This window comes from Perca flavescens, chromosome 10, assembly GCF_004354835.1.
Source record: "Perca flavescens isolate YP-PL-M2 chromosome 10, PFLA_1.0, whole genome shotgun sequence".
Classification (NCBI taxonomy): domain Eukaryota; kingdom Metazoa; phylum Chordata; class Actinopteri; order Perciformes; family Percidae; genus Perca; species Perca flavescens.
In genome coordinates, this window is record NC_041340.1 from 25132497 (window position 1) to 25204585 (window position 72089).

At 42.5% G+C, this 72089-nt stretch overlaps 3 protein-coding genes, 1 long non-coding RNA gene and 1 other non-coding gene across 7 annotated transcripts; 1 reads left to right on the top strand and 4 right to left on the bottom strand.

Moving 5' to 3' along the window:
- Positions 1-26750: 26750 nt before the first annotated feature.
- On the top strand, positions 26751-41282 carry LOC114562848 (tectonic-1). Its single transcript, XM_028589479.1, has 14 exons — positions 26751-27025; positions 29258-29375; positions 30252-30385; positions 30952-31088; positions 31167-31269; positions 32191-32303; positions 32644-32664; positions 35516-35650; positions 36776-36904; positions 37416-37504; positions 38945-39082; positions 39163-39316; positions 40784-40915; positions 41023-41282. The coding sequence occupies exons 1-14, from the start codon at positions 26761-26763 to the stop codon at positions 41167-41169; spliced, it is 1815 nt and encodes a 604-aa protein (XP_028445280.1). The 5' UTR covers positions 26751-26760; the 3' UTR covers positions 41170-41282.
- A 75-nt stretch (positions 41283-41357) lies between these two features.
- On the bottom strand, positions 41358-50485 carry hvcn1 (hydrogen voltage-gated channel 1). 3 transcript variants are annotated; one of them, XM_028589514.1, is made up of 6 exons: positions 50370-50485; positions 44625-44825; positions 44272-44376; positions 43538-43769; positions 43170-43282; positions 41358-41712 (listed from the first exon to the last, which is right to left on the bottom strand). In XM_028589514.1, exons 2-6 carry the CDS (start codon positions 44790-44792, stop codon positions 41656-41658), a joined length of 675 nt encoding a protein of 224 aa, XP_028445315.1. In that variant the 5' UTR covers positions 44793-44825; positions 50370-50485; the 3' UTR covers positions 41358-41655. The 3 variants fall into 3 exon arrangements, with proteins under 3 accessions (XP_028445315.1, XP_028445313.1, XP_028445314.1); XM_028589512.1 differs by having other exon boundaries at positions 50355-50485; XM_028589513.1 differs by lacking the exon at positions 50370-50485 and adding an exon at positions 50078-50336.
- A 7121-nt stretch (positions 50486-57606) lies between these two features.
- Positions 57607-60278, bottom strand: LOC114562833 (uncharacterized). The gene is made up of 5 exons (XR_003693549.1): positions 60172-60278; positions 58799-58892; positions 58307-58364; positions 58068-58130; positions 57607-57820 (listed from the first exon to the last, which is right to left on the bottom strand). It is a non-coding gene; the product is annotated as an uncharacterized LOC114562833 (long non-coding RNA).
- Positions 58510-58707, bottom strand: LOC114563435 (small nucleolar RNA SNORA74). The gene has a single exon (XR_003693619.1). It is a non-coding gene; the product is annotated as a small nucleolar RNA SNORA74 (small nucleolar RNA).
- Positions 60279-61324: 1046 nt separating the features above from the next.
- On the bottom strand, positions 61325-67619 carry cfap96 (cilia and flagella associated protein 96). The gene is made up of 7 exons (XM_028588818.1): positions 67520-67619; positions 66967-67186; positions 66642-66779; positions 66117-66192; positions 64420-64605; positions 63640-63803; positions 61325-61379 (listed from the first exon to the last, which is right to left on the bottom strand). The coding sequence occupies exons 1-7, from the start codon at positions 67617-67619 to the stop codon at positions 61325-61327; spliced, it is 939 nt and encodes a 312-aa protein (XP_028444619.1).
- Positions 67620-72089: the final 4470 nt, after the last annotated feature.

The window sequence follows — 72089 nt, forward strand, 5'->3', positions numbered from 1 at the left end:
AAATAAAATAAAATTTCTATTTGATAGGATGCAGCTAAAAACATTGTGGGGTCAGATATTAGATCAGGACAGCAACAGCAACAAACAAAAAATAAGCATATTTCTTCACTTTAAATCGTCAAAAACCAACTGAAACATGGGCTCCATTGGATAAAGGGACCCAGCATGCCGTGGTGAAAGTGAGCCTGTATGTTTTCTGAACATGCACATGAGCATTAATGCAGATTTATCTTGTAAATCTGTGCGCTTTCTTTATTAGTTTCAAAGGAATCTCGGTGTCCTCTTGCGTTGTCTCCGATCCTGAGGACAGACAGGATCATGTAATCAATAACATGCAATAATAATTTATAATAAATTGAATAGCACACCCACAAAGTAAGAGGTAATCAGCCCGTACATGTCATTGGTAACGAGCTAAACCTTAGTTATGTATTTATTTTTGAATTAATGTTTGAAAGAGGTCGCTAATGGGTTACTTTACTGTATTGGTTGACTCTCATGGCTCTCATCAACCTCATCTCCAGCAGCAGCAACATCTGTTTTCAGCAAACATCTGTTTTCGGCAAACAGCTGACACAGCTAGCGACCAACACAGTGGAGCATTCAGCAGCTACCGAGTCCGAGATGTTTCTCAGGAGTGGGTGGAGACCAAAAACAGAGCTAACAGAGAGAATAATGGAGTCAATCAAACACGACTCCAGATCAATACTAATGTTGCTCTGTGTCTGTGTAAATAGGCAACTGTTTAGTAACACGTTCACTTACAACTTTAAATGTGATAATAGGTCAATAATGTTTTAGCAGCGTGTTGCGCCGCCCCAAATTAAATTAAAAAACCATATCAAAGAATGCATCTGTAAAGACGTTCAGTTGTAGGACACACAAGAGTTGCATACGGCTGTTTATTTGGCGGTTGCTACTGTCCTTCAATTAAATTATGCTGCACTCGCTTTATTTATGTTTACACTAATTTGACGTGAAGTTAACATTTCTATAAACACAGAATAAATATCCACTAACAATAATGAAGTGCAGCAAACAGTGAGTTAGTGTAATTGACTATCCGTCATTTGGCTCTCGCTGCACTTCCAGCGCCCTCCGCTGGCTTTAATAAGAGCTGCACGTTTTTCTATCCTGCGCTGTCAGTCTTGTCTTATTTCCAAAAAGTAATTCAGGACAAAGCTTCAGGTGTTCATATTTCCGTAAGCGGTTGAAGCTGCTGGCTTCAGTCGGCCAATTACAGAGAAACAGAGAAACAAAAAAACAGAGGGATAGAAATAGAGTGGGGGGACCGCTGCTGGAGTCCATGTGACACAAGATGAACATGCTCCAGAGTCAATGGCCTCTCTTCGTCATCTTCTTTCCTTCATCTCTTTCTCTCCCCCATTTCCTCTAACCAAACATCGTTTCTCCTCCACTTCGTCTCTCCACCTCCTTCTCCTCTTCTCTTTCCCTACTTCCAATGCTCCCCATCTCTCTCTCTCTCTCTCTCTCTCTCTCTCTCTCTCTCTCTCTCTCACTCTTTCTGATAAGAGCCTATTCTCTTTGACATCTCAGTCCGACTCCATTACAGCTAATAGAGAGAGGCCATCTTGCCACTGACACACACACACACACACACACACACACACACACACACACACCACACACTGATACACATAAAGGTATCAGGGGACACCAGTGGATGCAGGGAAAATAAAAGCAGAGAAAGGCCAGAACATTGTGTTCATATTTAGCCTTAGCTGATCTCTGACACACATAAATAATAGGCCTATTGGGACCTCACCCCCGATCTGATCTAGTGCATGTTTACATTACATTGTTGCTTTTAGATTTTTATAATCCCAGTATTATCACATATTTAATAGATAGTTAAGTTATGTCAGCTTTTAAAGGACGCAGACCTGAGAGCACTTGTGTGCATAATCTCCACTCCACTTATTCTCCATACTCAGCAGTGTACCTGTCTGTTCCAGGGCCTCTCCAAATACAGTGTGATGTAGACTCTGCCTCTGAGTGGTGACAGGATATGGGATGTCCGGTAAGAATGTCTCACTCACTCCGTGTGATGGACTGCACATTTGTTTTCCACACAATGATACCTTTGTTTATTCAGACAAAAGTGAGAATTCCAGCAGCTTTATTTACACTTCATCATCTAATTTAACATTTCAGTCCGGACTTTTTCCGATCCAATATGAATCCCCTCTCAGAGGTTCTTTTCACCCTATGAGGAATCCAGTTCTCAAAGCACACTTGGGAAAATGCTTACAGGTGAATACAGAAGTGAAAATATTGACTAAGTACTGAAGATATGATTAGTTTAAAACCCACTGTGTGACTGTAGGAAACAGGTCTTAAATCGTAATTTGAATTCCTTAAAGTCATAAAGGCTGCACATGCACGCGCAAATGCACACGCATGTGCACGCGCGCACACACACACACACACACACAGTCAGTGTCTGCCATGACAGGGTGATTACAAATGGAGAAAGGGGGCTTGAGTGGTCAAATGGTTCAACAATAGAATGTGTTTGTGTTGTTATGTTTCAGTGTGTGAGTGTGTGTGTGTGTGTGTGTGTGTGTGTGTGTGTGTGTGTGTGTGTGTGTGTGTGTGTGTTTTGTGGTGTGTATCAGTGTATTGGCTGCTGATAAATGGCTGCCTCTTTAGGGAACTTATCTCTTTAAAGTGTTGCCGCTGTGAGGGATGACATCATTTGGATCCCCCGGCTAACTGGCTGCCATGACGACACCTCACCAACCTATCCATTTACCAGATAGCCAGATAGTGTCTGCACACACACACACACACACACACACACACACACACACACACACACACACACACACACACACACACACACACACTCACTCAGAAACTCTTTCACACACATTCTCACACGCACAGGTAAAAGGAGGCCACGTGGAAATTACAGCCAGAGTGTGTGGCAGCTCCCAGCACTGGTGATAGGGACATACACACACACACACACACACACACACACACACACACACCAATAATATACACCCAGCCGCAGCTGTCTTACAAACACACACACACACTCAAGCCGACAGCACCGCCCCCTCCCATGTCTTATCACAGCTTAACAGAGAAAAAGCATCAAGGAGGAAAAATTAAGTATTGATCAAATTAGCAGTTTTTTAAAGCATCCCTCATGGATGTCTGTGTGTGTGTGTGTGTGTGTGTGTGTGTGTGTGTGTGTGTGTGTGTGTGTGTGTGTAGTTGGTGGTGGGGTGGGGAGTGATGAAGGGATTTAATGAACCAAACAAAATGGAAAGGCCAGAAGGATGCTTGACCTGCAACACACACACAAACACTCACACACAGGAGAGATACATCTCCATATCCAATACTATGAAAACAAGACACACACACACACACACCAGGTGACAAAGGTGCATCAGTATATCACTGAGTGACATCCTTTTAGTCTTTAGATACCGGAGCAGCACACACAGTGGAGAGTCAGAGGTGAGTTTGGCTGCAGAATATTTAGCTCTTTTGCAGCAGAAATTGTAATAACAGTAGAACTAACAGCAGAGTTGGAGAAATGTGAATGTGAATTTGATGGTGTTGGCTCAATAAGTCTTCATTTAGCTGCTAATTGGCCCTGTCTGCATGAGAACTGTACAAGAACCGTGGGAATCTGGGAAAAAAGGAATAGTTAAACATTTTGGATTAGTCTCTTTATGTTCCTTTTTTTTCCTCCACTGGAAGGTAATTCCCAAACTGTTTTCCGCGGACCACTAGTGGTCCGTGAGGGTACTGCAGTTGATCCATGGAAAAGCAAAATAAAATATAAAATAATATTTTTTTTAACCTTCATTTTACCAGGGAATTCCCATAAAAATTAAGAATATGTATATTGATATACAATTTAAATTGAAATTAAACTGTCAAGTTATTGTTTGATTAGTAAAATAGGGTAGTGACACTCGGGCCCTAACCCTAAAATCGCCAAAGGTTTTGAAATTTTGACTATATCCAAGTGTTCTGAATACTGTATAGATTTAATACTCCATTGCTATGGAAATAAGCCTGTTGTTCAAATGAGCCTGATTATGCCCTAGGGCGCTTGAGTAAATAAATAAATTAAATATGTGGCAGCCGTTGTATGCTGTAAACTTTCTTTTACCAAGCCTGTTGTACTGATGCGATGACCAGTTATAGTTTTAGTGCTAGTAGGCCTATTAAGAGGAGCAGATTAATTCAGGTAGGACTGTGTGAAGACATATTTTATTGATATTTTATTGATTATAAATAGTGGTCCACAAACACAAAAAGTTTGAAAACCTCTGCCTTAGAGGGCCCTCCATCATGTTTTGTCCACTGGACGGTTTTACATTATTGTCACTAATTTTATTTATTTTTTAAATATAAAATTCCAAAAACACCCACTGTCAAACCTGTATTATCTCTGAATGATGAACTGTATTCGTTGACATTTTATTTGCAATAATGTGCTTTAGTTTTGTGAAATAGTAAAGAGCTTTATACCTAAAACATTCCATCAGTCACTCTCATAATTCTTCCTATTTCCATCCCTGCGGGTGACATCCCATAGAGGAGAGTTGTTCACATTCACAGTTACTGATAGGACCGCTCTGCACTATAAGAGTGACAATTACTCATTCTTAAAATAAGTGGTCTGTCCCTTTAGAGCTCTCTGGACTGAGCTAATAGTTGCTATCAGTGACAGAATAAGTCACACAAATGCTGCTGGTAATGATGAGCTATATGTTCAGCCTCTCTGGACCTCATACTGCATATTCAGACTGGAAACAATACAAACACACACTGACCTCACTGACCTCACACGCCAGCCCTGGCACGCACGCACACACACACTCACACACACACACACTAACACACACACAAGGGGAAACGTATTAGGTTATTATCTTTCCGCCCCATAAAATAGGAATAACTTAAAGCGCCGCCGCAATTAATAACCCAACTATAAATCTGAATATTCCCCATGAATATTATTCTATATTACTCACACACACACACACACAGTGATCAGAAGGGTGCATGGGAGCAGGGAGAATGATAAAGCCATCAGAGAACGTTCTGGATGAAGTGAGCCAAACGTGGATGTGTGTATCAGACCATGTGTGTGTGTGTGTGTGTGTGTGTGTGTGTGTGTGTGTATGTCCCATCAGAGTGTGTTCTGCATGGTAGCTTTATGCATCAACACACTGATGCATTCTCCAGCTCCATGTTGAGGGGCCATTCCCAGTCATATGTGCGGGATGTACTGGTTAAATCAATGCTCTACCCAGTAACCTGAAACAAACACACACACACACACACACACACACACACACACACTATTGTCATTTGCTGTGACCTTGCTGCCTGTTATCAGAACAACACACACACACACAAACACACACACACACACACACACACACACACACACACACACACACACACACACACACACACACACACACACACACACACATACACAATGACACACAGGGAAGGTGGATATACTCATGATGTTAAGGAATGACATGAGTCTGATAACAAACACCACTTTGACTTTTTAAGGGATCTGGATCTTTGTTTTCGCTTCTTTGCTGGACCATGGCTTCATCTCATGTCCCTTATTTGATAGCTCCTCGACTCCTCGGTCCTCGGCTGAACCAGAAATTGTTCTGTCCCTCCTCGGTCCGAGGAGCAAGCATCGAGGAGGGATCAATGAGGAGCCGTGAGTGAGGAGAGCAGCCATCCTGGAAGCCGTGCAGCTGAAGGAGTTGTTAACTCCGCCCAAACTGCTGACAAATTCATGTGACCCATCAGAGGAAAGGACATCTCATCCTGTAAAAACATGTTTTCTCGTTGCCTCTCTTCTTCCATGATTTCCTCGCGTCTCTCCCATGCCTCCTCGTGGGAGGGCCTAACACACGAGGAAGGGAGGCAAGTGGAGGACTTGAGGAGGCAATTTAAGGGTTATGAGATGCACCGCATCTGACTTCAACATCTAGAATCATAATTAATGCATGACCATTGATAAACTATCTGTTGACAATTGAATCATGGAATCATGGAATCCAGGGAAGTCACCAATTTGCAGAAAACATTTTCTTGTTTATTGGATTTATTGGCAATGGAATACTAAAGGGTACCACTTTCTAACAAGTCACCCTTCATAAAGGGATTATAAGTTGCAACTATTAGTTTTAGAAATATTAAACACATCATTTACTAATGCTTTGCTGAATACTAATAATTTAAAGTTCACTTCCTGGTGTCCGTCCTCCGCCAGCTAACTAACTGTTAAGATAAACAAACCTTTGTAATGAACTAATTAGCCAGTACATTTTCATTAATTGTTAAAACATGTATTTTGGCCCAGATACTGAGAGTATAAATGTCCACACAGCTCAGTAGTGATGTCTTCCCAAGGAACTAAAGAGCACGATAAAGACGGAGCAAGTCTTAGCAGGAGGAGGCGAAAGAAAGGGAAATGTCACAGCCTCTCAAAAGATGTTATTATGCTTACAGGCAGTGTTGAGGTCAAGACCACCTAAACCGAGTCCAAGTCATCACCGAGACCAGAGGGTACCAAGACCATGTGAACATGTGTACATTCAAAAGTTGTTTTAGTTGTGCGAGAGAAAACTCAGATTGGACAGATAGTCTAGCTAGCTGTCTGGATTTACTCGGCAGAGATCTGAGGAGCAGTTAACCATAGTCCTCATAAATCCACCGGAGTTTAGAACGCCAACACAAAGAAAGAGGAAGGTGACGGACATCCGGCGGAATTTCCAGAGGCACCGGTACAATCCCGGAAGTGGAACGTCGTCAATATATAGACTAGTATTCAGATGTCTGAAGAGTTGTGCTACAGAGGCAGATTGATAACGTTAGCTAGCTAGCGTCACTAGTGTCACTTACACCTACCTTTCTTTATGCTTCTTTTCTAAGTCCCGATATACATTTGAGGTGATCTAAGCTGTTTTATTCCGCGTTACATTGCAAAACTTACACACTGTGTAAGTGAGTGTTTTCTTTTAGATGTTATGAAAATAACCTCTTTATGGTTTAGGTAGCCACATGTTATTACCAAACAGCCAGAGCTTCTTTTGCTGTCCGCATTCTCTTTCTAGGGAGTTTACGTTTTCTTTTTCTTTTTTCTTTTTTTTCATTATCATGATATCTTAGGTATAATTAACTGTTAGAATTAGGGCTTTACTACTTATTGTTCAATAAATAATCTGTTTCCCCAAGTTAGTAAATAACATTTTGTTTTCACTTACCTGTGGTGGTTCCATGCAGAAAGGATTACTTTTATTTATCCAGATTTTGATGCATCTGCCTTCCACACACTGCTCCCAACATAGATGTTCCTTTTTATTTGGGTCAACTGACCAGTTAAGTTATATGACAATTTTCTGCTCATCCACATTTATCCACCTCTGACCTTTACTAGATGTTAGATTCAGATGTGCCAAACATGCGATCATTCTCTCTCATTATCTCTCTCTCACACACACGATGCTGACAAAGTGGGGTCAGGATCGCTGACTACACCACCAGTTTGTATGGTATGCTTTGCTCTCTCTCTCTCTCTCTCTCTCTCTCTCTCTCTCTCTCTCTCTCTTCCTTGTGTCTTTCTCTCTATGTCTTTATGTCTTTGTCCCTTTCTTCCCTCTCTCTGATCTATGTCCTACAGCTCAATCTTTTAGCTCCAACACTCTCCTCCAGCGTGGCTTCATTTCCCCCTAAACTGATACCATCACACACATACACACACACACACGTAGTAGCCACTCAGCAGGTTGACAGATGTGGTGGGACAATAAAACAGTTTGTAATGGAGGTAATATGATTTAAAATACTATCTATTAGCCTGGCTAGGCCTGTCAGGTGTGTGTATGTGTGTGTGAGAGATAAAACAATGAAGATGGCAGAGAGAATATAGGGCTGCACATCTAAATCACAGTACACACACAGTACAATTCATCCCATTAGACAACACAGATGTAACCCTCAAACCAATCCTGTGATCACACACACACACACACAGTTCACACAGTGGCAATACGATCCATATGTCACATAAACACTTGTGATAAGAGAGAACATAGTCAGCAGCGTAATACATATCTCACTGTTAATAATGCTAGAGTAGGAATACACACTGCACTCCAAGTTCAAAACTTTCAGCATGAGACACATGACTGATACACATTCTCACACTGTATGTAGCACGGAGAAATAAACCTGGTCACGTCACAATGAGCTGGTGCTCCGACAGACACATGACATGACTGTGTGACATGATTTTGTGAATGCTTGCATACCCCTGCTTAACCTTTGTGCAGGGAATTAAACATTCAGACGGACCTCAACATATTCATTTCACCAATAAATCAAGCAATCAATCAATATATAAACACGTAAATACATATGTACAAAAGGCCGTCAGTCGGCTGCTGTTCAGAGAATAATCAGGCTATTAATCCGTAGGCCTACTGTTACTCGAGCACATTGAAGTCGTCTGCGTCCATGTTTTAACAGACACACACGGAGTCAAGTTTGAAATCAGAATCAGTTTTATATTATTCTAGCCTCACTTACTTCACAATTGATCAGATACATAATTATGTGGCGTGGAGCTGCACGAAACCCTGCTTCAGGTAAAAAGTCAGGGAACGCTACCTGCAGGTGAGGCATTGGCATTGCATTGTCTTTCTTATACTATTGCTTACTTGGAAAATGTGAATGCATGCACATTTTCCAACTAAGCAATAGTATAATAAAGACAATCAATGCATAAAACTGACCGAGGTACAGTAATTACAATAATAATATGCCATCTTCTGCATTACCGCACTACATTTTCACATCAAACTGGTGAAAAACAGCTTTATGGATGGCATTATTTTATATTTTTAAGATCCAAACCAACAAGAACTTGATCCTAGTATCAAGTATTTTGTGTGTATCAAAGCTGATATATCATTGTTCAAAATCTTTTACCAAGACAGGACTAGTTGACAGCCATGCAGCAGCTCTGAAGGCTGTACACAGTGCATTGCTGCAATGCACTGAGCTTAATGCTAATGCGAACTGGCAACATGTGTACATTGACAATGCTAACATGCTAATGTTTAGCATGTTCCCTATCTTAGTTTAGCATATTAGCGTGCTAACATTTGATGACGCCTGATGACGGTGCTAGATTGTGGGATCACCAACATCATTCCAAGTCTGAACCAAATGTCACGGTAATGCATCCAGTAGTCGCTGAGGTATTTCACCCAAAAGCCTCGTGGTGGGGACAGGGGATCACGGTTTTAGTCTGGGGTGCATGAATGTCTCTGTGCCAGTCCATCCAGTAGATGTTGAGATATTTCACAGGAAAAGTGAAAACGTCTTCTGATGGTGGTTACCAAAGTCATGTAAATTCATCCACTGGGCATGAGTGTTTGCATGGAAATCCATAAAATTGCTTTTCTAAAAAGAAATTTCATTTTGACCAAGACTGACAGACCAACATCCATCCATATTAAGCGTATTAACCCGTTGCACCATGGTGGGCCAAACTTGTACACTAGAAATATCAGCATCTGACGACATTTATGCTCACAGGAGGATGAGCCCTTTGCATTGGACACCGGCAAGATAGCATATCCACTAACAGATTGCAATGAAATTAACTGAGCACATTCATTCTCTAAAGTGAACAACCCCGTCTGATTTTAAGATCAGCCTCATGACTACTAGTGTAATGGGATTGTCAGTATGTTTTTAATTTGTCCTTCTAGGGGCCACTAACAGGGCTTTTGACTGTTAATGGGAAAATAAAATATTGAAAAAAGAGTTATGATTACCAATAATAGTATTTATAAACATGCACATTCCTAATTGCTTTATTTAAAGAGACCCATGTAAAACCGATGGTCATAACTATCCAGTCGATTCAGATATAATTGCCAATGCTTGGCTACTTTTGCTCTGACCCGAGTATTCACATTGTGAGCACAGATAAGACAGAAAATGGTGCTCGTCTGAGAGAGCCAACTGGTGAGTAAAAGGGCAAAAATACAGAGCCATAAGCATCAGTGACTCAGATAGCCTTTAGATGGAGTAAAAACCTCTCGGCAAGCCGCGAAGATAGAAGACATATCAACATGGACAGAGAAAATAAAGGAGCTGTGGAAAAACAGAGCAGTGTTTGCGGAATCCAATTGAGCTGACACTTTTTCAGCCACATACCATTTTCTGTTGTTTACGGCTTTATGAGTGGCTGACCCCAGTGTGTCTGTGTTTTCATGGGTGTGTGCGTACGGCTGAGTGGCTGACCTGTGTGTGTGTGTGCGTGCATGTGTGTGTGTGTGATTGAGGTTGATAGATGTTGACAGCTGTGGAGAATCACTTTCCTGTTGGTAAAACACCATATTGACCCTGTAGACCCACCACAGGCAGAGGTTAGCTGTGCTGAAGCCCAGCAAGCAGAGTGGGGATGACATCCAGCTGAGGGCTGAGGGCTGCGCTTGATCCCACAACATCACACTAACCCACAGAGCACCCTGGACACACACCAACACACACCTCACATCCAAAAACCAATATGGGGCCAATAATGATGACTTTCAGGTGACACAGCCTGGAGATCTACACTTGAGGTCAGGCGAAGAGTTTCACTTTAACCAACCTGTGCCAACCAAAGTGCAATGACATTTAAAGCTGCATTTATTGATTTTAAAATTACAAAACAGTAACATATTGAGCAAGGGATAATTTAGAGTTATTTAACTAACCAAATCTTTTTTCTTAGTGTTTGTAAAAAGGTTGCAGGGTTGCAGTGTGTTGATTGACTACCTGTGCCTTAAGGCTTAGAATGTATGTGGCCATGTGTAATTTCTGCACCTCCAAAGACAGTGGAGCCATGATAGTAACTAAAATTCTTATCTTTACCCTTCCACAGTCTGCAAAATGTAATGCGCACAGTTCTTTTGAATTGCTACTCACAACACTACAATTAGTGCATATGACTCAGTTATTACAGTAAATGATTTAGGCTTTTGGTAATATTTGCAGTTTACTCTGTGTTTACCAGATAAGTAAGCAATAATGCATGATGAGGTGTCCTACTATATGTAAACAATGGATGAGGTAAAGACAACTCTATTATTTTAATATCATGGAGTCCATACTTTTGCCACAAAGCTAAGGTAGGTTAGTTTAACCAGTGAATCAACTGGTCATGATGCAGTACGAAGCATATGTATGTTAATAGAGACAGGCAACCTGTCAACGATTTAACCCGCCTCCTGCTCAATGCATGCTGGGAAAGTCTCCTGCACAAGACAAACAGATATTGATAATTGATGGATGAAATAATTTAAACTGTTGACAGGAAGTATGTTTGAGGTGACTTGATATACAATGCTAATGAACAAATTATACAGTTGATGACTCGCAGTGCGTTTAAATTCCGTGTAGTAGCCGGTTAAGTGAATAACCGGTTTCTGCCAGTTCTCCCCGTATAATGCATGAGCGGGAAGAATATGTAGAACACTGGGAGTAATTCTACCTTCGGTACAGTAGGTGGCACTCTGCCAACACACAACTGGTCAGTATAAGGTTTTTTATTCCGGTTTACCTATGTAAAAATTGAACTGACACTAAATTAGTCAAATTCATTCACACACTCTTGTCGCAGCGTAAGCACAGTGCTCTCGCCAGATGTCTGACAACTTTGTTTGGCTCGTTATATCCGTAACAACTGTCACCCAGTGTCAGATAGAATTAGTAACATTAGCAAGCTGGTGCTATAACTAAATTAACGAGATGTTGGCATGTTTACACTGCATTAGCCACAGAGAGGCCCACCCCCACAGCGCCACTCTGTTGTTGTAACACTGCTGTCTTTCAGCACAATGGACAGCGCTACTCTGTTTCGGAAACAGCGCTCCGTTTTAGCACCACGGACAGCGCTGCTCTGTTTTAGCATCATGGACAGTGCCGCTGTGTTTCAGCACCATGGACAGCGACACGCTGTTTCGTAACAACGCTCCGTTTCAGCACCATGGAGAGCGCTGCTCTTTTTGGTAATGACGCTCCGTTTCAGCACCACGGACAGCGCTGCTGTGTTTCAGCACCATGGAGAGCGCTGCTCTGGTTTGGTAACAGCGCTCCGTTTCTATTTTTTTGTTTTGTTTTTGTATCATGGACAGCACCGCTTAGTTTCAGCACCATGGACAGCGCTGCTCAATTTCATTAATCACTTATTAATTTGAATACTTGATGAACAGTATGTTGCGGATATAGTGAAATAAAGCTTTACTGCTTTAAACAGACCATGTGATCGGCCCTCCTGATTGGAGCACCCTTAATTCATGTTGGTTTCAGCCCTCAATAAGAATAAAAAAGGTTTATGAAATTTAGTATCAAATTACAGAGTTCTCTTCAGGAAGCTTCCTCAGAAATACTTAGGAAATATGTGTTATTTTGGATCCCACGTAACTTCTAGGCAAGTCCCACCCTACGAAGCAGCTCGATTGGTTGGGGTTAGCATTGACCTTGAGTGGTTAAGGTTAGGATAGCCGATTAGTCAGGGGATAGGACCTAAACAAATCAGGTTACATTACTTACGGCCACAGCTGTGGCTCAGTGGTAGAGCGGTTACCTGCCAATCGGAAGGTTGGTGGTTCAATCCCTGGCCCTGCAGTCCCATGTCGAAGTGTCCTTGGGCAGGACACTGAACCCCGATGCTGAACCCAGTTGCCATCGGGGTCAACTGTGTGTGTGTAAATGTGTGTCAGTGTTTATCTGATGAGCAGGTGGCACCTTGTACAGCCACAGTGTGTGAATGTGTGTGAATGGTGAATGGTTCCTGTACTACTTTAAAGTGTCGTTAAGACTAGAAAAGCGCTATATAAAAACTGTCCATTTACATTACTTACTAGTAGTGTGTGAATGCTATTGAAGTTGCGTGGGTTCCATAATAACGCAGAAATGACAGGCCTGTAAAATAAAGCTAACTCTATATGTTTTACACTGTGTCACTGTCTTTAACAGTCTATATCATAAGCCACGGTCATGGTCAAGATGCAGTACGAAGCATATGTACTGTATGTTGATAAAGACAGGCGACCTGTCAAGGTTGTAACCCGCCTCCTGCCCAATGCATGCCCAATCTCCTGCAAAAGACAAACAGATATTGATGATTGTTGATTGATGATGTCATTAAGAAGTGTGGTTAAACATTGACAGGAAGACCGCATGAGGTGACCTGACATACAATGTTAATGCTAATGAACAAATTATAACAGTTGATGGCATTAGGTCATCGTTAATGCATTATGCATTGTCTTTCCTGATTTGTGGAGGATCTGCTGATTTTTGTTGGTAAACCTCTGTAACTCCACTCCACACCTGCAATTGTCTCAAAACAGACAGGAACACAACATCATCCAAGTAGCTCACAGTCTGAAGAAGCACTGATGGATCTAAAAGAGAAACACAGTTGCTGACATACACCCAACCCTCCGACATCTGAGCCAGGCGCAGTCACTCGGTGATAATGGAAGCTGCACTAGGCCAGTCCAGGTCTCATGCATGTATGTAAGTCTGCATCCCCAGAGTGCTGCTGCTGGAAATAACTGTTGTTGTTGTTCACTTGCTTCAGGGTTGAAATACATCAAGGTGTCACCTGGCGTGGCCCGGTGACAGGCTGCTGTGGGGCCACTTTAATTCATGTTACTGTTCGGCTGTGTTTGGCCACCCTGACTTAATAACAAGGTTGGTCAGCCAGCAGGACCCTGCTGTCCTCCATGTTTCTGTCTCCAGCAGAAGCTCAGCCAAGGCTGCTGAGTGCTGCGGTGTCCCTTTTAAGGTGGTTAATATAGCGTGCATTGGCCATTGGTGGTGTGTGTGTGTGTGAGTGTGTGAGTGTGTGAGTGTCAGTGTATGAAGTGTGTAGGTGAGGGGTTATTCACCTAGAGAGTGCAGGCTGTAATTTAAAACAACTAGAGCAAATCTCTCTCTCTCTCTCTCTCTCTCTCTCTCTCTCTCTCTCTCTCTCTCTCTCTCTCTCTCTCTGTCTCACTCGCTCGTTCTATCACACACGCTCTTTCTCTTTATTACACAGACTAGCAAGCAGCTGATTGGTCAAGATTACTAAAACATCCTGCCTGTTTCAGCAGCAGCCTGCCAACCCTCTGACAGGACCTGTGTGTGTGTGTGTGTGTGTGTGTGTGTGTGTGTGTGTGGAGGGTGGAGGGTGGAGGTTGGGGGGGGGGGGGAGGGTCAGTCATGCCCCATCACCCAAAGTGACCAAAGAGAGTATGTCCTTTAACCTCTCTCTGTCTCTCTCCATCGCTCTTTCCTCCTCTGCTACCTGTCTTTCCGCCTATCTTCTCACCCTCTTTTCTTCTTCTTCTCATTTAAAGAGACCAAGTCAATCTGGATCTCCATGGGGAAGAGGTGAACGACGGAAGCCCTCAAAGGCAAGGTGAACAAAATGTTGCTCGCAATGTTGGCCAAAACCTGAATGAAGTTTATTGCGTACGTAGGCAATAAAACTTTTTTTGAGAGTGAGAAAGCTGTGCAGAATGAAGTGCATACAAAGGTAATTGAAAGTTCAGCCAAAGGTTAAACAAAAGGTTTTTACCTTCTCAGTTCAGTACAAATGTCTACTTTAAAACCTAATGGAACCGTGCATAGGCAACGTCAAGTCAGCAGCGAGTGAGAGAGATTCATGTTTTCTGCACTACCATTACCGATACGACACCACCACAAAACAAGGGTTAGCCCACCGCAGGTGTTTTACAGTAAATACCAGCCAACTGGCCGGGTTTACACAATCATCAGTGCAGAAGAGTGGATGTGTGCCAGTAGGTGAAATAATGCATAATAAACGAGGACAATATTAATTACATTCTCTAGAGCTGCAGTCCTTTCATTATCAGGCTCTGTTTCAGTGCTATGAACAGCAGCATACTTTCACACAACAAACAGCACTGTCCATGGCTCTGAAACAACGGCGAACGTTGGTCACGTGTAATCCGATGACGTTATTTACGGAAATATTAATGTAGCCGTGTGGATTTACCGCTGTTAGAGAGGACAAGAGGCTGGTTGTGTGTGTGTGTGTGTGTATATGTGTGTGTGTGTGTGTGTGTGTGTGTGTGTGTGTGTGTGTGTGTGCCAGGAGGCAGTTTGTTTTTAATGATGTACTGCTCGGTGTGTCCGCCCACCCTTACCAAGTGGGATCTGGGTGGACACATTAAACCTTTGACTTGATGATGGCTCTAGATAAAAAGTCAGAGGATCACCAAGGTTGTTACAATTCACTCCCGGGAGCTATGAATGTGTGCACCAAACATAATGGCAATCCACCCAATAGTTGTTGAGACATTGCACTCAAAACCACAAATGTTAACTGTGCTTGGCGCTAGAGGAAAAGTTCATTAGGATACATCATCTGTTGACCATACATGTCGGTACAAAATATTATAGCAATCCTTGTGATAGCTGTAGAGATTTTTAAGTCTGGACTAAAGTGGTGGAGCGACCAGCTGCCTTGCCTGCCTACCAGATGAATCTGTGAGGTCATGTTTCATTTTCTCTGGCAGATACTACAATACAGTTTTTTACGATCGCTATGATAATTTTTTCAATACTTTTAACAACTTTCCTAAACTCTTGATGCACCAACACACCTACAACACACAATTGGCAAAACAGTTAATTTCATGCTCAAAATTACACATTGTAAATTATTTTCAAAATACAATAATACACTAACACAATGTACTATGTCTACCAAAACAATGCAAATATGTCTCAAAATCAAATAATTCTTCCAAAACCCTAACACGTTCTCTTCCAACAGGAACATTTAGTCAGTCATAGAACAATATCATACACAACACTAACATCCCATGGAATTACAGAAACTGCATTATTTTATGTGTCAGGTCTGCCCTTATATAACAGACAATGGTGATTCTATTGATCATAGATTGTGTGTTTTGCACTGCAGCTTCTGTTGAAGCCTCTCTAAATTTTTATTTTGTTGGGTTTAGTAAATGCATGCATATTGTTTTTTAAGATTATTTTTTGGGCTTTTCTGCCTTTATTTGACAGGACAACTAGTTGAGAAAGGGGAGAGAGAGAGATAGGGGGAAGACATGCAGGAAATTGTCACAAGTCGGATTTGAACCCTGGACCTCTGCATCGAGGCATAACCCTCCAAGTATGTGTGCGCCTGCTCTACCCACTGATCCAATCCGGCAACCGTTTTGTTTCTTTTGCTGCAGAGATTCAATACAAACAATGAATGACCCATCTTAGAGTAGCTTAATAGAATGTACGGTTTATGAAAAAAAAGGAGACAGATAGAATTGTCCTGGTACTCCTCTACCTCTCATCGTGAAGGCATTTTTCTTATTTGCTGTGTTCATCTACAGTATATTGTTCAAATATTTCCTCTTTTACTGTACTACCATATGATCATGCGATTGAAAGAACCTCAACACCTGAGTGTGTTTCCTAGAAGGGAATCAGCTGTGATTGATCTATTTGCATAACTTCAATCAGCTGTTTCTCATGTATAAATTTCAGGGGATATATTTGAGTTTCAATTTAAAATATGAACAGCTGTTCACTTTGACTTTAGCCTATAAGTTAGGTTTAGAACATGTTGTTATCTGTTCTGACATACAGTGTGAAAGAATTTGTACATTTGGCAACAAAAACCCATTGTTTTGGTCTTGGTGGAGCTTGTGTAAAAGACGTTCAAGCATTTTAAATTTGTGTTAACTGTATGCATTTTGTGTCAAAGCAACAAGAAATGTGTTAATTGTATAGCCTACAAAGACGGATGTTGTGCTAACTGTGTTAAGTGTTTAGCAAAGATGTTAAAAGTATTGAAAAAAGTGTCATAGCGATCGTAAAAAACTGTAATACTAGATAATATGCAGCTGCAAATTAGTCTGGTAATGCCTCTTACAGACTTGCAAATACATTTTATTTTTTATATATCCCCAACCTTAAACAAGCATTTTAGGTTCCTGATTTTAACCAAAGTTTAGTTGCCATAATCCCAATCTTCTTCAATCATCTCTTGATAGTGCTGAGGAGGAAGTGATGTACATGTCAGGTTAACTTTCTAACACTTCTTATAAAGCACACAGCTGTTCTGTTGCAGCTTTGTTGTCCATGCAGAAGATGATTTTTCAAAGTAAGAGCATTTGTAGTGCAAAATGAGGGAATAAGACTGTAACGTCGACACAACTTTACTAAACCTGAGATGCACAGTGTTTGGATCATCTCTTGAAGCCAGGAGGCAGTTTGGTTTTAATGATGCACCGCTCACTCATGCTCCCAGAGGATGAGCCCTTTCCACTTTGGACATGTGCCCCCACAAAATGACTATTTAATATAACTTTGTAAAATATCTTTTTATTAATTTATTTATTAATCCAGACAATGAACCCTAAAGTCACCTACACGTGATTCTCTGGCCGTTCCATTGTTTTCCTATGGGGAGAGCGGTGCCGCCCAACTAGATAGAGCGCTACCCTTGGCGCCGCGCATGGCTCAGAATTGCCGCCAGGCGCTCAAAGTTCTAATTATTTTAACTTTGACCTCAGTGCCGCTGACCTTTGGAGGCGCAACCAATTCCAAAGTCAATGACGACGTCTACCTGCGCCGCCCTTTTCTAAGAAAGCATTGAAAGCCTATCTGTCCCAGATGAGACTTCCTTTATCAGTTTTCATGCCAAAACTTCCACTTGTACATCATTTCTCTCAAAATATTAAGAGTGGATTGCAATTTATTTTACTGAAGACTTTATGTCCACCTGAGGGTTTTAATGTTTTTTATGACTGTTCGTCTCTCAACCTACTGGCAGGAAGTTGCTCCCACTCAGCCACGAGAGTCTGGCTCACAGTCTGTTCCAGGTCATCCCAAAGGTGTTGGATGGGTTGAGGTCCAGACTCTGTCAAGATCTTCTACCTTCTTCTACCAGAGAGAGAGGAGCTAGCTTTGTGCAGGAAAGGGTCTTCCCCAAAACACGCAACACAGTTTGTATAGCTCAATATTCGACTCTCCTTTCCTCTTTTTTCCTCTCCTCCTGTTTCCTCTCCTCTCCTCTCCTCCATTAGAGTTGACCCCTACATAAAACACCAGTCTGTAATGACAGACTAAACTAATGCCATTCATCATCCGCTTGGCTTTGACACTGCTCTAACCTCACTGTTCTTTCACACACACACACACACACACACACACACACACACACGCACACACACACACACACACACACACACACACACACACACGAGTCAAGGCAAACGTAGGTTGAATGGCTGAACACACACCAACAAAGAGAAACACATAAAGTGCACGCACACACACACACACACACACACACACACATACACACAGCGCCCCCCCCAAAGACAGAGGTCTCCCTACAGAGCAGAGCAGCAAAGTGGAAGCTCAGTAAAATAGCAGAGTGTATGAAGCTGTGTGTGTGTGTGTGTGTGTGTGTGTGTGTGTGTGTGTGTGTGTCTGATTGCTGTAAAAGTCACTGGCCACCCTGCTGTCTCCTCAGGCTCTGTGCCTCTCCACTTTATTAAAGCTCCTTGGCTGCTTGTAGCCGAGCAGTTTCAGAGGATTTTGAGTGAAAGGTTGCTGGTTTGAGTCCTTGGCCCAGCTGGACGCTCTACGTACTTCTTCATTTTCACATGTACTATGCAAGACTACATGCAGACTTGACTTTGTGGCCTTCACGTCACCACAGTTCATTTCTCGCCATGAGCTATTGACTGGCCGCCTATTGATCTGCACACAATGTATCTCACAAATCATCTGTCTGTCGATCAATAAAGAAATCTCCCGGAAAATTCATATTGAGAAGTTGTGTGTGCTCGCCGTGCGCCTGCTGAATGGGAGATATTGAATGTTTAGTTGATTAATCGGGCTAGTTTAAATTTGACCATGGCTAGCGCTATTAACACAGTGGGCAGTGTAAATCAAGATGCTGCCATTTGTGATTGAAATGAGCTGAGCTCTGCACACACAGCTGCTGACGATAAATCAGTGCTTGGGTTTTTCTATTTTCATTGCAAGTAATAACCAGTAATGACTGAATGGAAATCTGTAAAGCCAACGTCTGTAGTATGATGGATAATTCACATTTGATAGAGTGAATATGATAGAGTGAATAAGTATGTCTGCTCATCTACTGTATGGATATTAAAGTTAGACCACTAACACTTTAAGTCCCCCTATTTAGCATTCATAAGCAGTATATAAACATTTAATGAACCGTTTATAACTCCCTGTAATGTCGTTCACAACCCTAATGCCTCCTGTGGGTAACAAAAGCAGGAGGCTGCTGTAAAAGCAGATATTGAATGACTATATAGTAAAATACAGTTGTGGTAATATAAAATACATCTTCACAGGAGAAGTTCTAATTATTGATGAATACTGCACATTAACAAATGTCCTTATAATGCTATATAGGGGGACGTAAGTAATGGAAGTGTTACTGTTGGACCAGTATATGGGGCCTATGTTGTCCAGATATTACAAAGAGAATGTAATGGGCCAGTCAGCGTTCACCTCTGATTTGATGGATATGATGCACTTTGACCGATTATGTATTTATTGAACTTATCAATACAACACAGAGTGTCCGTCTCAGCTCCTCTACTCCTTTCAGGTAGGTCTTCTCATTGGTTTCTGTGATCAGGCCCACCACAGCTGTGTCATCAGCAAACATGATGATGGTGTTGGAGCTGAAAGTGGCTACACATTCAAGAATGGCTGGGGAGTCAGAACACAGCCCTGGGGTGCTCCGGTGTTGAGGATGAGGGTGGAAGAGGTGTGTCCACCCACCCTTACCACGTGGGATCTGGTTGGACACATTAAACCTTTAACTTGATGATGGCTCTAGATAAAAAGTCAGAGGATCACCAAGGTTGTTACAATTCACTCTCCGGGAGCTATGAATGTGTGCACCAAATATAATGGCAATCCACCCAATAGTTGTTGAGACATTGCACTCAAAACCACAAATGTTAACCTTGGGTGCTTGGCGCTAGAGGAAAAGTTCATTAGGATACATCATCTGTTGACCATACATGTCGGTACAAAATATTATAGCAATCCTTGTGATAGCTGTTGAGATTTTTAAGTCTGGACTAAAGTGATGGAGTGACCAGCTGCCCTGCCTGCCCCAGAGCCTCGCTGCTAGCGTAAAGCTAAACACACTTATACAACTCAAAACCACCAGAAGATCTTCTCCCTCCCATTGCTCCTGTGGTGAAGAAAGCCACATTGAAAATGTACTGGCATAAACAACACAAAGGGAAGATTTGTACTGAAGTGTAATACACAGTGTGTTTCAGTTTAACAAGGAAAACAGCCTCGTAAACCTAGAACTGAAGCTCCTACTGGACAAAGCTCTGTATCAAAGTTTGCATGAAGTTATTGGAGACCAGACGAATCTGTGAGGTCATGTTTCATTTTCTCTGGCAGATACTAAAATAATACTAGATAATACGCAACTGCAAATTAGTCTGGTAATGCCTCTTACAGACCTGCAAATACATTTTATTTTTTATATTTCCCCAACCTTAAACAAGCATTTTAGTTTCCTGATTTTAACCAAAGTTTAGTTGCCATAATCCCAATCTTCTTCAATCATCTCTTGATAGTGCTGAGGAGGAAGTGATGTGCATGTCAGGTTAACTTTCCCACTCACAAGCACATAGCTGTTCTGTTGCAGCTTTGTTGTTCATGCAGAAGATGATTTACTAATAGTAAAGTAAGAGCATTTTTTGTGCAAAATGAGGGAATAAGACTGTAACGTTGACACAACTTTACTAAACCTGAGATGCACAACGTGTGTTTCCATACATCCTATTGAAAAGGATAACCCTGCCACCCGAGCTTTGTTACAAGACAATGGCAAAACACTGTGACCTATACACACACACACACACACACACACACACACACACACACACACACACACACAGTGAAGGGCATAAGGCTGGCGTTTTAATTTGGAGAGTAGATAACATGATGTTATCAGGACAGAGAGAAGACAGACTGACAGATAGAGACAGACGGAGGATGACGACAGAATGAAGAGACACAGAAAGCTATAAACAACATACAACAGACAATATTCATATTTGAATCACTGCAATTTCATCTTTTGTTTTATTACAGTTATGATTGCTAAACGACACTGGGCACAAGTGAAGCCATGTGCATACCTGCACGAAAATCGCCGTTTTGAATGGAAAAATGTCATCCACCTGAATCGTGTAGATCCGAAGAGTTTTTTATTTTTGGGGGGGTCAGAGACTCGGCACTAATATGGCACCGGTGCCGTAACGACCGTTATCTACCGGACCGAATTGCAAGTGGATTTCGGTGCCTTGTGTTCAAGCAGTGAAAAACGAACTAGAGTTTGGTCCGCATAAATTGCTGCTGTGCAGACTGTAGTTAGAGTTTTGCACATGTGGCTCCAGTTGTGCCCACTGTTGTTTAGCAATCAAAAAACACTGTAAAATAAATATGTGTGTATATTTGTGACTAGTCTCGCATTGCCAGCACTATCTCCACAGCGCTAAACCACACATACATTGTTACTCTGCTAAATAGCCTCAGGAAGGAACTCGTTTTGGAGGAACATTTGCACCCTGCAAAGAAAATGCCACATACAATATTAAATGAAGTTATTTGTTGACACAATATAGTAACATGGGCTATTTAAATTAGCTGGATACATGGTTAAACCTTGTTGGCTCTTACCAGTGTGTATCTCGTCCACAGCAATCCCACCAATCGTTCCCAAAACATCCCAGTCAGAGAGGAAATGCCCTAAACATATTCTTTGTAAATCTTTACAATTATTCGACGTAAGAACTGACCAGGCCTGCCTTGTTGCACCATTCACATTTTCTTCAAAACCTGACATTTTCAGCGTGTTTGCTAGCTCGAAGTTTGTTGATGTTTCCCAAAACGAACAGTTTTGCAGGCGAGGGGCATCCGGTACTGGATGTCCCAGCGATTATCCAGCAAATGAATTGTCGTTGATCCAGACTAATATGTGACGGACAGTCAAGGTTTCTGCAGAATACCGCATTAGAGCAAGTGAGGGTTTACTACTTATTTACTGAGAGACAGTACAGGTATCAAAGTGTAAATCCTGAGATACAGTCCAAGGCCTCTGTAAACCATTTCTGATCTGTGCACATGTGCTTGTGAAGGACACCGGTATCAGCAGAGAGGGGTGAGGTGGGAGGGTGAGACGATGACCTGATGAGAGATGGACAGATAAATGGACAGATAGATGGAGACAGAGACAGAGAGAGGGATCGGCTGAGAGGATTAGAGGAGCAGAGGTGGTGCTCATGATACACTACAAACACACACACATGCTCGGTATGGCAGATTTACAGCTGAGGACAGTTTCCTGTGCAGCAGTCACTTTTATCTATCTGATGGAAAAGATGACCACAGCTACCGACCCTAAACCTTGTCTTTGTGTATCTGTTCAAATTTTGAATGGCTCAGCTTCTAGAAGAAAGTCATGTAGCAGATATTTCAGAGATGATGGATATTAAACCCAAGAAATGTGAACAAAAACGTCCAATGAAGGATTGAACGGAGTCCCGGAAGCTACCAGCTAGACAGGAAGTGATGTCAGGACTTTGGTTCTTTATGGCATAGCACGGAGCAGCGTTGTCACGGTGACATCAGAGCAGAGCGGGAGGAGGGGGGAGGGTTTGGGGGGGTGGGGAACACAGTGAGAGACCAGCTTCTGCTGTGGGTTCTCTTAATGAGCACAGGACTCATTCAATAAACCGTTTGCTTCTTAATTAATGCTGTAATTAGACTTCCTTCCTCTCCCTGCACACACACACACACACACACACACACACACACACACACACATTGCAGGTGTTCCTCCCCCTGATAGTTGGATATTATCCACAAAGACTCAGATTGAATAAATTCATTAGTGGCCCTTAATGGCCATTGAGAATTAATTAATGAGTGTAAAGGGCGGGAGACACTGAGGGAGAGAGAGACTGAGGGAGAGAGAGGGAGAGGGAGAGAGAGAGAGCGGAGCAAAGAAAAGAGTCCCCTCATTCAGCTGGTCCTGACGCTCATTTCACTTCCTAACCCTGTTCAGTCTGAGAACAAATCAATTAGAGTTAACCAAATTATAACACAACAGAAACACAACTACATCACCAACTGGAACACACAAACAAAAGCACAAAGCAAAATGCAGTTCTGTGTGGCCCTAAAGAGAGAGTACAGTGTGGCAGATTATCTGACCACAGTGACTGACATGAATCAAAGAACCGACCAAGTGAGCACAACCTTTCCATCAAGACCGGCCGATACAAACAATCATGGCTCCCCAAAGAGGAGCGCTTCTGCCAGCTGTGCAAGAAAGACAAAGTTGAGACAGAGCTGCACTTTCTAATAGAATGCACAAAAATCTAGCCAGTCCAAACTAAATATCTAAATTTGACCAAATATGCAACATAAACAAACTGCCAATCCTGTTGGGAGAGCACACAGAGAGCTGCAGTCTATCAGTCAGCCCTGAGTTTCTCTAACATTATTATTATTAATCAGATGGAGCGGACATTAAACGGCCTTTGCCCTACCAGCTCCTAAGTGCAAAGTCTGTGTAATGTCCGACTGAGCCGGAGAGTTCACTGGGAGCAAATGGGCGTGCTGATGACATTTCTATCAGCGCAAAACTGGCAAAAAGAAAAACATCTAAAGGCAAAGAAGAAGAAGGAGGGTGATTTACACGAACGTGCCAACGAAAATGTCTAACAGGAGAGACGATGAGATTCAGGAACTTTCTTTCTGTTTACAACCAAATTGGAAAGCTGCTCTATGATCGCGCTGTAATCTGCTGAGTCATGTCCTGCCTCCTGCACGCTCTACCCAGGCGCCACTCCTCACCCTAACCAAACGGAGGACATCCAGGAAGTAAGAACGATCTGACCGGAACAATCTCCTGTTGGTGCTCCATGTGAGGAAGGGAAACTCCGGACTATGTCCCAGGACCTGGTTCCTGGGACATAGTCCGGAGTTCATATGTGATGTCAGAAGTATACAACCCATTCTAAAAGCTCAAAAGGTTCTTGTGGTGAAATTTGTTTTATATAACGTTTGTTATATATCTTCATTTGAGAAAATAAGCACCGTTCACAAATATTTGACAATAAACATTTTTCCTTTTCTCCCTATATCTAATATCTAATATATATATATATATATATATATATATATATATATATATATATATATATGAGGGGTCTTAAGGCTTTTAAAATAAATTACTAAATGATCCCATGTTGTTTTTGGGTTGACCCTCTAATGGAATATATTTTATCTTTTGTATTTTAAGGAATAGCATCCGGTCATTCATCCAAGCCCATTCCCACTCCAACCAAATCCTCCTCCGAGCACAAAGAGCACAACACATCTTTAATTTATTCTCTCCCCTGGAGCTCCAAAAAAGGCCATTTCTGCACTGGGTTGAATCTCTTTGTCAAAGATGTCTTCAGATAAAGTCTGAACTACAGACCATTAGACTATAACAATGGTCAGGTCTGCCTCTTCTTTGTGAGAGACCACGTATTCCGTTTACACAAGGGGAGATCTCAGACAGTCTGGCCTTAATGTCAGTGAGTAATAGCCGGGTCTGATTCCATCCCATTCAGTCAGATACAGCTGGACTTGATCTTAAAGCTGCATGTATCAGTCGTTGTGGTCACAGTGTTTCAAACAACTGTATGTTATGCAAGAGGGGTCTATGCTGGTCACTGCTGCCCTCAGCTCTGCAGAGCCCCGTAGCAGCTGTTAGCTGTGTGCTTTTGGTTATACGGCAGTTCACAGTTTTTGGTTTAGTCTCACAGCTCCCATCAACCTGCTGATATAGCGTTGGTACCAGGCCTGCTCAGCTGCAAACAGCAGACCGACAGTCACAGACCACCTGGCTAACACTTAGCTACTATTTGGCAAGCTGCCGAAACGGAGCTCAACGGTATTTCCAAGAAGGAAAACGTTTCAGATCATTTACAGAAATACATCTATATGTTTTTACACTTGATAAATGACTTAAAACGTGTGTCATTTGCTGCATTTCTGTGTTTGATATAAGTGAATATCTCTTGGTTGGAACACATAACCTTTGTGGACATTTTAATCACAATGCTTCACTTGTTCTAACATGTTATAGATTGATAGATTACAGTTCCATGTTTCACCAGCTGAGCTTTACTTTAAAGTCTCTGTAGGGCTGGCACACATGAAATGTAATTTATTTGTGGGATCAGCCGACCAATCAGAGTGACTTATGAAGCTGGAAGTTCAACCAGGGACCTTCATCAGCACTCTACACACACACACACACACACACACACACACACACAACACACACAACACACACACACACACACACACACACACACACACACACACACACACACACACAAACACAGCTTTTATCTGTCTGCAGCCTTTTATCCAATCACTTCATGCCACATTCTTCTTCCTCTTACTCTCCAAGTAATTTATTTTCAAGTGATTTTTATCCAATCACAGCAATTCTCTCTTTCTTTATGGTTGTATTATGTATATCAAACAGCCCAAAATATCCTGTTCCATTTACACCAAAAACAGCATAATACATCAGGATAATACAGCATATTAATTCACAGTAAATTGATACAGTCATAAAACTGTTGTATTTTTGAATGAAGCTGGGGGAAAGAGAGATGATGATTCCTGTTTCACTGTCCTGTGCTGCCATCTTGTGGATTACCAAAACACTGCAACAGACAGGTAAATTAGGAAACACTATGAGAGCTTTAAAAACTACAAATACCTCACAGCATGTGCATAAGATTGTAAGAATGAACCAGAGTGTGTATACTGTTACATGATGTGTTAAACTGTCTGCCAGCACATCTTTATGACATCATAATATTGTCTCTGTGCCTCTGAGACGACAAACAGTGAATACAGCTTTAAATGTCATATAATGACTTATGATTACAGCTCATTAAGTAAATATACAAGAACACTGTAATGTTAAAACAATACAATGGCTTCCAGGTAATGCATGCAGATGGATCAGTAGATACAACACACACTGTTTAATTGTTTAAATGCAAAAGATTGTCTCATGTGATGGCTTGTCTCTCTGACATCAAATGCTGGATGTCACTAAATGTCATCCGGCTCAATGAGTCCAAATCTGAGGTCCCTCGTTCTTTTTTAATGATCTTAATATATAGCACCATTTCTTTCTTGAACAAATTAAAGTGAGGTTTTACTTTGGCAAATTTAGATTTATGAATGCAAAACTTTGCAAAGAATTTTATGAGATTGACGAGAAAATATTCTTTCTCATATGTCGTATTGAATTTGACGAAAACAAATATTACGTTTTCCAGCAAAAGTTCAAAGTTACAGGTAATATTACCCAAGATGAATCTACACATATCTTGCCACAGTGTGTGGGAATGTTTCATAGACTGTTAATATTACTATTTACAGTCTATGGTGTGTATACAATTCCAGAAGCGATGGAGTGCAGTGCCTTGATCGGACAACAGGAGGCGGTAAGGCGTCGTTAAACGCAGTAACCCGTTAACGGAACAAGAGAAGAAGAAGAACCATAGCAACGATTAAACAAAGATGGCGGTGTCAGTGGCGGTGTTGTGTTTACTCCTCTCGTTTACTGCCGTCACCACAAGCGAGAACACAACAAGCTACAACTTTAATACGACGTTTGGTGACTGGGAGTATAACGCCCGTGACAATGATGCTACACAGCCGACACAGTTTTACCCGACAGCACCGACAGCACCGACAGCACCGAGAGCACTGAGCCCCAGCGGAGTGGAGCCCCCTGAGCCGGGCCTGCCCGATTCCGGCCAGCTGCTTTCCCCTGTCACTGACGGTAACCTGCCGTGGCTCTAACGTTACACTATAGCGTTAGTTAGGGTTATACTGTGTTGATACTAGTATATCATTGCAGGGTGCCAGTGAACTGTTTGTTTTTAGCAGATAGATCAAATCAAAGTGTTCCTCTGATGTTATTAAAGGTCCCATGACATGGTGCTCTTTGGATGCTTTTATATAGACCTTAATGGTCCCCTAATACTGTATCTGAAGTCTCTTTTATATTATATAGACCTTAATGGTCCCCTAATACTGTATCTGAAGTCTCTTTTATATAGACCTTAGTGGTCCCCTAATACTGTATCTGAAGTCTCTTTTATATAGACCTTAGTGGTCCCCTAATACTGTATCTGAAGTCTCTTTTATAATATATAGACCTTAATGGTCGCCTAATACTGTATCTGAAGTCTCTTTTATATTATATAGACCTTAATGGTCCCCTAATACTGTATCTGAAGTCTCTTTTATATAGACCTTAGTGGTCCCCTAATACTGTATCTGAAGTCTCTTTTATAATATATAGACCTTAATGGTCGCCTAATACTGTATCTGAAGTCTCTTTTATATTATATAGACCTTAATGGTCCCCTAATACTGTATCTGAAGTCTCTTTTATATAGACCTTAGTGGTCCCCTAATGCTGTATCTGAAGTCTCTTTTATATAGACCTTAGTGGTCCCCTAATACTGTATCTGAAGTCTCTTTTATATAGACCTTAGTGGTCCTCTAATACTGTATCTGAAGTCTCTTTTATATAGGCCTTAGTGGTCCCCTAATAGTGTATATGAAGTCTCTTTTATATTATATAGACCTTAATGGTCCCCTAATAGTATCAGAAGTCTCTTTCCCGAAATTCAGCCTTGGTGCAGAATTACATTACTATTACTAGAGCCAGTCCCCAATGAGCTTTCCTTAGTATGTGCCATTTCTGTGTCTGTAGGTATTGAGGAGGAGAAGGGGGGGTGTGTGGCCTTGACCAACTGCCACTTTGCTTGTTTGAAAGCCATGATGTCTCTCTCTCTCTCATGGGCGGGCCAAATTCTCTGGGCGGGCAAAGCAGAGAAGGGGAGGTAACCTTGCTCCTTAAGACCTCATAAGGAGAAGATTACAGATTGGCCCATCTGAGCTTTCATTTTCTCAAAGGCAGAGCAGGATACCCAGGACTCGGTTTACACCTATCACCATTTCTAGCCACTGGGGGACCATAGGCAAGCTGGGGGAACGCATATTAATGTTAAAAAACCTCATAAAGGGAAATTTTCATGCCATGGGACCTTTTAAGAAAACTTTAAACTGACATGTTTTTAAATGGAATTTGGTGTAACGTCTGTCGTGGAAGTTGGAGGTTTTGTTTGCATAGCATTTCAAATTTCTGACACATCATGACACAAACATGGACAAAAATACTGTACATGCAAGTATAACACACACACACACACACACACACACACACACACACACACATATATATATATATATATATATATATATATGCATATGTAAGCATAGACATAGAGCATGTGTAACGTTACATACATATCAGCTCATTCAAATATCCATGTGCACACACAAACATATCATAGATCATGGAGGTTTACGTGCAGTTTAGTGTCCCAAATTCCACTATGGCCACGCCAAGTCCCGCTCTACGAAGCAGCTTGATTGGTTGGGGTTAGGCATTTGACCTCGAGTGGTTAAGGTTAGGATAGCCGATTGGTCAGGGCATAGGACCTGTACAAATGGGGTTACGTTACGGGGAATTTGGGACACTAAACTGCACGTGTACCGATCATTGGATTAGTTGTCAACTATTAAATTAACCGCCAACTATTTTGATAATCGATTAATTGGTTTGAGTAATTTTTTTATGAAAAAACATTAAAACTTGTGTGATGTCAGCTTGTTAAATGTGATTATTTTCTAGTTTCTTCTCTCCTCTGTGACAGTAAACTGAATATCTTTGAATTGCGGACACAACAAGACATTTTTCACATTTTTCTGACATTTTAGAGACCAAACCCACTAATCCATTCATCCAGAAAACAATCCACACATGAATTACTTGATGTGCAGGTACTTAGACATATCCTTTGTTAAATGCATACATGCAGACACATAATGGCCATGTAATGTTTATCCATACAGCACATAATAATAATCTCTATCAGATAAGGGCAGCGTTTCCTCAGGGAGATGGAGAAGGTTGGTTGTGAGCGTCTCTGTGTTTCAGTTGGCAGGTTGTGTCCCTGTGATGAGCACCAGGATGTGTGCGACATCAACTGCTGCTGCGACCCAGCGTGCACGGACGAGGTGGCTCTGTTCACCGGCTGCTCAGTGGACACTATCAGGCAAGTCCGGTCCATAGATAGAGAGATAGAGAGATAGATAGAGATGGAAGATAGGTAGGTAGATAGATAGATAGATAGATAGATGTGTCTTTCATAAGCTCCACTGCCAATGCTGCCACTGTAAGAAAACAGGAAACTATTTACATAAAGAGCAGCTGTTCATAGAAACATTGAGGAGGAGTAGAACTACTCACTACTCTGCTGCTCGGAGCTTCTCTTTTTAAGAGGAATACTGTTTATAAGTCCCAAATTTATTCTAATTACTTACACTCTTATGTCAGTGAAAATCAACTCTTCTGCTTACATTTGAAATGAAAAGCCTAGCCGGTTAGGGAGGCATACGCCCCCTTTAGGCTGTGTGTTGTTTCAGTGACAAATTAATTACTATTATTAATACAAATTAACATTATTAGTGACAAAGTGAGAGCAGCAGAGTGGTTAAGTGTGACATGACTCTGATGGTATTCATACTGTGGAGATGATGTTGAATTTAGCAAGACAAACAAGGTAAACATGTGTTGAGTTTGTATTAACAGCAAGTTGAAACGGGATCATCTCTTCCTAAAATACAAACAATAGAAGTAAAGGCATGTCCGTAATAATGCTGGTTCTCTCTGCAGAACGCGCATTCTCTGATTTTAGAATTTACGTAAATAAATTCAGTTGATGAAAGATTTGAAGCTAGATTAATTCCTGAGGCACAGTTTACACACGTGTTAAATTACTGTATGTGTGCTTGCTTGGGGACAGATTGAATGACCTTGTTTGTCCGTTATCAGTATGAGCCGCCTGTTTCTGACAGCTTTACTCGGTGACATCTGTCTGCATCCAGTGGAAGCTCTGGCTCATCCTTGCTGTTCATTCTGTTGTCTGCAGTGGCACAAAGCAGCTGTGCAGCCGCGATGTAGCGTCCTACTCTTTAGCGAGCACAACAGATGGCTACTCAGAGCTGCAGTCGTCTGTCCAGAAGGAGACTAATTCAGACATCTTCTGCATTCAGTCACAGAACCGTAAGTCATGTATGGGTGTTCACTTGGATTAGAAATGATCGCTTATTACTTCAGACTTACACCCATTGGTCAATTAGTAGATCTTAAAGGTGCTCTAAGTGATGTTGGGTGACGTTACTTTTTGTTGACGTTCAAAGTATTTTCAAACAAAATGAAGACTGGCTCGCTTCTCCCTCCTCCTCATCCCGTCCCCTCCTTTCTGTGCTTCAGCGCACTAACCCCCCAAAATCCTTCTTGTCCATTATTGGCTGAACACTTGTGTAGGTTTGCATGGTCCAGGTTGGACCACTTTTTTTTTGTTGGCGTGTGTGGACCCTAGGCTGTCTACAGAGACCGCGTTTTTTTTTACAGTGTGTTTAGGGGACCGGCAAGAAAATGTTGTAGCCTAAAAAACGTGTGACATCGCTTAAAGTACCTTTAACGAACCTTAATGCTGAATGTAAAGGATAAGGCTGGTGTATGTTGTGCAGAATGCTATACTTGTGGGCTGATGTAGACCACAAACAGAATGCAGCCATGTCACAAAGTACTTTCTGATCTTTCTCCTGACTATTTGTCGTGTCTAGGCGTTGATGGGTTTTCTCATCCCGCTCCCGCTCTTCCAACTGCCAGCAGCTTTGACTCGCTCTTTAAAGAATTTACCAGCTTTGTCTTTGGCTCCGAGAAGAACACTGCGGAGCTCCCGGCCTCGTCTGGATACCAGGCGAGTCTCCGTTCGTCTGTCTCTGTTCCACTCAAACGGATTCATTCTCATGCTGCTGCTGATGGTTTGTGCTTTCAGTTTGGGGATGTGATGCTGACAGCAGGACGGAGTGGGCAGAGAGCCATGTTCTGGCTGCCAGCTGCTGGTCTCACTGCTGACTGTGTGGACACAAGTCCAGCAGGTAACGTCTCCTCACTGCACTGTGGCCCAACTGTGTCCGTTTTGGGATAATGAGGGATGCTGAAATGCAACGGTACCACAAGTAGAGTGTCGTCAGTGATATCAGTTACACAGCCATGTTTATCTGAAATTTAAAATGCAGTGCCTGTTCTGTCTGATTATCAGACAAACACTGACCTGTACAGTTGTTAAAATACAGCTGTTCGCTCAGCAGCTGGCACCTTTTGTGCTGCTAATAATCAGTCAGAGTAAAAGATGCTTCATGTCAGACATTTGCCCTCTGTTTAGTAGCTTAAGTAGTATAACACAAAGCATCCCCAGGAGTAAAGCTGAATTAGGTTCACATACATAAATAATATTAAACTAAATAAAACACAGGAAAACAAAATGATTTCACTAAAACAAGACACAACATATAACAGATGATGCTGTTTATATATATATATATATATATATATACTGTAGTATCAGTCCATGTCTGAGAAAAAAAACACATTAGTTAACAAACTGATGGCTGGAGCCACGAAGGGAAGCCGTTTATCTGCCCACACTGCCAGGACACAGAGCTGGTTTAAAGTCAGCAGAGTAAATCCATTTAAATTGGAATGTGACTATAACTTTCATGTATTAATATACGCCGAGTGTACTGGAATCTGATGCTAGTCTCAGACCGTGACCCAATGGTTTATTTTAAATGCTCCTCACTGATTGGATAAGAACTGGATTGATCTTTTTAAACATTCAGCAGCATACCACTTTTGTTTAATCACATTGATCTAAGATGATTTGATCTTAATATGCCATTATTGTACAGTTGTGTTCTAATCTGTTATTTGTTAAAGGAATATTCTGACACCTCTTTATCGTCTTATCGTTGTAATTTGGTATTTCAAACATGATTAAAAGAGGTTTGTCTGCGCAGCGTTCCTGAAGGATCGGAGCGGTCGCTGTTCCCGGCGTGTGGTCCTGGAGCGGGACTGCAGCTCTCTGCCGGCCCTCAGCATGGACACCTACACTTCCATCCAGCTGTGTGCTGTGAGTGCCTCTGTCTCCCCCCCACACCCCCTCAAACACTCTCCGACACCATCAGTAGCTATGCTTCCATCCACTTGCCAATCGAATGATCTGAAGTTCGCTAAAAACACTCATGCGAATGAAGCCTGTGAAAGTGTGTTTCCATCCAACGGCTTTAAAGCCAATAAAAACCTGTGTGTAGTTACATTTTTCGAGAGGTGCATGTCAGGCTACGGCCGATGGTCGGTCGATGGCTCCACGTACCTACGTACGTAGCCACGGCGTAGATTTTACGCAGAAGTGTAAATCACAATAAATGCTTATAGTTGATGTTAATTCAAAGATCTTTTCCACTCCACAGGGGAAGAATAAAGACGCAGCAGTAAGTATGGCTACCTTTTACTTAACTCTGACACCATCCGTCAGTTAATTAGTTGATTGACAGAAAAGTATTTGGATAACGATAAATTGTTTACATCAGGTCAGAATCAGGACAACAAACTTCTTGAAACACATGGAATACAGAAAAAAATGCATTTATATATGTGTTCTAGTCTCTCCATTATGTCCTCACACTACTTGATATTAGTTGTAGTTAGATAGTGCATATGTGTAGTGTAATGTAGATAGTTGTCTTTATCGTCGGATGACGTCCCAAATCAGTGCTGGTGTTGTGAGGAGGTTTGGGCACAAAATAACTATGCTGCACCAAAAGTCTGTGTTAAAACTGCTCACATGGCGTCACATGGCCTGCCTAACCCGGACATTTAGCAAGACACTGACGTTCCTTTTGACAGGCCTCAAAAAACATGTCACACACACACACGCAGTGCAACAAGTTGAGGTTAACTGCTGCAACGTGAGCACAGGAAACTTTTCTCTAACCACTTTATGAGTTGTACGACGCAGCAGTAGTAAGTAGCAGCAAGTACGCATATCGTTTTGTGTAACTCTGAAACGATCCGTCAGTTAATAAGTCGATTGACAGAAAATTGACAACTATTTTTAATCATCGATTAATTGTCCAAGTCAAGTTAGAATCCGGTTAAATGCTACAACGTCATATACACCTTCTTGAAACATGAAAGTAATTCACAGTATTTGACATAGTAGTTGTTTTTATCTGTCAGCGGATGCACGAATGCTTTTAGGGTGTGTGGTGTTTAAAACCCCCTAACAACGTATTCCAGGCAGCGCTGCCTGGTATGCACTAGGATTACACAGTGGTTAGGGTTAAAGTTAGGGTTAGGTGCCTTGAAGTCGACGTTGGGGGCTTAAAACACCATCAAGCTGGTTATAGTTCCCAGTAGAGACTCCAAATCCCATAAAGAGCTCCCAGCTCAGGGCCGATGGTTTGGGGAAGTTTAGTGTAGTGCAACAGGTTGAGGATAACTGCTGCAATGTGAGCACAGGAAACATTTCTCTAACGACTGGATGCTCTGTTCCCAAGAAGAAGGAAGTCTTCATCTATTGTCACATTTGCGTTGACACCACACTTTACATCACCGCACACTATTTAGCCAAGCCATACTAGTAGCGTTGGAGATGTCTTTTACTTGAAAATAAGAAGAAGAAAAAAAGTGTCACACAATGTAGCTCCATGTGCATATCTCTTTTTATTCCGATGATGTTTCGGCCCTCAGGCCTTCTTTAAAATCAACAACCTGACACAGCCACAGGTAATATATAGGCCACACCCTTCTTACACATCTGATGTTGATTAGGTAATCATTAAGCATCATTGGGATTAAAAAACACATTATACAATATTATTACCACAACCTATGTCTAACACTATGGACAAAGATCTCAATTTCGTTTACAACATTCAAATGTTAAAAAAAATATATCTAGGGGAAACCTCTGACTCGCCCAGTAGGAGCATGCGCCCCATGTGGGCTGAGGCCTTTGCAGCGTCCCGGGTTCGAGTCCGACCTGCGGCCCTTTACTGCGTCTATCCACTGTCACTCTGAAATAAAGGGGGGGGGGACCAACAAATATATTGAAAAAAATCCTACTAGATATATGGCAAACGTTAAAACATCAGTTCTAAATGAACATCATGGTGTACTTTATCTAAAGTGTGCAACACCTCCAGTGATCAGCACCTCTAGAACCCTTGATGTGCGTTACTTTTCTATATTATATCTTGGAGATGTGTACCCATGGATTTCCATTCAGTTAGTTTGGTATGAAAACTTGAAACCTGCTGAAGATGTATAATGCACCACAGTGTCCATCCTGTCTACTTTTAACACGTTATGAAATGATTTGGTGCTTTAGTTAGCCTTTAACAACAGCATATCTGTGACATGGACGGCGATGGAAGTGAATGACTGCCTGGAATGCTGGGAAAACACAGTGACACATGAGCAGCTCAGTGGCACAGCAGCAGTGCTTTGAGCTAAATGCTTTATCATGTTAATCATGTTAAATAATAGAGTGCTAACGTATGCTAACTAGCACTGAGACTGATTGGATGGCATCAGTGCTGGAGGTTTAGTCATAAACGAAAATATTAGAAACATTCAATTCAAAAGAATATTCTTTTGGGCATTTTGGCCTTTAATTGATAGGACAGTTGTAGACGGGAAAGTGGGAGAGAGAGGGGGAAGACATGCAGTAAAGGGCCACAGGTCAGAATCGATCTCTGGGCAAATGTGGTTAGGACTGAGCCTTGGTACAAGGGGTGCACGCCCTACCAGGTGAGCCACCAGGGCGCCCCAGACACATTCCATTTTTGACCCGATGTTGGCGCTAGATGAAAAGTCAGAGCATCACCAAAGTGATTACAATTCATCCTGAGAGGAACATGTACGTGTTTACAAAATGACATGGCAACCAGTCAAGTAGCTGTCGAGACGTTTCAGTCTGCACCAAAGGCATGCTAAATGAGAGCAGAGGATGAATTTGCAAAATGTCTGGCCTAAATGATGTTGACAGTGACTGAGCACCGACCCAGTGAGCACAACCTTTCCATCGAGACCGGCCGATACAAACAATCATGGCTCCCCAAAGAGGAGCGCTTCTGCCAACTGTGCAAGAAAGACAACGTTGAGACAGAGCTGCCCTTTCTAATAGAATGCACAAAACCGTAGCCAGTCCAAAATAAATATATTCCCAAAATTCAAACACAAAAATCCTGAATTTGACCAAATGTGTGTGTGTGTGTGTGTGTGTGTGCGTGCGTGCGTGCGTGCGTGCGTGTCATGTGTGTGTGTGTCGTTGCTGAGGTTGTTCCCGTGGACGTGTCTTCAGTCGTCCTGCAGTCTGTAGACGGGACTCAAACAGAGCTGGCGAACAGCGGGGGAGAGAAGCTCCGCCCCGTTCTGCTGAAGCCGAGCCTCTGTGCTCACGTGGTGCTGCAGGTGAGTCGACACATGACCCAATCTATTCAATCACTTCATTTCCTTATTTGGCACATAGCTGTACATTTAATTGCAAGAGAAATTCTGGTTCTGACAGGAACATCTGCTATGCAATAACGAGTATTAGAGTACTGATTTTTTACTATGTTGCAGTATTTAGTATGCTAAGACTGTTTACCTGTTCAAAGAATGTTTATGCTACAGAGAGTTTTACCCACCCTTCCAGGCTGGGAAAAACGCTGCTAATCAGCACTTTATTTTTAAGGACAGGGATGTAATATTTATAGGCGACACCTATTGTGTTTGATATTAATAATTACATTAAGGCATCTGTATAGACACCTTTTGCCTATGTACAGTAGCGTGTAGAGGTCCTTACAGGCAGTTGTTGATCCGGTCGCCAGAGTTGAATAAAGTTACCTGAAGGTACCTGCTGAAGTCTCCACCTTTTATTTTATTTACAAGTGTGTAGATACGACATGGTATATTTAAAGTGCTCATATCATGCTCATTTTCAGGTTTATAATTGTATTTAGAGGTTATATCAGATTAGGTTAACATGGTTTAATTTTAAGAAAACACCATATTTTTGTTGTACTGCACATTGCTGCAGCTCCTCTTTTCACCCTGTGTGTTGAGCTCTCTGTTTTAGCTACAGAGTGAGGCATCTCACTTCTGTCCCATCTTTGTTGGGAGTCGCACATGTGCAGTAGCTAGGTAAAGACCAGCCAGTCAGAGGGTCCCAGTATGAGGGTGTGCCATGCTAGCAGCTAGGTGAGCTAGGCACGGTCATCACGGAAGTAAAGGCTGGACTACAATAGAGCTGTTTGTGAACAGTGTTTCCTGTTGAAGATGGTAAGTCCCTTTGGGGTGGACTTTGGGTTTATTCATTTTGTAAACCTATAACGTACACAAAAAAAAGATATATATAACACAATAAAGGAAATGGAAAAAGCCAAAAAGCATAATATGAGCACTTTAATCATTTCAGCTTTTTTAACAGAATATAGACACCACAGGTCATACAAAGGACAGTCTGGCTGAAAGTGTGGGCATAGAATGAAAACTTGCAAATAAAAGAAGTCATTGTAGGCTGGACCATTAAGGTTGTGTTTGTCTCCGTAGGTTGCCTATGTGATAAAGTACGACCCAGCTGGCGAGGTTGTGAATGCCACGGTGTCTCTGGTACTTGGATTTGTCCGTGCAGCAGCAGCTCTGTCCCTGGAACAGGAGTTTCAGATCACATTTGCTCAGGTAGTGCCTCAACAACTAACTGACTATGTTTCACGGGAGTGTTAGCCACAAAGGGTTCCTTCTCCTTCTAGATGAGGGAAATCAGATCTACTGATTTTAAAGGGGACATGTCATGAAGGAGTCACTCCTTCAGTGCTTGTATACAGTACATCTGGGTTCTGGAGAGTCGACCGACCCACAAAGTGAAATAAGACGACCCGGTCAGTTTCTTTGTGAAAAACGTGATTCAACCAGCCAATCCAGCTCTATTTCCTCTGTCACATGCGGCCTCATTAGATACACCGCCCCCCATCTGAGTAGCTCCACCCACAGTTTGACAATGAGCATATGTCCACTCTAAGTACATACAGTAAAATAAAAATAAAACACATCTGAATGATTTCATGATGACTCTGATTAAGAAAAAAAAAAAAAAATGACATCCTGTGCATAACATCCTATAACTGATAAATGAAAACTTTTTTAGAGAGTAAATGCGAGTCATGTACTTTATGTTGTGTCTTTGAAACAGGAGGGTGGGGAGGACGTGGCCGTCCACTACAGTGGGAATCCAGGTTATGTGGTTGGACTACCTCTTGTGTCTGGAACAAGAACAGCTGAATATCCTTCACCTGCCTGCACGCTGCTGCAGCTCCCTCCCCTTGACCAATAGACACTAGCTATGCTTCCATCCGCTTGTCGATCGAATGATCTGAAGTTCGCTAAAAACATTCATGCGAATAACGCCAGTCGTTTTGCGGTCAAATTGGTATATGGAATAGATTCGATACATTTTTCATACATGTTTTCATTCATTTTCGCACTGAATCTCACAACATTCAAGCTAACATTTGCAAACAAAGTTTGCTAGCCAAAAGGGGTTGCGCCATCTACCTACAAATGAGTAATACTGCACAAGTTGTTAATAGTGCTTATGTGCCAGCTGATAGCGACATATTAAAGGTGCTCAAAGCGATGTTGGGTGACGTCACTTCTTGTTAACGCTCAAAGTATTTTCAAACAAAATGAGGCTACCTCGCCCTTCCCTCCTCCTCATCCCGTCCCCTCTCACTCCCTTCCGCACTAACCACCCCACCCCCAAATCCTTCTAGTTGGTTATTGGCTGGAACACTGGAAGACTGTTATGTTTCGTGGTGCAAGTTGCCACCACAAAACTTTTTTTTACAGTGTGTTCAGGAGACAGGCAGCTCGCGGATAGTGAGGAGATGTTTGCTGTATGACAATAGAAATGTTGTAGCCTAAAAACAATGTGTGACATCGCTTAGAGCACCTTTAAGCTATAATAAAACAACAACGCTATAACAACATCACTATGGTGATGCAGATGCACGTAAATGCCAGACAACAACTACACTACCAGTCAAAATTTCCATTCCACTCCATTAAAGACAGAATACCAGCTCATAAGCACAAAATGTAATCTGAAAACTGCTGCCCTGGTCAAAAAAACAACGCAACTGATCTCAGCTGGTATTTTGTCTGGAATGGAGATTTCTAAGTGACCCCAAACTTTTGACCGGTAGTGTATCTAAAATAGCTGTTATATTTTGCTCGTAAATTTAAAAAGTCTCTTATCTCCTCGTTAGTCCACTGAGTCTTTGTTGACAAACGCCATGTCTGCAAAGAAAGGAGAAATACGTGGCGGAAATAAATAAAACTTTTTCTTTGTTGTATGGCGAGTTGCGACCATAAAATCACCTAAAACGTAATCGCAATTCATATTTATATTCATATTTATTTGGCAAATAACGTTTCCATCAGCGTTTATAACATAAGCTGTTTACCGATTAAGAGAAAATCCGATGAGATCGAATGTACAAACTTTGTGTTGATGTTCATGAAATTCAATAAAATTTGACTGTTTCCATAAGGCATTTTTCATTCAATATTACTTAATTCACATTAAAACATGTAGATGGAAATGAGGCTACTGTGAACAGGTTTGTATAGTGTATACTAGTGTCTAGTAAGGATACCGCGAGTGTGTTTGATGAGAACTGGTGGCGTTCCGATGAATTTGTCCTTAACAGCTGTGGCCACAGGGATTGCTCGAAGCGTGGGCGGCACAGACACCCTGTCTCTGCTCAGGAGTGCACAGGACCAGGACTGTCTGCAGGGACCACACCAGCGCTCCCCGGTCCTGTTCGGGGTGGACTCTGTGTCCGGCTGCACATTAAGGCAGGACGGCTTCACACTCTTCACGTCTGATCGCTGTGTGTCTTCTACATATGTGACGCTGACTTGTCTTGTCCCCGCAGACTGGAGGACGCTGCCAACTGCTCGCTGGTCTCTCAGCTGCTTCTGGACGTTCTGAGAGGACCAAAGCAGGCCCAGTATGTGGCTTCTTTTGGGAACTCCCCGTTAGACTATCCACTGGACTGGGTGCCAATCAAGAACAACTTCAACCCTGGGGTGAGCACGGTCTCGTTTCGTCTCTGTCTTAGTTTTTTAGTTTTTAATATCGTGGACTGTCCCCTTTAATTAACTCTACAAAAAAAAAAAAAAAGGCAGCCGTGGTTTCAACTTGGACACTTCCTGGTTGGTGCACAGGCTGGTCCCAGCCTCTTGGCACTCGATCCATCCAATGGTAGAGGGCAACACCCTGAAAAAAGATTTACCGCTCTCCCTTTCCCCTGGGTAGTGTCCACTTGTTTCCGAGGATGGTGTCAGTTTACTTAAGAGGAATTCAAACTGGTTCAAACCAGTCTGGCTGCCTCCCCCAGTGCTGTGTGTGTGTGTGTGTGTGTGTGTGTGTGTGTGTGTGTGTGTGTGTGTGTGTGTGTGTGTGTGTGTGTGTGTGTGTGTGTGTGTGTGTGTGTGTGTGTGTGTGTGTGTGTGTGTGTGTGTGTGTGTGTGTGTGTGTGTGTGTGTGTGTGTGTGTGTGTGTGTGTGTGTGTTGTTTTGCCAGGAACAGCCATTCTTTTAAAAATATTCCTAACACAGCCATGTGATGGCTTCTTATCTTTATAACATACTGCATGCTACTTGTTCTGATCTTTATATCAGTGTTAATCCACACTGAATCTGTTTCCATAGCTGAAAACACAGGAAGCAGTATATATGCTTTATGTTGTGGGCCCACATCAGTTCCGTCAGGATGGCTTTCTTTTGGGGCAAATACAGTTCATTCCTACGGTATGGAATCACCATTGCAGCTTACTGTGGATCAGGAGTAGCTTGTAGCTTCATTAGCTACACTTAGCTGCTGCTGCAACGCTGCCTGACAACAGTTTTACAGACTTCTCTTTCACAATAGCTTATGGTTAAAGGGACAATTAGTTCAAAAAAGACGATGTTGTGCACATCCATTTAGTTGCTGATGCAGGGTGAAAAAAAAGTAAATGAAAGAAGGTAAAGTCCGCACAAAAGCTTAATGCTCCGGAAATGTACTTTTAATAGTGCAATTAAGACACACAATGTTTCGGCGCACAATTTGGCTGAAACGTTGTGTGTCTTACCTTCTTTGAACATTTTTAGCGACAGTGCCACTGAGAGCTAGCATGAAATTAAAGACCTTCTATTGAGATGCGCACACACATTTATTTCGATCTTTAAACTTAATGTTTTGCATGCCAGTAAATATGGGCGTGTTCAATCAAAGTGAAATGAACTGAACACTGGTGAGCGTTGGCCATTTAATAATAAGAGGAAATTTAAAGAATAAGCCAGAGGTTCAGAGCATGAGGGAGATTAGAGAGTGACTACAATATTGCTGACAGCACTGATATTATTAGTGATATGCAGAATTGTTACGAATTATCTGCAAGTGTCCATAATTAATATAAGAATCTCAATAGAAACTGCTTTGCTTTGGTAACAAAAGCATTTGTCAAGTCATTTTTAATAAAAAACGATTTTGTGTGTGCGTGTGTTTTGCAGGAAGCACAGATCTGCAGCCTTCCATTGTCACTTCATTTAGAAATTGAATGGACTAAATACGGATCCCTGGTGAACCCCCAAGCTCAGATTGTGAGCATCAAAGAAGTCATCCAAACCAACACCACCAGTTTGGTAAGACTCGCTCTTACATAAATACTGGCAGGTTTTTTGGGGGAATCAAAAGATGCACGGGCAATGTAATGATTAATGATCTGTCTGACTGCCGTGTCCTCCCACAGGACATGTTGTCTGGAGGCAGCAGCATCCTGTCCGTCAGGAGCTCAGTGGCCTTCGTTCCAGTCTCTGCTGCTGCTCTTCCTGGTTCCAGAGCCACACCCACCATCAACGCCAGACTGCCCTTTGACTTCTTCTTCCCTTTTGTCTGAACGCTCCACGTGGGTTCCACTCACCAGCGTCAGGTCCATTTGACCAAACACAACGGTTTGACCACAAGCACTGTTTGTATGATCACTGTGTTCCTGTAGATTGTGTGAATATAATGTATATACGATCTTTGTAAAAAAGATTTAACAAATGTTTTTTTTTTTAAATAAATGAAATCACTTTATTTATTGACATGTTCTTTTTTTTTTTTTTACACAACATACAGTTCTTTTTTAAATGTCACTAAGCAGACGCTTTACTTAGAAATTGAGGCCATTGTGGCTTTATGGAGTGATAGCATCTGACATTCATTCGACATAACCTTTGACATGGATATGGATCTACTGATACAGATATTAAAAAATATATATTTCTCTTCAGGTAATGTAGCAATGGTTAAGGGATACTGAAATCAGGTCTAAAAGTGCCCAAAGGTACATGATATAAATGAGATTGAAGAGGAGCTCCACAGCAGCGGGCTCCAGGAGTTAGGAGTCTGTGGCGTGCTTCTTGAGGAGGGCTTCCAGTCTCTGGTTCTCCTGTTCCTGAGACGGACAGAGACACATGGAGACGGTTGTTGGACCTCATTCTGAGTCAGTTCAAGTTTTATAATTTATAATTATTGATCCCCGACAATTTACACACTACACATCAGCCTGAAATAGACACAACTTTACATGCACTAATGGAGATATGTAAGAGTGAGTTGGCTGCTGCAGGGTGGTAGGGGAAGACTCATGAATATTCATTAGGGAACTCATCCCTGATTGGCTCGTCCTGACATTCTTACCCTAACCAAAACCAATCCTACTCCTCTTGCCTAAATCTAACCAATCCAACCAGAGCAGGCAACGAGTACTAGCCATTCAGGGATGAGTTCCCTAATGAATATTCATGAGTCTTCCCCTACCACTTGCCGGGGCCGGGAAGCAACGATACCCATTAGCGGCAGCTGTGAGTCAAAAACGCGAAAAGTGGAGCATTATAGCCTGTATGTCCCTTACCGGCTAACGTATTTTTTTGATCGCTTCCAGTTTCTAAAATGTGAGGGTTATTCTGCATTGAGTACTTTTAATACTTCTAGTACATTTTCCTGGTGATACTTACATACTTCTTACTGAAGTAACATGTTAATTAGAGTATTTTACATAGTGGCATTAGTACTTTTACTTAAGTACAGGATTTGAATGCTTCTTAAGTACTGTGATTTTAGTTTTGTGCATTACGCACAACCTGTCCGACCGGCTCCAGTTCATTCCCCCGTTGGACCTTGATTTATTTTTAGCATGCTGAAACCTGAGCATTTACTTTGATACAATGTCATCATGACTAATACATCTAATTACCAGGGCTACAAAAATGAAACATATGTTGTAATGAACTCCTTTTTTTTCTTTCAAACAGTTAATGAGCTGAAATAAAACTGAAGCCTCTACTATTTTTTTCTGCCAAATGAAAAATACTTCTACTGTTTAAGCTGATTATATACACACCAGGTGTATGTCTTTAAATTGCCAATATTATGAAAAAAAAAACTTTTTCTGGGATTTGGGGTGTTGTAGCAGTGTTTTGCCATTGAGAACGAGGTGGCTAACCGCTAGCATTGCTAGCTTCTAGCTAGTAGCGCAGTACCTAGCATGTGCGACTCCCAACAAAGATGGAACAGAAGTGAGATGTCTCACTCTGTAGCTAAAACAGAGAGCTCAACACACAGGGTGAAAAGAAGAGCTGCAGCAATGTGCAGTACAACAAAAATATGGTGTTTTTTGAAAATGAAACCATGTAAACCTATTTTGATATAACCCAGGTTGACAAATTATCTTAAAATGTCTCAATATCCTCAATCCCAGCCGTGGCCAAGGAGGACATCACGTATAAACTCCTTTATATGATATTAATCTCTGCTCGAGTGTGTCAGAAACCTCATACGCTGAACTTCTTTCCCTCCCCGTAGTAAATGTGAGCCTGTCTGATGTGATATGAAGCAGCTGGAAGGACTGACCAGTTTGTCGCAGCGCTCCTGCAGCTGCGTGACTCTCTGAACCAGTTGGTCATAGCTCTCCTTCAGCTTGTGGAGCTTGTGGTCTGCACGGTTCTTCACCGACACCAGGATACCTGCAACACATTCAAACTATCACCGGGACACCTGCAACATGTTCAAACACGAAATGTGCACGCGCGGAAGGCCAGACAGACGCAGACCCTCAGCTGTAGTAATGGATCCAACATGGTACAAATCCATAGCTGTTCGCGGTAAGTATGTCCAAGCCTTTAGGTGCAATGTGTCTGCCCACCCCATCCCCAAATAAATAATAACACCTTTCAAAACAGAAACACCCTATAAATAGTTGTAGGCAGAGTGGTACTGACCGTTGATGATTCGGGCCACCCTCCAGAGTCGCAGCAGGATGAGCAGGCCCGTCCCAACAAACTCGTCTTCGTGGAAGATGAACACAACGTCCAACACGAAGGAAAGCACCACCACCAAACCGTCAAACACCTCAAACTTGTGTTGAAAGAACTCCAGGCGGTAGGCATACAGCTTACCGAGCAGCTCCACTATGAAGAACGTTAGAACGGCCAGGCTCAGGTAGTGGAACACCTGCAGAGAACCACGGGTTTACACTCAGGTCTGTAGGGTTGGGCATCGTTTGGATTTTAACGATTCTGATTCCAATTCCGATTCTTCCTTTCGATTCCGGTTCTTATCGATTCTCGATTCCGATTCTTTGAGTGGTGGAGTTGAAACAGGTCACATGCTTATTTCACAAATAAGAGGAAAGTTTTATTTTGATTCAAAGGTGGGTTGCAGTTTGACGGGGCTTTTTCAACGTAAAATAAAGTCACACTAGAGCACCGCTTACTGTGCTCCAAGGCTGCAACACAACAAGCACCTGGCCGCTACGGAAACCCAAACTCGCGCATGTTAAATTGGAAAGTGATGATCGGAGTTGAAACCAAATCCTCCAAACGATTCCAATACAGAAACGATTCCGATGGAATCGTAATTTTTGAAACAATTCCGATTGGGAATCGGTTCTCGATGCCCAACCCTACAGGTCTGGATAATAAACTGGGAGTCAGTGGACCAATCTGTGTCTCACCTCCGGAGCAAGGTGGCCATGTTCCAGCTTGATAACAGACAGATCGATGAGCAGCTCGGCCAGAACGAAGATGGCGTCCAGGATGACCAAACACACCACCACCACCTGTAAGCAAAAGTAGGGCTGAACGATTTGGGGGGAAAAAATTCTTTCTATATTTCTCTCTATATCACTGTGAATTGAATAAATTTGGGTTTTGGACCATTGTTGGATTAAACAAGCACTTTGAAGATGTCCCTAAGAAATGACGGGTCTGTTCCCACACCTGCACCCGCATCAGTGACATCACAGCAGAGAAACCACGCAATGTTAGCTCATAAACTGATGGATCACTTGAAAGCAGCGCGGCCTACCTGGAAGCGCTCGGAGCCGTAGAGCCTTTGCAGGGACTCCCTGAAGGTGGGTGGTAACTGCCCCGTGGCGGGACTCAGCTCCTCGCTGGTCACATGCAGGTCCTCCTCGTCCAGGCGGACTGGATGGACGTCGCCCACAGCGGTGAAGTGGCCCAGGTACCGAGCCATGGCGCCAGGCTCCAGACCCCCAGCTCAGATCACCTTACAGGGAACCAGCGGTGGGGGAAGTATTCAGACCCATTAACTTAAGTAATAGCACTAACACCACACTGTGAAAATACTCTATTACAAGTGAAAGTCCCGCATTGAAAATGTTACTTTAGTAATAAGTTTTATCAGGAAAATGTAGTTAAAGTAAAGAAAAATCCTCCTGTGGTGGCAAATTTTATTTTAACCATTTGTTTAATGATATTGACCATTTGTTTAAAGATTGTTTTAAACCTCCACAAAATCCTGCTCCTTCCTGTAGACTTTTAAAGCACCAGAGAGGGGAAAAGCTACAGCCATCAACTATAGCCTCGTAGAGTTATTTAGTTTTACTAGCCTGAAGCTCCTCACATTGTTGTCTTTTTGCTTAGATAGAAGTGGAGACAGTGAGAACTCTGTTTCCTGAGATAAACTGTTGTTTAGGCTAATGTTAGGAACAGAGAGCAGAGGGGAAGGTGAGACAATGGTGTGACTGTTAATGATGTCCTCTTTTCAAAAAAGATAAGATAAAGATATTTGGAGAGGGGTGGCTTAACGGAGTTTCTTCACTATATGATGTTTGGATGTTTAGACTTTAGGTTAGAAAGACATTTTCAGTTCCTTTGAAACTGTGTTTTCTTCATTTGTTTTCATTCTTATCATTGATATTAACTAAACTCTACTGCTTTACGGAAAACTTCCACCACACTCCCATTTTAAAAAGTGTAAAGGATCCAAACAGTTGTGTGTTTAATGGTCTAATCATCTCAGCTGGACTTGTAGACTGTTATATTGTTGGCTAGTATCATTTATAATAAAACATCAGATTTTATAAACTACATGTGTTTTGTGTGCAGAAATCTTAATGTGTAAAGTAATTAGTAACTAAAGCTGTCAGATGAATGTAGCGGAGTAGAAGTAGAAAGTGGCATGAAAAGAATCAAAAATCTAATTTGAATTCAAATGTAGAGCACAGCTGTTTCTGTGTAGGTTACAACTTCATAAAGGGCAATCTCTCTCTCTCGATAACCGCAAAGCCAAATGTTTAAAAAGTTGCAGACTGATGCAAATCTGTTACAGCCGGTGTGAAACTGTCTGTACTTCTTCCACCCCTGAGTGAGCTCTGTAAGAAATGTCAGCATCTGGTCAGATTTCTCCATCTGTTAGTCAATCAGTTTACTTCTCCTTTTTTTTTTGGTTTGCAACATGATGTTGTTATTGAGAAAGCAAACCATAGGCGCCCTTCTTAAATAATCATTCCTCCACACAATCGTAGAACTACAGCTTGTACTCGCTGAAGGAAAAAAAGTCACGAGATTGTACATCCATCCCTGGTAAAGCAGATTAAACTGCCACCACATCCTCTCTCTACACAGGTACATGAAGCCAGGACATTGTTGAGTTTAGAATGTGATCAGCCTAACAACTAAAAGAGCAAAGGTTGGATTGTTTAAAGCTACATTGTGTAAGAATTTCTCCCATCTAGCTGTGAAATTGTATATGACAACCAACTGAAGATTACTTTCTGGCCCTTCCCATTCCGAGGCGCGTTTTAACTCCTACGGTGGCCGAACCCAAAATTAGCTCTTATAGTATCTCCGTTGTTTACACACAGCTGTTCTGGCCACTCCAAATATTAACTTTGGCCTTGTTGCTTTGCCTGTCGCGTTGTCGTTTTAATTCTCTTTTTCGCTTCCCTGGCGAGTGATCTCCCCCTGGCAGTCATCACGGTGCCACTCTGGTGCCACGGAGTGTAAGAGGGCCTTAGACACTCAAACTGAGCTTGACGATGTAAATGTGACGTGAGCAACCTGTCTGAAAGTTTTAAGTCTTCTGGTAGCTGTGCCAAGAGAAATCTCAATCATTCCCAATCTTGCAGAGACGGAGAGCGTAGGTATAAGGAGATAACATAGACACAGGCTAATTATAGCTAACTAAAATGCTAGTTAACATTAGTAATTAAACTTAAAAAGCTAATGTGAGTCGAAATTGCCTGCAAGCTTCTCCTGCCTGTACGGTAATTTGTCTATTATGCGATAGAAAGTCGTGTGGTTATGACTCAATCGTTAGCTTATTTTTACAAAAACGTCTCCTACGGAGCCATAACGTGAGATCCAAGGTAATGGAGTATTTTATACATTGTCGTGTTTCTTTAGAAATAAACAATGGACAAATAGAGTCTTTAAACGCTTCAGATGTAAAGTTATTCCCTGTCAAATTGGCGCCAAAATGAATGACAGTCAATGGAATGCTAACGGCAGGTGATGGCTTGATAGCATCAAAATAGCGCAATAGGAGGTACGCTTTGTGGGGGCTCGCTTACCCCCTTGAAGAGGGCAAAAGGCGGAGGTATGGCCCTCTTTGGCTAATGTATTTTAAAGATGGAGGCGCAACATGGCGGCCGTCATTTGAGCGACTCGCTCCTATGTATTCTGAATGATTCTGAATGTCAGATTCTACGTGTACGAGAATGCTTTGATTAGTTGGTGGAAGTAATTACACATGAATGAGCACATATTTGTGAAAGAACAAAGGGGCTTTTTGCTAAGAATCAACTCAAAAAATTACACAATGTATGTTTAAGTCGAATTATACATACAACCAGCGGTGGAAAACGTTTTCAGATCCTTTACTTCAGTAAAAGTAGGCCTACTAATACATATCACAGTAGAAAGTGGCACGAAAAAGAAAAGACTCAAGTACCTCAACATTTGGACTTAACCCTTGTGTTGTCCAAATGAAAATGAACACTTTTTTTTGACATCTTTGACGTGTTTGTCACTCATTTTGCTGTTTTTTTTTAACGTTTTTGTCTCTTTTCAAAGTTTTTGTTTTTTTTACGTTTACGCACTGTTAGACGTTTTCGGCGCTGTACACTAACAACAACTTATTACCACTATTTGGGGAATTTCTGGTCACTAAACCTTATATAGCATATGCAATTATATCTAACTTTTGAGTTAAAAAAAAGCAGAAAGTATGAATTATTTTGACTAATATTTAAGATCAGAGGATGTTGATGGATAATCACCTAGACTGTCAAAGTTTAGTCCGAATAATGCTATAAAATTGAATAATAGGCTACACCCAAAAGTCAATGATAGTAGTGCATTTGCCTTGTGAAGAACGTTTCATGGAACCATCTGTTTGGTTGAAAGAAATCCAAATTTCTGCTACAGAAACTTTAAAAACAACATGACGTCATGAGGGGTTAAGTACAGTGGGCTAACTGGAGTAAATGTAGGCTACTTAGAACTTTACATTCCGCAGTGCATTAACAGTGTTGGGAAGGATACTTTCAAAACGTATTTCGTTACAGAATACAGAATACATGCCCACAAATGTAATTTGTAACGTATTCCGTTACGTTACTCAATCTGAGTAACGTATTCTGAATACTTGGATTACTTCAAGATTACTTCCACATTGAATTGCGTTTTATAAGTGTAGGAATGCGGCTATCACATCTTACTAAACAGGCCTATAATGGTGTGTTCTTTTTATTCCAACTAGCTGAATGTGTACCTGAACAAGCATATAGATTATTGTATTGGTAGTCCCGAACTGCATACTACAAAAATCTAACCGCGGTCTAAGCTACCACAAGCTAATTTTAGCTAACGTTAGTTAGCATGTCAAACGGGGCTATAGTCCATAGTTTGACATTCGAGCCAGGGGGGCAAAAAAAAAAAAAAAAAACTCATTGTAGCAACTGAGACCTGGGGAACACAGCACGATCACATATGGACAAAAACAAACATGCTAAATAAACATAGGTTTATTTTTTTAAGCAGATTTGAATTTACATTGTAACAATTTAAAACCTTGAGCTTAATTTAGTTAAAAAAAAGAAGTCCATAACGCATATAATTCTTGAGCGACAGGGCAGGCACAGAAACAGCCGCTCTGCTGCTGCGCAGGCTGTACGCTTCTCTGTTCACAACGCTGCCTGTTCTGCTTAACGTGAAAAAGCTTAACGTGGTTTAATGTGCTTAACGTGAAAAAGCTTAACGTGGTTTAATGTACCTCAACAACGATCACCAAATGTATCATGGCCATATCTTGAAATGAACACGTATGCCTGTCAAAAGAACTTGACAGGCTATGGCAAGGAAAAAGCTTGTACCTAAACAATGATTACCAAATTTCTCGCATTGCTCCTCATAACCACTGAAAACTGTCAAAAAAATCTAACCAGAAATGTGGTGATGATTGATCGTTGTTTAGGTATATTAAACCACATTAAGCTTTTTCATGTTAAGACTTATAAAGCCCATGAGAACTGTGGGGAGTCAACCAACAGCTGCTCCGCTGCCCTGCTGAAAATGTGAAGCAGAAACGCTAAATGTCAGATAACGTCCGTAATAATTGGACTTTGGGTTCTATTTTTTGACAGTTTTCCGTGGTTATGAGGAGCAATATTAGAGAGAAATTTGGTAATCATTGGTCATTGTTTACGTACATTAAACCTGACCTGCGCGAAAGAGAAAAAAAACGTATGCGTCATTGTACCCATCACTTCTGGAAATGTACCTCCGAATGAGTCTCTGTCCCCAGCACATTTCAAACCAAACTGACGCCCGTGGGCACGGCTGTGTTGGAGCACAATAGACAGACAGAATGCCCCGACACTTAAATTCAACTAACGTGTAGGTTAAGAGTGAACAATCAGTGTTGGACCTCCAGTCTGTTGAGATGCCTCTCCAAACGCAGAAACCAAGCGCAATCGCACCATAAAACGTTAAGACACGTTAAGAAAAAAGATCGGTATTTTGCCGTAATCCAATGACATGAAAACAAGTCATCCACAGCGATCAGTAGATTCACAATCAGAGTCACGGTGTATCCAGCAAGGCCTAAACAAGCGTCCCATTCACCAGTCAGCTCCAAACAGGTGAACTTCGCAGTTTAAACAAAGTGGAATAAAACGTATCAAAGTCCAAATCTACACAAAACGCGCATTCAATTAGTAAGCTGACAGCAAATGTATATACATGGCATTTAGGCAACCTTTATTGTAACGTTGGCACGGTAAGATGTCCCGACTAGTGCAACAAATTATTGTTTTTTGCGTCCTGCATATGCGTCGACAGTGGTCTCAGGTGAGAGGCAGAGCCCTGAAAAAATATTATTTTTACTAAAGCAGTATATGAAATCAGATGTATTACCTATCCCCATTTAGTTGTTTTGTGTTTTTAAAGTATTTATAAAATATCTGGTTATGTCAGAAGTAATTATTCCACTCATTTTTGAAACAATGCAATTACCCGTTTCAGCTACCAGCGCATGTCAAAAACCAAGCCGACCCAGAGCATGATCCCGGTTTCCCCGCAGATTGAGCACAGATCGGTGCAGCGGATGGACAGAAGCTCGTGATAGAAAACATCCGTCTCTCTCTCTCTCTCTCTCTCTCTCTCTCTCTCTCTGTTTTCTGCCAACCTAGCGGTTTTTGTTTTATTACTGACAGTGACTTCGAACAAAGATTTAGCGCGTCACAGTTCAACTTGTGACTTTGTAACCGTTATGTCGGATTCAATGTCTTACCTTGTTCTGTTTTACCTTGTTCTGGCCCACTCTGTCCTTCCAAACACTCTCTGCTCCTCAGCAGAGACAGTGCTTGGTGACAATGAGCTGTTATCAGCCAAACATTTGGAGATCTTCCAGTTGGCAACTCAATCGTGTACTGGCCCCCCATAAATATATATACACTGCCACCTACTGGCTTTACGTCATACTTTACATGTGAATGCATCAAATAAGCTGTTTGGATGTCTTTTACTGATCTTTCCTACATGCTGAAATGTGATACGTGAGAGAAAATCCTGTCAGAGCCCATGGATAGCAGAGTGGCTCTACTGTATATGGATATCATTATTATCTATATTATCTCTATTATTACGGAACTTATGGCTGGGCTTCTGGTTGAACTATGAAGGCTCATTGCTCTTTTGGAGGTCGGGAATCGGCCAATCAGGAGCTCAAGGCTGTAGGAAGTAGGACTTAGGGCTGAGCAGTATATATAGATATTATATCGACATCAAGATATATATGACTAGATATCGTCTTAGATTTTGGATATCTATTGTGATATGACACACGTGTTGTGGTTTCCTGGTTTTAAAGGCTGCATCACAGTAAATTTATGTTGTTTTCTGAACTCACCAGACTGTTCTAGCTGTTCTTTTATTTGTCTTTACCCATTTAGTCTTTATATCCACATTACTGGTGATTAGTTATCTAAACTCTCGTTGTGTTACAGTTTTTTCTTTTTTGATTGCTAAACGACAGTGGGAAAAACTGGAGCCACATGTGCAAATATCTATATAGAGAGAAAGCTCAGAAAGCCTTTTTTTATACAAACACCAAATAAGAATGAAACAATTATACACTGTACCGTTTGAGAGAAACAGATTAAAGAGCAAAGATACCAACATGTCCAGGTAAGATGTCTAAGGTTATGTACACAGCTATAAAAAAAGAAGTGAAAAACACTATATGTTTACTACAGTATAACTGCGTTCTTACTGTTTTTCAGAAAGTAATGGCGGTGAAAGCAATAGAAACACCACATTCATTTTTATTTAGAGATGATGCAGACATCCAATGTGATGAAGAAAACTTGCCGCATGATGCTGGAGAGAGGCAGGATTAGTCACACTATTCTTTGGTATGTATGTACCTTTAGTTTTTTTCTCCAGTAATTCCATAAACTATTAGAGACAAAATACTATATTGAAGAAAACTGCTGATTTTCATTCCTTCTTGTTTACCTTACGTAAAAATTGGTATATTTTTACCTTAAATAAACTGTTGAGTAGTGTCAAGTCACTCAAATTGTTCAAACTGTAAAGATGAGAAAGTTTGTCATTTCTGTATTGGTGTTTGATGCTAGTGTTTTTACTCTCAGTGACAGTGTGTGTGTTATCTGAGTGAGGATTGTTCTGAGTGACAGTGTGTGTGTTATCGGAGTGAGGATTGTTCTGAGTGACAGTGTGTGTGTTATCGGAGTGAGGATTGTTCTGAGTGACAGTGTGTGTGTTATCGGAGTGAGGATTGTTCCGAGTGACAGTGTGTGTGTTATCTGAGTAGGGTTGTTCTGAGTGTTTGGCTGCACTGAGCCTGTTTTGAGACGTGTGTTAAGAGTTGTGTTGCTTTGAATGAGTTTAGCAGGTGATGTGAACTGTTTAACTCAGGTGACTGTTGGTAATGTTGGTGGTGAGCCTTCTGAAAACTCCTCCGGCAACTGAGAAGTATACGACGCTCAAAGCCCACCTGTTGAAAACGTTTGAACTGTCGGACGCTGAGAGAGCCAGCAGGCTTTTCTCCCTTCAAGGACTGGGTGACAGCAAACCGTCTGAGCTCATGGACCGTATGCTGGATCTCTTGGGTGAGCACAGACCAGATTTTCTGTTCATCCAGCTTTTCCTGCGTCAGCTGCCTTCCCAAGTGAGAGCTGCACTAGCCAACACCACAATCACTGACTGTCGGAGACTGGCTGAAGAAGCTGATAAATTTTTCCTGGCAAGTCAGGGAAGTTGTGTGGCCGCGCTTTTTCCCGCGCACATCGCTCCTCCAACGCCGGACGACTCCACCCTTCTCGCTGCAACAACTTCTCGTCGGCAGCAGTCTTCTGCCCCCCAACTGTCTTCAGGCTTGTGTTTTTACCATGCAAAGTTTGGAACCAAGGCTAACAAATGCCGTTCGCCATGCAGTTTCAGCGGGTCGGGAAACGCCCGGGCCGGCGCTCAGTAATGGCCATGGGCGTCGGCCGCGTTGGCAGGCTGCTTTTCATCCGTGACAGCATCTCCGGACGGCGTTTTCTGTGTGACACGGGAGCACAGAGAAGCGTCCTACCTGCTTCCCGTTTGGACATGTTGACCGGCAGCCACGGCCCCCCTATGGAAGCTGCTAATGGTAGCCCCATCCGCACATACGGGACGAGGTACGTTGAATTGTGTTTCGAAGGACAGCGGTTTGGCTGGGACTTTGTTACAGCGAAAGTTGCCATTCCCCTCCTCGGCTCCGATTTTTTGTGTGCACATGGGCTGTTGGTGGATGTAAAGAACCGCCGTTTGATCGACGCCGTCACGTTCTGTTCTTATACTTGCACGCTCAGCGGGGCTGACTCCATAAGACTGTCTAGCATGCTCTCAGCCTCAGATGTTTTCCACCGTCTCCTTGCCGGTTTCCCAGCCCTCACTCGGCCCACTTTCTCTGCATCTGCTGTGAAGCATGGTGTGGAGCACCATCTCACCACTACTGGTCCGCCTGTTTACGCCCGTGCTCGGCGCCTCGACCCGACCAAGCTTGCCGTGGCTAAGGCTGAGTTCGCGAATATGGAACACCTGGGCATAATCCGCCGATCCAACAGCCCGTGGGCGTCGCCCCTCCACCTCGTACCCAAACCTGGTGGCGGCTGGCGCCCCTGTGGGGACTACCGGCGGCTTAATGAGGCAACGACACCTGATCGCTACCCAGTCCCGAACATACAGGATTTTTCAGCGCATCTGGCTGGTAAGGTGATTTTTTCCAAAGTGGACCTCGTCCGGGGATATCATCAGGTGCCTGTACACCCACTGGATGTTCCCAAAACGGCAGTGATCACGCCGTTTGGTCTTTTTGAGTTCCTGCGCATGCCGTTCGGCCTTAAAAACGCAGCTCAATCTTTTCAACGCCTCATGGACTCTGTTTTGCGGGACCTGCCTTTTCTTTTTGTGTACTTGGATGACATCCTGGTGGCGAGCACGTCCACGTCTCAGCACCTGGCACACCTCCGCACACTGTTTGAGCGGCTTAGCCAACATGGGCTGATTGTCAACCCTGCCAAGTGCCAGTTTGGTCTCTCCACCATTGACTTCCTGGGACACAGAGTCACTAAGGACGGTGCAGTTCCTCTCCCATCAAAGGTTGAGGCGGTGACACATTTCCCACGCCCGCTCACTGTCAAATCCCTGCAAGAGTTCCTCGGCATGGTGAATTTTTACCACCGCTTCATCCCTCGAGCCGCTCAGCTCATGCAGCCCTTGCACGAGGCCTTGAAAGGTAAACCCAAACACGCTGTGGACTGGACTGAGAGCAGGGACAAGGCTTTTGCTGCCACTAAGGCAGCCCTGGCGAACGCCACCATGCTGGCGCATCCTTCTCCTACGGCCTCCATCGCCATCACCTCAGACTACGCTGTTGGTGCTGTCTACGAGCAGTGGGTGGACGGGGCCTGGCAGCCACTGGTTTTCTTCAGCCGCCAGTTGCGCCCCAGTGAGCCAAAGTACAGCACTTTTGACCGGGAGCTGCTGGGTCTCTACCTCGCCATCAGACACTTTCGTTCCCTGCTGGAAGGTCGACACTTCACTGCTTTTGTGGACCACAAGCCGCTGACTTTTGCTATGGCAAAGGTGGCTGAGCCATGGTCCGCCCGCCAGCAACGTCATCTGTCCTACATTTCAGAGTTCACTACGGACTTGCAGCACGTTGCCGGTAAGGACAACCACGTGGCGGACTGCCTTTCGCGGGCTGTGGCAGGAGCAGTCCATCTTGGTTTGGATTACACCCGCATGGCAACGGATCAAACTACGGACCCGGACGTGCAACGCCTGAGGACCTCGACTACGGGGCTGCAGGTCAAGGACGTAGTTTTTGGCGATGCCGGCGCCACCCTCCTGTGTGACGTCTCCACAGGCAGTCCTCGGCCACTTGTTCCCACGGGATGGAGACGACAAGTTTTTGATGCCGTCCATGGTCTCTCCCACCCGGGTTCGAAAGACTGGTTGCAGCAAAGTTTGTTTGGCACGGTCTCAAGAAGGATGTTAGGGACTGGGCTAACACCTGTGTTGAGTGCCAACGGGCCAAAGTACACCGCCACACTAAAGCCCCGTTGGAGTTTTTCCCGGTTCCGGAGAGACGCTTTGACCATGTCAATGTGGACCTGGTTGGTCCCCTACCCTCCTCCCATGGGTTCACATACCTGTTAACCATGGTTGACAGGACCACCCGCTGGCCTGAGGCTGTGCCACTGACATCAGTGGCGTCTGTCGACATGACACGGGCATTTATCAGCACCTGGGTTGCCCGTTTCGGCACTCCTTCGGACATATCCTCTGACCGTGGTGCGCAGTTCACGTCTGAGCTGTGGAACGCTGTTGCACAGAGCCTCGGAGTGAACCTCCACCGCACGACCGCATATCACCCGCAGGCTAATGGGCTCTGTGAACGTTTTCACAGGTCGATGAAGGCTGCCCTGCGGGCCAGCCTTGAGGACAGCAACTGGGTCGACAAGCTCCCATGGGTGATGCTGGGCATCAGGACTGCGCCGAAGGAGGACCTTCAATCCTCTTCCGCGGAGCTTGTTTATGGACAGCCGCTGCGGGTTCCAGGGGATTTTGTCCCTAGCACCACGGTTCCTTGGTCTGCTACACTCCAGCGGTCTACTCTACTGGACAATGCAAGGCTTTTCGCACCTGTCCCCACTTCCCGTCACGACCACCCTCAGTCATACGTCCCCGCCGGGCTTCAGACGGCCGACTATGTTTTCATTCGCCAAGATGCCCACAGGGGACCGCTACGCCCGCCCTACGAGGGCCCATTCCGCGTTCTGGAGTCGGGGGACAAACATTTTGTGGTGGACAGGGGCGGTAAACCGGAGCGCCTCTCCATTGACCGCCTCAAACCAGCTCACTTGGACGTGGCCAGGCCTATCGACCTGGCTCGGCCCCCACGACGCGGACGGCCTCCGGCCCTGTCCCCACCCCCTGTTTCCCCCTCTCCCGGGCCTCTCACACTACATGCCCCGCACCCGTGTCAGGACGGGGAGCTGGCTTCAGTAGGGCCTCCCCGACCTCCGGTGCAGCGCACCCGTTGTGGTCGGTTAATACGGCCACCTCCCCGTTGACTGTCTGGTTATCTTCTGATATGGTGAATTCTGGGGGGACGTGTGTGGGGAATGTGACATACATAATTCACCTTATTTGTTAAGTGTGGTTCTACACACTGTTGATTATTAACGCAGCACCTTGTTCTTAATATGGTTCTACATGCAGTGATAAACGTAATACATATACATGTAATTTACTGTCCTTAGTCACTTCATGTAATTATGACTGTTCAGGGACGGCGGCCCCTTTAAATGTTCTGAATGCGTGATGACGTCAGACGCTACGGGGGTTTGTTGTTGTTCAGCGCCTTTTTTTCCTGGTTGAGTTGTTGTCTTGCTAAAAAATAAACGACACACGCACTTGTGTGCTCAACGTGAGAAATTGCCTCTTGTAAATATACTTCAATTTCCACAAACCCTACAATATCCCCACAATATGAACATTGATGTACTTGGTCAAAAATATTGTGATATTTGATATCTCCACATGGCCCAGCCATAGTAGGACTCACTGTGCAACAAAAAGTATTTTAATACCCACTAATCACGTATGAAGATATGTGTAAGTCTGACTTTGTGCAGATGACCATGGTGAACAATGGGTACGTAATGGATTCCCGAAAACAGCAGTACACATTACATGTCTTTGATTTATTCCATGGAGAACGCAGGGAATGCACCTCGCGTTTAGTCATCTAGATGTTAAGGGTCAAACACGAATGTGAGTGGAATGATGCTGGTGGCGCATGCACTGCTGCACCTGCCGAAACCCTGAGAGGTGAAGTTATGCTGAGTCACAGCTGAGATCATTAAATGCTGGTTGACAGAGCGCCTCGTCTATACACACAGTATTCCTCCACATATTAAAGTAGAAGCTGTACATGAAAGAGCCTTTGATGTCATTATAAATGACTAGTTGTGTAATGTTTAAGGCCCTGGTCACGTTCCTGATGTGCTCACCTTACAGAAGATGAACAGCTGGTAATAGGTAAGAAGTTAAACAACTTACTGTATATCGTCTATGGTGAACACAAAGGGCCTATTTTCATGTCACTGTTAATCATCTAACAGGGTCATGTGTTTGGTGTGCTGCTGCACTCACTGGTCATTCAGACTGTTCTGGAACATTTAACCAACAGCTTTCTTTGGTCATTCAACATACTTTTTTTATTGCATCGCAATATTAACTGCACATTATTTTGTGATATTGCAAAGGACACAAGGCCAAGACCCTTTGGAGTAGAAAACTGCACTTTAAAATGTAACTTTCCTCAATGGTGCCCTTTATATTCAAGTCAATGTGTTCCATAAAAAAAAAAAAAAAAAAAAAAAAAGCAATTTCCTTTTGTTTTAAATTCAACAAGCAATTCAGTTTCTTGCACAAATACTGAAAGGAGCAGAAATGAGTACACTTCAATGTCGGTTTAATCGTAAGTAATATTGCATATTTTTCTCACATTGTGCAGCCCTACCTAGAAGTTTAACTATTTGTGTATAACCTATCTGAACTTTACATTCAAAAGTAGAATATATTTTTTATACACATACAAGGAATGTATTGTAATTAAGAGCAGTGGGCAGCCATAGTCCAGCACACCGGGACAAGCAACACAGCAACTTTTTCCATCAACCATGAATGTTGAAATTTTACCAGCCACTTTATAGATTACCATTGTTTTGGCTGGTTAGTGAAGCCGATCTTCCAGCCTCTTGTATATTGTAACAGCATGACTGGTAGCAGTTTCCAGCATGCTTGTCTTTATATTGAGGAAACTGACATGTAAACTCCACAGAAAGTCAAGCCCAGAAGATGTCACAGAAGGCAATGTTTACTTTGGTCTTTAGGATACATGCATCTCATCACTACACCCCATTCATCCTTTAAGCCTGGCACTCTCAAGACCTAGTGACAAATCACCAGACAATTACTCAAACATTTGTACATAATTTAATAACTTTATTCAAGATACTTTATATTCCAATTACAAATATTTCCTGTAGATGTCAATGCAGGTGATGCCTTCAGGATATTACATGTACAAGTCCTATTTGCTGCTTCTACCAGGTAGACAGGCGTGCTGAAGCATGGTGTTACTGGTGACCATCCACTCCGACCGGCCTGGCAGCATCTCACTCAACAAACCTAGAAACAGAGTGCAGTGTAAAGTGGCAGCCCATACCCAGGCTCAGTCACATGGACGGTTACTAAAGTGTTTCAGGTCTTCAGTCAGGTTCTGGTAAATGGTTTTTACTGAACCTGTGCCAAAAGTCCTGAGCTTTCTCTCCCAATACAATATTCCACAGCAGAGGAGAAGTCTCTGCCACGGCAGTACACGATTGGGTTTACACCATCTACACACAGTACTAGGCTGACTGGACATCATACATACCCGGGTCAGGCTCCAGTCCAGCAGTGTTGCTGCCCCCCCTGCAGGCCAGCTACTCACACGCTGCTGTAGAGCATAAGAAAAGTCAGTACAAGCAGAAGCACTCACACCAATGCTGCTGACAGCCAGCCACTATGCTCAGGGTTTATGGTTCACCATGGGGTTTGTCAGCATGATGTGTTACATTTTGAGTCATCACTGCATGTAATATGGCTGCTTCAACAAAAGAAAACGCCACTCACCCTCAGGCAGCCGGCAGCATGACTGTCAGTCCCACACAGCAGCCTTTAGGGGCTCAGCCTGCAACAGTCAGGGGAAAAAAGAAGGTTAGGTTGAGACAGGTGTACCAGTTACCATTGGTCTCATTTCTGTTCAAACTATTTAAGCCAACATGTCAGAAGTAATCACTAGTGGATAATAGCCATGTGGTGGTGCAAGTGTGTGAATTGTGCGGCCCGTCACTAGGCCGGCCCTGCTGGGGATCAGGACAGGCCACTCTCGTTGGGCCAGGCTCCGCAGCAGCTCAACAGCAGCACACTCTAAAACAGAGCCTGCAGAGCTGAGAGCCACTACGGAGACTTTCTCTACCAGCACTGTAACACTGAGCCAGACACGGCGCCTGGACAGCTGACTGAGCGCTGGCTGGAGGGCTCTGCTACAACAACGACTGGGAGAAACCTGAGCCTCGTGCAGAGCTCTCTTTAATGGTTTCTGCAACAGTTCTGTACATTTACCTTTATGCCCAAAGGAAAGCAGGGCTCTGTTGGAAGCTCTATCCCATAGCTGCAACTCTTGACACCACCTGCTCAACAGGAGAGCTGGGAATTCCTGAAAGACAACATGAACGTCACATTGTTGCACATCAGAGATAGGATTATGCCCACACAGGGCTTGCAACAGCCTGTCATTGAATGTTGCAACCTAGCACATAATCCGATTGAAAGTTTAAGTAAATTTTAGCTCTAAATAAATAGTTAAACCGTATGAACCGTTTGAGAACCAACCAGCTAATGGAAAGCATGTAACCCAACCATAACACATTAACCCTTGTGTGGTGTTCATATTTATGTACATTGTTTACTTTAGCTCAATTACCAATGATGTATACAGCATTTATGGTTCATATTTGCCATTTAGCCATGTCAGATCACATTTATGATCATTTGTTTGTGAGAAAACGAAATTCTAAACTTAAAAAAACTAGAAACAAGATTTGTGATTATTGGTGCTTATTTCTTAGAACAGGTGATAGAGCTTGAAATGTAACAATTGTGTGGGAATAGCAGGTGCAGAAAGACAACATTGTTTCATGGCACCTACATTTAAATACTATCGGGTCTAGTAGACCCGAACACCTCATATGTAATAGTTAGGGGGGTACCATGTGCAGTCATTGAAAGTTTTAGGTTCTTCACAGAGAATGAGCCAAGGCCAATGAATTAGAATAAATAAATAGCATCATTTTAGCAAACATTGATAATGGGTCCCACAGACCCGAAACCCACACAAGGGTTAAGGTTTGGTCTCAAGATTACTTGCAGCAACAACGCACCCAGACAGGGAAGCCTTTCCAGTTAACGTTCCCAACCTCAGTGGTCCTAGCGGACTACAGCGGGACAGAGTAATCGCTATTCTGCTCCGTCACAACTGTGCAACCCGCAGTCATGACACTCTCCGCAGGTGCGTACCGTTAGTTCCGATCAAAATGAAGGCGACTAGAAGTAAAGATTCCGAAGTAGGCCTACACTCCAGACCGAATTGGCGACGCGGCTGGTGTGAGCCCTCCGCAGGAGTGTTGCAGTCATTTGTATTGCCGGTGAGTTCATTAAATATTTTGGGCTAAACATTTCTCCGTTGACGGCAGTTAGCCCCACTTAGGACCGTCTCCAACAGAAACCGGGCTAACATCTCACGGTGTGGAACGTTAACGTTACAGCACGTGCAGGGTCCACGTGTCTGCAGCTCGAGTTAGACTCTATCCAGGTTTCCCCTACAGCACGGTTAACGGTGTTAACATCAAGTAACTGCATTAACGCAGCTGACCGTTTACTCTCCAATAACGCAAGACAATTTTACTAGTTCATACATAGTTAAAGGAAATGCTTACCTCAGCTAACGCCTCTGTTCCACATAGTTCCAGCAGACTGAGAGAGTGAGCGGAAGTCACGCATTCATTTATAAAGGGCACTATGACGCTGTGCATTGTGGGAGGGGAAGCTCTCCCAAAGATCGTCCTACGAGCAAATGCACCACCAGCCCACATAGAAGTTTGACGTTGATCCGGCATCATTTATCTTGGTGCCACACACCTTGCATGTAGCTGTTCGCTTACTGCCACTGTTTACAAAGTTATTGAAAGCAAATCTAATGACAAAAGGCACAACTCCGGGAGGACTTGGTGTCGCCATCGTCAATGCATTTTTTGATACGTGAGTGCGCGCACATAGCAAAGGGCAGGGGACATGCAGCTCGTCATACGTTTCCCAAACGTATATGCGCCAATAAAAGAAAATAGAAATACATGATTAAATTTAGATTTGAAAAGCTATAATTGCATGAAAACAGGTTGTTGACAAGTCTTAAAGATCGAGTCCGAGTCAAGTCCGAAGTCTTTTGGGTCCAGTCGCAAGTCAAGTCTGAAATCAGCTGTTTGTGCAACTTCAGTGCGAGTGCGAGTCTCAGACTCGAGTCCCCATCTGTTTGGTGCCTTGCTCAAGAGCACCTTGGCAGTAACCAGGAGGTGAACTGATGCAGGGAACCATTTTCTTTAAAAAATACATGTATATTCATTCAATGTAAATGAAAATATACAGTATATAAAGCAGCCAATAAGCATTATGCATCTATTCTATTATCAGCATTTATATAGGCTACAACAATATGTTCTGTAACTGCTGCCGTTATTAAAGTGTGGCCTCCCCTTGTCTTTTACAGAGAGGAGAGAGGAGACATGCAATGTGAAATCTCTCATTTACAAAGCCCACATGGGCATCAGTTCACTGTGCAGCCTGACCTACAGAGCTAGAGGACCAATCCACCATCACCACTTCTTTTCAACAGACCATTGGAAACAAGTTGCACAGACACACTGCTGCACTGATCACAGGTAAGTATTCCTTTCTACAAAGTCTCACAAGAAAAGCATCCTGTCACAGAAAGGAAGACAAAAGTCACTCTTCTCAGCTTTATTTCATCTTATTATCTGTACATATCTTAGGGCTGATAGTGAAGCTAATGTTGGTGAGGTATGGGTAATGTAGTCAGAAGGTCATCACAGTTGGAATGGTTGGGGTGTAGTTTGCAGAGTGAACACTCCTAAAACAGAAAAAAAAACACCTTTAGAAAAGATTTAGCATGTATGTGTATTTTTCTTGTGAAAATGGAATTAGTTTTTCTGACTTTATGCACACTTTTGAATATTTATCTTAAAAAATCAGCGGGTGAAATTACAACCCCCTGTCGGGGACAAGGTCCAGCAGAAATGGAATATGATATCAAATTTAGAGTTCAACTAATGTCTTGAAAATATCAAAGTTAATTCAAAGTAGTTGTATTGCACTTCCTAAACCCGTACTCCTAACCCTAACCCTTTCACTACATGGTGGGCTTCACCCACACTCCTGAAAAGCCCAGTCTGCTCTGATTGGTCAGCTGGCCCACTCTGTTGTGATTGGTCAACCAAATTCAAACAAGCTCAGGCAGCACCTATGGGCAGCACATATGAAAAACTGGGCTTGCTTTCTCAATCAATGACGTCACTAATAAGAGAAATTTCAAACAGGCATGTGGGCGAGGCGTTTCAGACAGCTGACAAAAAAAAAGTGCTGTCTGTGGGAGAGAAAGCTCCATTTGAGTGAAATGTGTTTTATGTACTTTATTAATCTATTACATACACAAAAAACTATATAACACACTAAAAGATGGGGAAAATCCCAATAGGGGCTCTTTAATCGCTACTCACGGCGCCCTCGTCTGTCAGGTAACAAATGACAACTTAAAAGCTATTGGTCGCATTGCACCACGTGAGTGTCGCAGGAATTATGTTCTGTCATCAATGCTAGTGCTGTTAGCTAAAGACAGCGAATCGGGTGAACAACTGTGCAGTTTAATGTGGAAGTAAGATGTTTAATGTAGGCTATGCACTTTTCCTCATCCAAATGCTGGCACCCTAAAATGTCCCTCAGTCATCACAACTCCAGAGAGAAAAAGCCCTGCTCTCTAACAACATCACACCACTGGTACTTCCTCCTTTGCTCACAATGGAAAAGAGTCATAATTCGTACAGCAACTAGAGGGCTCTGTCACTTCAACATAAATATGTCATTTTGGAGGTTTTGCTATCGTTCTCAGGAGGACAGTCTTGTTCTGATACATAGTCAGCAAATAGTAAGTGTGATGTGTTGCCAGGTCTGAATGCCAAAACCAGCCCAACGGCCAATAAATCCTCCCCAACAACAGAACTTAAAATTCTCCCCAGCTAAAATATATTAAACTAACCCTTACACTGCTTTTAAAGTCCAACAGCACTACTATAATTGCCAAATGTATTGTTATATCTACAAAGCAAAACCATAAATGTTTAGTGTACCAAAAGTTATTTCATCTAGGTCTTAAATTTGCCTTGCGTAATTAGATACAGTATATTACAAATAAATACATCTCGGTAAACACGTAGACCAATTCACTGATGCACAATCTAACCTTTTTTGTTGTAAACTGTGTACTAGTCCGTTTGTTCCCTTCGCTAGAGATGCTGCGGGGCACGTTGTGTGTGTGTGTGGGTCTCATCTACCCAACCGGCGGACAATTTTAAAAAAAAATTTAATTTTCACTTTAAAAGTAGCTCAATTCCTCGGGAAAACCGCAGACTTGGCAACCCCTGTGTTAAAGCTGCACTGTTCAATATTTCTATATTAACAACAGAAACAAATCACCACGTCTAATAAGTGTAATAAGGTGTCGCTTGAAGTGACACACCCACAGAGAACTAGCATCAACTCTGCAGTTCCCCTGAGCCTTCATGAACCTCTCTCCAGCAGCAGCAGCAGCAGCAGCAGCAGCAGCAGCAGCAGCAGCTGTTTTCAGTAAAAAGAGCAACAGCAGACAGACAGTCAGAGAGCAGCTGGTGAACACAGCGGAGCATTCAGCAGCTACAGAGACCAGATATTTCCCTCAGGAGTTGGCTAGAGACTAGAAACAGCTAAAAGAGAGAGAACATTGGACTGACCTTCATCAGGTGGACCCAAAGACGACTCCAAATGAATTCTACTGATGCTGCATGTCAGCTGGAGGCGTTGTTTGCTAACACACAAAGTTGCCGTAACTTTATAAGCACACTGATAAGTCAGTGTTTAGTTTACAGCAGCTTCAACAGAAAGTTCCATCTGTGTCCTACCCGAATGAGACAGTCCCACTACCTACAAATGCCACCTAATAGGATGCTTCCATTCATTTGGGACTTTTTTTCTATAAACGAGAAGTCATTATGATCTCCAGAGGGTGGTTTGTGTCACCTGAAAGCTCTCCATGTGAGAACGGAGAAAGAGACCATCAATAATAGAGACAGGGATCTAACCTGTTCACATTGACAGTGATGATACTCTTGACAGGTACGCTCTTAGGACCAGGAGCAGGACGGAAGATTGGCTCTTGCTTGGTGGGCTTGGAGCGGCGAATGACGTACGGATCAGCAGAATGTAAGGGATAAGGGTCAAACGTCCCCGCTTTCATTCCTCCAACCTAACACCAGATACAGTCACACAAACACAGATAGATTGTTCACGTTTAAAGGTAAATATAAAACAGACAGCTCCAAAACATTCTCACTCCCATCTCGTCACATACGGACGCCTGGTCGGGAGCTCTTGGCGTAGAATAGTAACACACTTCCATTGTGGGTTTTCAACGGGCAGGGTAGTACGACAGACTTCAACACGTGGTTATGGTTGTAAATTCGACCACAGCTATTTGGTTTGGTTTAGGAAAACATGGTTTGGGTTGAAATAAGTACGCTTGTTACATAAGTTAAGTTACATAAGTAAGTTAAAATAAGTCAAGGTTGACTTATGGTTTCACACAAACTGCGGTCTCTTGGGTGAAAGTCCTGTTTGTTTGACCCATTAGTCCACCCCGACCTCCCTACGTGGACTTTGCACTTTATGCTTCGCTAAAGGGGGACCCAGTGCCTTACAAAGTGACGCCAAGGGGTCCTGACCAAGCGGCCGTATGTGACGAGCTGGGATTTAGAATTGGTTGGACATATCGCAGATCAAATGTCACTAGATCATCAGCAATTGATCTTTGACTCAGGTATCTCCCTTTAACAATGATGTGGTGGAGCACACAGATGGGTAACCTTTTTGCTGGGGGACGGGGGCTTGAAGGGGACTGCAGAGAGCTTCTGTGCAGCTGGGAGGGGCTTGTATGCTGGTGGGAGTGGCTTGTCACTGCGGTATGGATTGCTTTGGAAATAATCTCCGGGGTGAAGGTTGAGTTTGAAGGGACCATCTCTTAACTTGGAGCGATGGATTGCTGCCTCTTTCTGTATCATATACACACACACACACACGCACATTTGAAATTGTTAAATATGGTGTGTCAAAATGTGGTAGTTTTGTGGCCAGGTTGGCTCAGTGTTAGAGCAGGCGCACATGTACTGAGAGATTTATGGCTCGACGCAGAGGTCCAGGGTTCGAATCCGACCTGTGACGATTTCCTGCATGTCTTCCCCTTCTCTCTCCCCTTTCTCACCTAGCTGTCCTGTCACAAATTAAAGGTGGAAAAGACCAAAAAATAAAAAATGTATTTGTTTAGAGAGTTTAAAGACCTTGACACACCAGGGTTGAAGAGGGCACTATTTCGCAAATAGATTAATTTATTATAATGGAATTGCTGCTATTAGACGATCTGCTTGAGAAGGCAAAGTAAAGGGAAGAAGGAGGGTGATTTCCACAAACGTGCCAACGAAAATGTCTTGGAGGAGAGACAACGAGATTCAGGAACTTCTGTCGGTAAGGGCCGACGCTGAAATCTTCAAACAGATTCAAGGAACTGCGAGAGACTCGGTTGCTTCTGAACAAATTAGGAAGCTGAACCGTGACCGCGGTACAATCTGCTGAGTCATGTCCTGCCTCCTGCACACTCTACCCAGGCGCCACCCCTCGCCTAAACCAAACGGAGGATTCCCAGGAATTGAGAACGCTCTGACACGAACAATCTCCTGTTGGTGCTCCATGTGAGGAAGGGAAACTCCGGATTATGTCCCAGGACCTGGTTCCTGGGATATATTCCGGAGTTCATATGTGAAAACGACTTATGTCACCAAGCTTTTGGGCCCACCTACTTTGCATGGACAAGTGAGTACTACTGCTTAACTGATGAACACGAAACACACAGAATCCAGGTTAATTGAAGTAGTATTATACTTTGGGTCTTATTTTGTGGTTTGGGCTTTCGTTTCTGTCAGTAATATTAACATTGCACTCACAGCAAGTTCATTTCAGAGACCTGGGACACAGCAACATCTCTAAAAGGTCATAAACAAGCTAGACGTTTGCTACCTGACCTAAACAGCTCACAACAAAGTGTTGGATTTTGGAGTTGAGATTTTTTAAAGACTCATATGTTGCAACAATGCCCAGGGGGAACATCAAGCGAATCAGAGTATAGCCAATGTCATCCATTAGCCTTGTGAGCTAATGGTCAGTAATGCATGAAAAAAATATTTACTTTAACACAAATGTCCATAAAACTATCTACAGCAACAGGAAACTCAACCAGCCACATCATTCTTTTGCCTCTGTTTCTCCAGCTCACCTGTTGGCTTGTTTACAGCCACATCTGATCATCAGCTCATGCACAGGTAATGGGGATCCTATCATAAAGTAAACTAAACTGCTCAAGTTGTTTGCCCCATCTGACTTTTTTTTCATTCATTCAGCAATAAATACGCCTCTTTTGATGATTACAGTGTTACTATAACAAACAGAAATGATGGCCCAAACTGAATAAGAATATACGGCCCAAGGTGTAATACCATAATTCAGAATTTACCTCCAGTACTTCTTTGGCTCTGCTGTAGGGGTCTGAGGCATACAGCTCAACTTTGGACAGTGTCACATTGGGATAGCTGCAGGAGATAACATGGTAACATGGTGGTACTTCAGCTGCACAACATATTGTATTATTATGAGTCAGCCATATCATCCTTGTTACAGAGCATATGAAAAACAACTATAATTCATATATTTAACTGTAAAAACGTCCAATGGTCTCAGTGCAAGTATTTCCTCTGTTGCACAACACTCCTGATTCTTACTGGGACACGGTGAAAACTACACATTACATTTCAAAACAGTTTCATCTTCTCAGAAAAAGTTTGAGATTCGATTTACGAGTTCACTGGTTATTACAGTAGGGAGTCAGATCATTCATCACATGCAACATCTTCAGATATTTGATTGCTACAGTTTGTATGAATGCATATACACCCTCTAGTATTGTAGTTGTTAGCGGGAATGAATAAGATACATTATGCTGTGGTTGTGAGCTACTTCAGAAAGAGTTCTTCCCATAAACCTGTAACCACTGCCTTTCTTGGGAGGTGAGGTGACAATGTTGCGTCCAGGAGAGCGATGGGCTTTTCGGGCCACTGACAGTGGACTCATGGCTTCAACTGGTCCTGACAGAGTCCCATAGTAACTCCCTGAACCACAGCTGGAGGCAGAGAGAAACCATATGACAGAGTCCTAGATACAAGCAACGAGTACTCAGGACAAGAAAGGACACATTTACACTTTATTTCCAGTCTTTGTGTGTAATGCTGTGTATGTTAGTGTATGTGTCTCTGTGATGTGTGTGTGTGTGTGTGTGTGTGTGTCTGTTTGCGTGTGTGTTCTCTCACGGCTTCTTGACCCCGTTACAGGGCAGGAAGGCCTTGCCCAGGTTCTTATTGGCCAGCTGGATGCGGTTCTGTCGGGCCAGTCTCAGCGGGTCACTCAGGGCTTCACGTTCAAATATCCGTTTAAAGGACTTGTCGAAGAAGCCGTTCTGCAGAGCACATCGTTGCTTAGCGACACCCGCCTGCATCTGGCGGCTACGATACGCTGACTCATTACACGGACCTGGATTCGGAAAAAAAGAGATCACATATTTATGTATATCCTGCAATATTTTTAATAATGATATCTATAGACTGATGCAGCTGTGCCACCAAAAATACAGTATGAATGTAATTTTGCTAATGTTGTCTGATTAATGTTTGTGTCTTCATCAAAAGGTCATTTCGCTGAATGAAGATATCTTTGTTTCCCAGCACAATAAGGGTGAATAAACAACGACAAGAAAAAAAACAAACAACCAAAAAAAACTTTGTATGTGCAATCTTTTTGTGAATTGAATTTTCAGTTTTATTGTGAAGTAATCAGGCAGATTAGCGTATCCTACTGGATGCTTACGGATGGTGGGTGGAGTGTACTTGTCTCCTACAGAGATGTAGCTCATCTCTTTAAAGATACCCAGACGCTCCATGTCACTCTTCCCATCACTGGATGGCATCTTCATACACTGGAAAAACACACACACACACACACACACACACACCTGTAATACTCATGTAACACTTGAGACAGTCCTGGCCATTAAAAAGTCAAACACATTCTAAACACAGACTTAACACACAGATAGAGGTATAAACATACCTGTGGTTGACGTGTAATGACTAATTGGAATATATCTATCTATCTATCTATCTATCTATCTATCTATCTATCTATCTGACTACACTTCAGTGTCTGTGTATACAGGTTGGTTACCTTGGAGAAGGGGGAAGTAAATAAACTATGTCAGGCTAGAAAGATTCTACCTGGAAGTGGTCTTCAAAATAAAAGCACAACAATGTTTTTGATGAATTAAAAATAATGTAAAAATACATGGATGATGGAATGACACTATTGGACTCTACACACAAGCCAAATAAGACAATAAGTGCAAGTATATTAGCTTTCAATAAGCAAAACTACAAAGAGCCATATGAAAGTGCAGCTTTAAGAATATTTGTTTTATATATATATATATATATATATATATATATATATATATATATATATATATATATATATATATATATATATATATATATATATATATATATATATATATATATATATATATATATATATATATATATATATATATATATATATATATATATATATATATATATATATATATATATATATATATATATATATATATAGGCTTTCAGCTGTCCAGGAGCCAGGACAGCAAACAGTCGGGATTTCAGTGTGTGTAGAGAGTTCTTCCTTGCAGATTACGTAATGTCGACCATAGATATAGAGACAAAAAGAAAACTGTACATCTAAACCCTAAAACCATGACATCAACCAATCACAGCTCCACTTCCTGAACTTTCAGCCAGGGACTTCATCAGACTGCAGCTCTCTTCTGTTCTCAGCAGGTACTGATCCATTAGTTGAACAGTTGTGTACAGGGATGATCAAGCAGAACCCTCTACAGCCACTGCTGCTGTAGAGTTCTGTCATAAATAAATACAAGTACACATTCAGTCTCTGTTGTCTTTTTGCATTCGCACATACAATACAACAGAGACTGATCTGAGAGAGTTTTAATTCATCACTCCACTTTGTTGTCCTGGTTGGACCTGTTGGGACTACCTATCAGTACAGATAGATGGTTAAATCCCATAATTCTCAGCACAGCGCCACTAACTTCCATCTTATATTAATTACTTTAGTCAATATGTATGTACTTACGTAAAAATACCCTTCAATGTTTTCTAATGCTGAATTATTGGCAAAAACACAGTAACTTTGATATTTAAGACCATACAACAAAATAATGACATGTCATTTTTAGCCATTATTGTCTGTCCTGCTAGCGTCTTTGATAAATCAAATCTAGCGCTATAGGAACAGCAAAATGTCCTCACCTGTCGGACTGATTGCTATTTTGGGTGGCATCATTTTCTTTATTCTGGGGCCCAAAAGGTAAATTAGCTCTCCAAGCTTACATTAGTCAAATGGTTGACATATGAAAGCATCAAACATGCATTCCAGATGAAGTAGATAGTAGAGAGTAGATCCAGTTGTTCCTCGTCTCCGTTTGCTCAGAGACGTTACATTGTATGCAGGAGGTTTCTGCCCCAAAGTTATTGGAAACAAACATTGTGATTAGGTCTATTATTATTATTTATGAAGTTATTTTGATAGGAACCACATAATAGACATCAATTTCAACACTTGAAATCTGATGCATTATACAGAGACATGGATAAAATCTCATTTTCATCCCCAGTCCCTGGGCATGCAAACAATAAGACTAACAGCATATACATTACGAACACTGTTCACTAAAGTCTATGTATCCAGGGAAGGGTTAAACTCAACGGCAACATGGACTCATTTAAATGTGCTCCAAAGACGTGTTTGTAGCAACAGAGGGCGCCAAATCTTCCTCCATGACGAGCAGCACTCCTCAGCTCCATTATTCAGTTCAATTCAGTTCAAATAACTTTATTTAACCCCCAATTTAAAAGCACAAGGAGCAGTACTGACAAGTAAATACATATTATAAAATAAACACAGTGCCATATAACATAATAAATAAAATGCAAAAGTGCAGTAAGAGAACCTGTTCAGTTTTATAATAAAAATGTATGTCCGACACACAACAGTGTGTCAGAAAAAATAAAGAAAGAGAGAGTAAAGGGGACGGAGGGAGAGAGAAGGGAGGCAGCAGTATTTCACTGTTCATGAGTGTGACACCAGAGGTTGGGGGGGGGGGAGGTGGTGGGTAGTGGAGCTGTGCTGGGGAATTATGGGATGTCACCATCTATCTGTACTGATGCGTGATCCCAACAGGTCCAACCAGATCAGCAAACTGGAGTGATGAATAAAAACTCTCTCTCAGGTCAGTCTCTGTTGTCTTAATGAACGTATTTATTCAAGTTGTGACAGACAGGTTCTGAGTGATCACCCCTGCACACAACTGTTTAAGTACAGTACTTGGGTAAATGAACCAGTTACTTTCCACAGGTGGGCCACTCTGCCCAGTGAATCTTGAGTTATATCGTCTCTATTGCCACAAGGTGGCAGGCCAGCCTTGGAGATGAGGGGAGATGATAATAGAGCGTTCAACTATAATGATCTCTCAGTAGTTAATGAGGAGCACTGAGGAACATAGAGAAGGAGAGAGGGAAAAGAAACGAGGAAAGTGATGCATGACAGAGAAGAGATGATGACAGGGAGGGAGGAGTTGTTGAGAAACAGATATGGAGAGAAAGAAAGAGAGAGTGACAGATAGGAGGAGGAGACACAGGGATGTAGAAACAGAGACACATGGACATGGACATAGACGATACAGAGACATTGAGACAAAGAGGTTGACTGAGTAGTATGTGGACACTAATAAAGTATTTCTAAACTTAAGGCTCTCATTGATTTTAATTTTTGTGTTATTTAATGCATTTGTCACAAGTATAACAAACCCTCCAGCACCATAGATCTTTAGGCCTGGGTAGGGGTCATCTTACCCACACCCTTGCTTTTCAACATTACCAGCCCTGCCTTTAGGTGGAAGCTCATCCCCACCAGAGATGAGTCCAATGAGGGTGGTGTTGTTCATGAACTTCAGGAGCTTGACAGACTGGTGACTGGAGGTGCAGCTGTTGGTGTACAGGGAGAAGTGCACAGGGGAAATTAGCTGAGAACTGTTGTTGGAGTTTCTGAGAACTGTTGTTGAAACCAACCTTAACTGTGAACCAGGGCTTGTCATTGTTGTACCTCACCGTGGTACATGATGGTATACAGCTGTCCTCAAAGAAGCTGATGTATTACATCACAGCATAATCTTTGTTTCATCCCCATTTCATTTGAATATTTGTACATTTTCCTAACAGCTTCTTGAGGTTATCCTGTTTTTACGGTGTCTGTTCTGGAGATGTTGTCAAAATCCATTTCTGAATGAATTAAAAAGACTGATACAATCCTGAAAATGATGAGTTGGTCTTTAATCCAAAGAGTTAAAGTGTGACTTCTGCATTCTGCATGTGAAGCTCCCACTGCTCAGTATTGTGTCATTGCCTGGGGCTGCTTCACTGATTTCAGAGCTGGTTATTTCTTCCATTGGCAAACCCAACCAGCTCGACTGTCACAGTGTACCGAGAGGGATGCTACTCCATCAGGACTTGGCTACTTGGTCAAAGACTTGTAAAGAATATGAATGAATCAACATTTTGCAAACTCAAAGTGAAATATTAAAAATATATTTAAAGTGAATTTTAAATGAACACAAAGCCATGGGTCAAAACAGCCCACTTTATAAAGTCCAGCACATATCTGTGTTAAGTGCTGAGTATAAAGAGTCACTTAGATTTAAATCAGCCCAGCCTTCTAATTTCTCTCCTCTCTTTCTTCCATCTTCCTCTCAGCCTTCATTGACTTGCAGCACAATGCAGAAAAATCATTGAAGAATTCAGTGTGAACTGATTGCATTTTTGGAACCAATCTGTTGGGGTTTAAATAGAAGTCAATATTACAGAGTCCAAACACTCACAGTCTAAATTTGATCAGGGCACAACAGAACATAATAAGTTGACGTGAAGGTGACAGCATTAAAAACAACTGAATGATAATCAGGAGTGTTAATGGGAACTGCTCACAGCTGTTAACTTAGCTTCAGACAAGTCTTAACATATGTTCTTTTAACTGCAAATGATTAACACAATGCTACCTTTTTAATTAGTATATTGCATTATTCACTGAACCCTAAAACAAAAAAAAACAAACACCTAAACTAAAGGAAGAGAAGAGTAGAGGAGACGATGTCGTCCACTGCAACGCTGGTATTGATTTAACGTTTAAAATGTGTGTGTGTGTGTGTGTGTGTGTGTGTGTGTGTGTGTGTGTGTGTGTGTGTGTGTGTGTGTGTGTGTCATCATGGCAAAATGTGCTCCTGGAGACTCTGACTATAGCGGGAATCACCACA

What these genes read in the sequence shown, in the direction of transcription:
- LOC114562848 (XM_028589479.1), top strand. Translation starts at nt 26,761, where the DNA reads ATGGCGGTGTCAGTGGCGGTGTTGTGTTTACTCCTCTCGTTTACTGCC. An exon ending in GTGCTCACGTGGTGCTGCAG is followed by an intron (nt 35,651 to 36,775) that starts GTGAGTCGACAC and finishes TTGTCTCCGTAG; the next exon opens with GTTGCCTATGTGATAAAGTA. An exon ending in AAACCAACACCACCAGTTTG is followed by an intron (nt 40,916 to 41,022) that starts GTAAGACTCGCT and finishes GTCCTCCCACAG; the next exon opens with GACATGTTGTCTGGAGGCAG.
- cfap96 (XM_028588818.1), bottom strand. Translation starts at nt 67,619, where the DNA reads ATGCCATCCAGTGATGGGAAGAGTGACATGGAGCGTCTGGGTATCTTT. An exon ending in GAGCCAAAGAAGTACTGGAG is followed by an intron (nt 64,606 to 66,116) that starts GTAAATTCTGAA and finishes TATATGATACAG; the next exon opens with AAAGAGGCAGCAATCCATCG. An exon ending in ATCACTGTCAATGTGAACAG is followed by an intron (nt 61,380 to 63,639) that starts GTTAGATCCCTG and finishes TTTCTGTTTTAG; the next exon opens with GAGTGTTCACTCTGCAAACT.
- hvcn1 (XM_028589514.1), bottom strand. Translation starts at nt 44,792, where the DNA reads ATGGCTCGGTACCTGGGCCACTTCACCGCTGTGGGCGACGTCCATCCA. An exon ending in ACGGCTCCGAGCGCTTCCAG is followed by an intron (nt 44,377 to 44,624) that starts GTAGGCCGCGCT and finishes TTTTGCTTACAG; the next exon opens with GTGGTGGTGGTGTGTTTGGT. An exon ending in ATGGCCACCTTGCTCCGGAG is followed by an intron (nt 43,770 to 44,271) that starts GTGAGACACAGA and finishes GGTTCTCTGCAG; the next exon opens with GTGTTCCACTACCTGAGCCT.